This window comes from Acanthopagrus latus, chromosome 13 (assembly GCF_904848185.1).
Source record: "Acanthopagrus latus isolate v.2019 chromosome 13, fAcaLat1.1, whole genome shotgun sequence".
In the NCBI taxonomy this organism is placed as follows: Eukaryota; Metazoa; Chordata; class Actinopteri; order Spariformes; family Sparidae; genus Acanthopagrus; species Acanthopagrus latus.
In genome coordinates, this window is record NC_051051.1 from 5,107,838 (window position 1) to 5,177,432 (window position 69,595).

General features: G+C 39.9%; 1 long non-coding RNA gene across 1 annotated transcript; it reads right to left on the minus strand.

The window, feature by feature from the left end:
* Nucleotides 1–8,769: 8,769 nt before the first annotated feature.
* Nucleotides 8,770–43,329, minus strand: LOC119031928. The gene is made up of 3 exons (XR_005078747.1): nt 43,121–43,329; nt 9,857–10,239; nt 8,770–9,268 (listed from the first exon to the last, which is right to left on the minus strand). It is a non-coding gene; the product is annotated as an uncharacterized LOC119031928 (long non-coding RNA).
* Between the last annotated feature and the right edge of the window lie 26,266 nt (nt 43,330–69,595).

Genomic DNA, 69,595 nt, shown 5'->3' on the forward strand with positions numbered 1-69,595 from the left:
AAAAGAATCATAAAAAATAACTTGCAACTGGAAAGCAGAGATTTGAAAACAATCGTACAAATAACTCCTGCAGAGGTAAATTGTAATAATTGGATGGAATATGAATGACAATTGACTGATATAACAAATAAAAATGATACTTTAGTGCAGCAATTACACCACATTCACTTTGAATGGAATAATAAATCAATAAAAAATAATTCTTGCAAAACAACCTCCAACAGAGAACACAAAGAACACTATCACTCTTATAACAAAGTCACCTGGAAAGAAATTAAAGGAGAGAAATGACATACTTCAAGCATTCTGCTATAAATTCTTTACATCAGATAAATATCTAAACCTCAAGGATATAAACAATATTCCTAACATGCTTCCAACATTTATTCAATATAACGTCAAATATCGTTTACCCGTACACAGCGTTATTGACTTGAAATCTTGCTAGCAAAGCATCTGCTTTCTGGCTGATGGCTGAGCCGAATGGGTCTGCGAGTTGAGCGGACGTGATTGGTTTATCTCCCATTGCTAAGTTGTATCTAAGATTTGTCCTATGGGAGTAGTAAATGTTTCGATTACATAACAAACCCATAGGATTATACTGGAAATGGGGTTATGGCTTTTGAAAAAGATGACATTTTGATTGCAATGTGTATGAAAAATATATAACCATTTTTTCTCTAGCGAGAGATCATGGTATAAGTGGGATAATTCCTTTCAGGGTGTCCATAATCAAGCATTATGGATTCCATAGAGGCCACCATCCAACACGCAGCAGAGGACGGTAATGAACACCTCGTTGGTTACCAGCCCTTCCATAAAGCACAAGGTCCAGATTGCTTCCCCTCTGAGATTTCTGAGGGATTTTTTTTTTGTTTTTCTTTTTAGAAATCCCTTTAACTCCACCTCAAAGTGTCAGAATACGACTTCTTGTCATTGCAAACAACAATACTGAAAACCACTAAAGACTCCACCTTCCCTGCCAGAGAAAAGTAAATTACAATACACATTGATCAAAGTGGATAAAATAAAGATAGACTCATACAAAATCACACAAAGACTACTCAACATTATTCACACAATAGCGGCTTCGTTAGATGGAGACAAAGCATTTGATTAACTTCCTTGGATCTTTCTTTTTGGTGATCAACAAAAAATGTATCAACTGGGTCAACACTGTACGATTCAACAAGGCCCATAGCGAAAATCAACAGATAAACTTGATGCCATTTTCCCATTGAACCCCTTGCTGCAACTGTCCAGTGAGCAGAATTTCAGGTATACAATCAACCAGCGTAAACCATAGAGCAAGTCTGTATGCAGATGATCGTACATTAGGTAGAAAATCACAAATTACACATACAAAAATTGAAATGGATTCCCTTAATGTTTTTGGGCAGTGTATATAAATGGAGCTAACCTATGGAACAATGCTGTCCCTGATTAGCTATTGAGCAATAATAATGGAAAGAACATGATGCCTCACAATTGCCACTCATCAGCAATGCCATCAAAAAAGCTGCCAATGCTTCATAAATATTACAACAGTGAAAACTCTAGTCAGCTCAAGGCAATTAAAAAAAAAAAATCAACTCTTTAATAAGTTTATATTACCTTATTAGACCACAACCTTCCCCTTAAAACCAAGGAAACACATGTATCCTTATGACTCCTGGACTAAATACAAATCCATTCTCAGTGGCAAATAAACCTGACCTTCGACTGGTTCAATATAAAGATTCAAATGTAAAGAAAACCACAGAGCACAGCTCACAGTCAACAAAAAAAATAGACTAAAATGTCTCTGCAGATTAAATGCTTACTCTACACCCCTGACACTTTGGATGATAACACCCATGGCAAGCTGGCACTGCCCACCTGTGCAGCACTTCAAGGAGGAAAACACTGATGAATTGTCCCTGACCTTGGACTGCCAGATCCACTCTCCCACCCCAGGGCGACCTATCATTAGTCACACAAAACACTAGAAAAGAAAAGTAGTAATGATTGTCCTTTTGTCACCAAGAAGACCATCCTTCTCAGCTGGGAAAGCAGAAAAGATTGCACATTTCAAAAGGGATAAATACATATAGCGAGGAAAAAAAATGGCGTGGTACAGCAGAAGTGTTGACTTTTACTGGATTAAAGACTGTGTTTTGTGGTTGTGAATTTATTGCAATCTTCTTCTCAGCCATCATCCACTTTACTTGTAATAATTTTGCAAAAATGTCACTGTTTTAATAATTTGTCAAAGTACCAGTAGTCATCCCTACAACGCTGTCAAAATACTGAGATTTTTAATGTGTATTGCGAAAAAGCCTAAAAACATCTCTATTACTAAGCCAATTGTGATGGAACAATTTTGCAGTTTCTAACACTTAACAACTTAATATGATCAACTGAAACAGAAACAGCTGGGTAGGGGGAATAAAACTTGGGAGGATGTTACAAGTTTCAAAAGTAGTTTATTGGCACCAGAGTAGAGCAGTGCTCTAAACACCGAACCTAGAAGTAATAATCAGCCTTAACAAAGGAAAAACACAAAGAAGTAAAAGATTGATGAACAACTTACCAAATCTCCTCACCAAAAAACAGGGGAAAGAGATAAAGATAAACAAGCAAGGCGCCTCTCTCCTACTAACTGTTACACCATCTATTCACAGGTTACCATTACGAAACACAGAATATACTTAAAAAAGCTCTTCACTTCACCAAACCATCCAATTCAATGCTTTGTCAAAAACAAATCACTGAACAGGCTTGTTACACACAGATATAATGAATACACCCACAGAACAAAAAGGAAGGTCATCAGCTGGGGTTCAAGAAAAGCTGCTGTAATCTCTCTGCTCCAATCCAAAGGGAGCAATCACTCCAAACTCCAAATCAAGAGGCCCAAACCTGTTTCCTCTTAGTTCAACCTCACCATCACTGAGAGGAAGAGAGGGACATTAGCAGCAACACATATATACACAGATGAGCAGGGTCGTTACAAGGAAGTGAATGAACAGCCATACTGAAAAGGTGAGCTTTTTGAATATGTACACAATAATAATAATAATAATAATAATAATAATGTCTCATCCTATTAGTTCTCCTCTGAGCAGCAGGGTGGAGGTGCAGAAGTTCCAGGAGCTTTGGGAGACACAATTGTTCCGCTCCACGCTTCCAAGCCTTCTAACACTTTCCTCGCTGAGGGAACTTGCATGAGTAACTTCCCTCAGTTTATCAGCTCTGATGCCGTGCTTATCTTGCAGCTAATTTTAGCCCAACCCCCGCCTCCTGAGGAGTGAGAGGAAGCCAATATCATCAATACTATGTAACCTTAAAGCTGGACAGGGGGCAGCTAGCTTGCTGCGCATCATCTACTCCGGTGAAAGAAACAGCACAATCTTTCAAGCTTTTGAAACAAGTGTGCCATGAACTACGGCTCATTGGCTGGCACACTGGGGTATAGTATGCTGGTAAGTGCAGGACTACAGTATGTTTTAGAGAATTTTGGCTGAAGGGAGCTCTTTTCTTTTTTTTTTTACCTTCCACAGATATTCTGTGATCTCAGTAACACTGATTCAATTGTTACTTTAGACATTACAGCATTTCTAATCTCCGCTGAATTTTAACTCAGGGTAAGGGGCTCCATTTTCTAATTTATTAGTCTATTAGTCTCGCTCGGCATTTCCCCTCACTGTTGTAGTGAAAGATGACATAACTGGCACCTTCAAGACCTATTTGCTGCTGGAAAATGTCTCCTGTGGCAGGCGCCGGGCTTCTCAAAATTGCCGTGCAGCGCTGCGTTTCTATCTATCAATTATTAATGTGTCTATGTTCTGCTGGAGACCCTCTTACTTGAGGGATGTGCTGTCTCGGTATTATGGTTATTATCTGCTTTTTGACTCATGGAAGTGTTTTGATATTCAGGAGAGTCACCTAGAATTGGACAAGGGAGACCAGAGAGCATGTGGTAATTGACAAGGCAATAAAGACGAGGGTGGGGAGATGATGCATCGGAGAAGTTAAATTGATCAATAATTCCTTACGTATCTCGCAAGCAAGTTCATCTTATAATTCATTTATTTATCATGTTCCTTTTTACAACTGTAGTAACTTAAGCTTGTTTTAAAGTTAAACTGGCAAATTCGAGTCTCAAGACTGACCTGACATTTTTTCTTTTTTTCTTTCCTTGTGTCAAAAAAAAATATCCCTGCATTGGGAATGACTAAAATATTCAGTACAATAAGAAACAAGTAGCATATACTTTCAGTTCCTCTCACACGTATGGTACTGTGAAAATAACAGCTGACACGTGACAGAAGCACATGAAAGTACAATATCTCATAATGATAAACCATCTGTCTTGCTCATCTGCTCCTCTGCAGATGAAGAAAAGTCATTTTTGTATGTTCAACAGCTCTTAGCAGTCTGGGGAGGGAGAGGAAGCAGCTGCATGTGGCACAATGAAAAGTGGAGCTGTGCGGGTCAGGGTTGTGCATGAGTTTACAACTGGTTTCGTTCATTTTCCCCTAATCCTTCATCTAATCAAGTGTTCCAGTTGTCCAACCTTAACAATCATTCAACTCACCGTGAACGAGCTCTTGACATGATCTGAACCAAGATACCCCAACCTAACAGTAGTTTTAAAAGAAAATAAACAATGACCAACTGTGTTGTCCTGAAATAAAAAGCGCAATGTGAGAGATATAAATGGAAATATATACTAATAACTATTAGTTGGTACTGTAAGTTCTATTCAATCTCAAAAGAATCGCAACCCGTAGCCTCTCGCTGAGAGGTCATCAAATACATCCGTCATTATTCTAAGCAGACATTGATGGGGCTGGAATTTAAATTTTAAAAAAGGGCAAAAAGCCTTATTGTTTAAAAGTTTCCCATCCTGAAAAAAATTATTATCTTATTTTAATTAGTCTATATCAGACAGGGACAGACTCAAAACATGGGAAATCCATTACGATGACTAGATACTTGACTTGAAAATGCTCTCAGACCTCCAGACAAAAACCCACAGTTGAACCACCAATGAATGAGTCCTTATCTCAACAAAAAGCTCCTTTTTTGGGGATTCCAGGAAGCAACAAAAAACACTCAGTCTGTGGCTCAATACAACAGTTGGCCAACCTAAATAAAACCCAAGTGGCGCTTCTTGCATCTAAGCCTACTGATTCTCAGAGCTCTGGAGTTACCTCCTATAGTCCAGCCAGTGTACCGCTGTTAGCTCCAGGGAATGGTTAGCGTGGGAGCCGAGTATTTTGATGGTGTGGGTCCACAGGGTGCAGAGGAAAGAGTTTGAAAATAACCTGTTTCTGCAGCACAGGTGGACTTTGAATAACAGACTTTTCAGCTAACTGACACAAGCTAATTTGAAATTCAAGCCCAGGATGGAGTCTGCCTCTTTTGTCACATTTGTCTTAACTCATAATGTTCCACATCTGGAAATTCACATCCACTTGTGGTAAAAAATAACAAAAAAAACCCCGATCACCTAGGATCATAATTCACGTAAGAAAAATACCAGAGTGCGAATAGGAAAACACAACCACAAAAAGCAAAAAGCACAACAACATTAACCTCTTACCAGAAAAGGTAAGCTCTGGTAGCTGATTGGTCAAACACTCTGATATGTTTTTTCCCACAGAACACATCTTAAACCATTTTTGTCAGAGGTGTAAGTGCCTACATTACCAGACCATAATAACACATATATGAATGGTGTGCATTCATCCAGTAAGCAACGAACCTTGTCAATATGAAGTGCCGACCTGTTCCAGTAGATGTCTAATTTGTTGCGCTTTCTGCTTTTGCGGTTGTGTCTTGTGATTCCCGATTTTGTTTTTTCTTATTTGCTGTTGCAAATTGCACTTTAGGGCCACCGTAGGATGTGAGTAATTCACATGTGAAAATGTCCAGTCGCATGGGACCTTATTTTTCTATTCACATTCGTTAGTATACAAGTCAAGTGTATAGTTGTAATTTTCAGATGTTCAAATTTAACATCTGACATTTTTCTAAGAGGCCTGCTGGATAGAAAGCCTTGGCATTCTCGGAAGAAACAGATGTATGGAGTAAAGTCATCTACAATCCTCTAAGAATTGGACGCGAAGTGACAAAAAAACATATCCTTTAATTTCTGTTGACCTAAAAAAATAATAAATATAATAAAAATAAAATCTAGAACAAATGTACATTTCTGTCAAATCACTACGGATTAGAGTTCGCAACCAGTCCCTTAAACATACTGTAGCTGTGGCAGAATTTTAACATTTATTTCTGGGAAAAGGCACTGGCAGACTACCAATTATGACTCAGTGTTTATGACTAAGAATGTGTTAATCCATATCAAGCTCAATTTTGACATTACCCCAATATTGGCTTGCATAAACACTGAGTGTCTTTCCCAGCTGAACTTGCCAGTTCTCCGTACAGTCATAATCGTGGATCATACCAGGACATAATGTTCCTGTGGTGAAGAAAGCCTCAAATCATTTGGGATTTTGGAGTCGCTCCCTTTAGCACGTTTTCTTTTCTTTTTTTGCTTTATTTCATTCATTACTGACCGTTAGCCTAACGCAACACATCATCCACGCACTGCCTCTCTGTTTCTCTTCTCCTGCTGGGCATACTGTGTCCTACTTGGAATCCATGACACACATGGATGCAGACCATTGGAAAAAAGAAAAGGAAGAGCAATTTCTTTTTAAAATTATATTTGAAAAATAACCAAACCTGAACACAACCTGAGGCTAGAGTGCACCTAAAAAAAAAAAACCTCAACCCCGATATTGTGTCGGGGCCATTAGGCTCAGGTTGGTTTACAGAGCTGGACTTCGGGGGTAATGATGATCCACTGGGGCATCTCTGGTTGATATAGTGCAAATAGAAACCTCTTGGACTCCAAAGAAATTGCATTGATTTACTGTAGATTTGAAAGATAAACAGGGCAATAACTGACGAGCCTATTTCTTTGTTCGAATGTTAAGACAGAAAGCTTTCAGAGCTCTCTCTCCCTGCAGAGCTACTTCTAAGCTGGCGTGCACATCAGTAATGGACCTGCACAAGTTTAAAAACCTGACATTCAGAGGGGAAAATTATTCCTTTGGTGGACTGTGGCGAGCTCCACAGGTTTTGCGTACATTTTTCAGCTCCGCAACATCTCCACGAACATATCTATTACCGTATAGATATGCATTATAGAGCTGCAGGAAGCACTGCGGGGAAACACTGCTCTCCTGTAGCCTTTTTCCTCAAGATGAAAACACTACTCGGCTACCGCTGCTGTTGCCTTGGAAACCTGGTCACTCTCACTCTTTTATCCACACTCTTCACCACTCGCTTCATTAAGTGCGTTGCTGCTGGCAATTAGAATAAAAACCAGCGGCAGGGCTGGCTGTCTTGAAATGCAGTCTCCAATTAAATACTTTCAAATAGCAATGTTTCTTGTGGCTACATCTGCTCTCTATATAATAAACCATGCACCTGGAAGCTATGCTTCTGAAAGCCTGCACTTTGGTTGGTATATACCGATGAATGGCTCCAGAATGTCACAATCTCTTTCAGCGCCGCAAATACAAAATGCAACATGGATCAGAAGCCGCCGTGTTGCTGTGATGCTTTTTTTCCCCCTCCGCGCTCAAATAAGCAAAAACAATGTTCAAGACATTGTTACGGTTATCTCACAGGATGGAGGAAAAAAATGCCTGAGTGATCAATGCAACTCTGCATCCTTGTGTGTGCACCACTGTTTCAAAGTACTGGAGGGAGCAATTTTTTATAATTTTTTTTTGCTCCTCCGTTCAAGGCCATTTCTATATAAATGATATAGGCGGAGCGAACAACGATTTCAAGTCTTTAAGTCGGAGCACACTCAGCAATTTATATCACTGCCCAGGATTTTCACTTTGATTAACTGAGGATGTTATTACGGCATTAAAATTGATGAAGTAAATTTAAGTGAATCATACGGGACGTTTGCTTTAAATGAATAAGTGCGCTCGAGGAGTGCACTTGGTATGTTTCATGTACAACATCATCATTAATTTAATCTTGCCCGTCAGCGGCTCTCACACGTACTCAAAAAACTGAGAAAAAGAAGGAGACGCGCTGTGTGTGCGCTTCGGCCGTCACAGCAAACCTCAGCTGAGCCTGCATGTGGAGCCTCGCATCGTCTCATTTAACACTCTATCACGTCCCACCTGAGCACACCCTCAGTCATTACCGAATTACCTACAAGCTACCCATTTGCATCGACAGAACTTTTGTGATCGAACGACAAGGCCTCAGACGATCAGGTCGGTGTGATTGCTGATTTCAGAGTGCTGTCTTACACAAAGCAATGAACCATAAAATCTCACAGTATCAGATATCTTTTTGGGATGTTTTTGTTATCTGTAATTATAGATAAACTAAATTAATCCATCATAACCCTGAAGACTGTTTCACTTCCTGCTACAGTCTACTCGGAACAAATCCCTTTAACAAACATCAAATTTAACTGTCACTCTCCGCTCCTCTGTGAAAATATCTGAAAATAAATTTCAGACTTAATATCTTCACTTCAAAAAAATCTTTGTCTAAATAGAGGCAGTGGCTGAGAGCGTTTCAAAATTAACTCAAACGATGCGGCATGCTGCCACCAAGATCGAGGACTTGTTATGATGCGACAGCACTGAGTGGGATTGAATTTCGAGTTTGGTGTAATGATTTGTTTTACAAAGAAAAAGACATAATGACTGCAAGGTTGAAGGATACAAGGTTCACTTTAATCACTGATATCAATATAAAAACACGTCTCCGGCACAGAGCGCCTACATTTCATTCTTAATTTTAATGATGTGAAAAGTAATTGGTCAGATAACAGGTCAGAAATCTTCTTTTGCAATTACGCTGCTGTGAACCTGAACATCGTGTTTTCCTCCCATGCCTGTGCTTTTCACAGAGCACCACTGGGAATTGATCCTTGACTTTTCGCTCTGTGCTGTTACTTGAAGGTGGGGTGTGATAATACATGCTGGCTGCTCATCTTGAAGATTTTCTCCTTACAAAATAATCCTATCAACACCAAAGACTGTAATAGAAAAACAACATGACAACTTCCCACGATGTTAATGCTCTCTGATTACTTAAAAGGAGACTATGCATTTCACTTTCCTTCTGCATTAGACATATATAGGTTCTTGTGTAAGGTCTTGAAAGTTTTGGCGTGGGTGTGCTGACCAATCACAGGAGCTAAAGGAGGATGAATACAGTGTTGCAGCACCTGAACAAAATGAGGAAACAGATGTGTTTTTTGAGCACTAAAGCATGCAATTATGTTCTAGTAGTAATTCAAAATAAGAAAAAGCATTTGTCTCCTTTAAAATTATCACTTTCTTAGTTTAAAACCCAAATGTGCAAATGCAAGAAAGCAATTAGTTTCATTTTACAGGAAATGTGCAATTGCATGAAAGCAATTAGTTTCATTTTACAGGATCAGTTTAGGTATGAAAAAAAAAAAAATACTCACTCTTTATAATTAAATACTAGCATTGTTATATTGCAATTGATTTTTGGCCAATAAAATCTTATATTTGTTCCGCTACCGGGATGAAAGTTGTCTCATCACTGGCAGGTAAAAAAATCTATTACATTAACGAGAAGTGTATTATGTTAGAGTTATTATTATCACACCATAAGCCTGCAAATTCCCTATTACATGAATGTTTTATGACTTCAGTGGAAAATTAAAACATCAACAGTTTTAACGGTGCTCGCTGCACATCCATCATTCTTAAAAGCTGTGATGAAGGCGCTATTGTTTTTTTTTATCATTCATTCATTTCACCGGTCGGTAGGCTCCATTACTCACCGCCAATCTCCAATTTCCACACAAAGGGAACAAAAGTCTACACAACAGTAAATTAATAAAACAACTTCATTCCCTTTGACACGAGCCAAGCCTTGTCCACAGGCACCAGCGAGGCCCCCCTCTGCACCTCCTCCCCACCCCCCACCAATGCACCTGCTGGCTTTCAGGGTCGAGGCTGACGAGTTAATGCGGCTCAGGTGTTGTAATTGAAGATTGCTACCAGCTGGTTGCAGTGTAGCTTGGCAGGGCAGAGCAGAGCGGAGTTGGCTGCCGGGGCTGAACAGGTGAGCAGGCGCTTCAGTGCTGCTGGCCTCTGTTCACAACAAGCCCCTTGTTCATGGAGAGGCACTCGTGTCTCCAGGCACCGCACGCACATAATGGCTCTAACAGTGAAATAAAGAGGGGAGAACGAGCGCTTCATTGAATATTAATCTCGAAGAATACTCCAAAATTAAAACCAACTAACCTCATTAGCAGCGTTTTTTTAAAAGTAGAGAGAGAATGGAGTCAAAAAATCAAACAGTGTTTCATTGTCCAAACACTTCCTGGGCCTGTCTGCGGCGCCAAATATTCACTTAGTTTAATGCAAACAGCCCACGCTCGTCGAGGCGCTCAGGACGGTTTTTAGATTAAATAAGTCGCAAATTCTATTCTAAACTCTCCACAAGCGCTCTCTGCTAGCACGGGAGAGCTCGCTCACCACCACTTTGTACCTTTAGAGGATCCATTTAATGCCTTCCATTTACATCTCTAAACCTGATAAACATGACATTTAGGCAGTAATCTAATAAGCCACCACTACAGGTCCAAATGGAATTAACGCAGTTTGCAGTTGCCCCACAATGTATCCAGTGTATACATAGACGTCTTCAGATGTCTGAGCTACATTTGCAGTTTCTCCCTTATCTCGTTCTCATTTCCATTAGCGGGATAAGCCGTGCATTTATAATGTCTATCACTATCTGCAATAACTAATAAAGGCTCCCGACATAAGAGGTCACGGTGGGAGTTTTCCTTTTTTCCTCAAGTGCCCACTTCAATTTCAGTTAGATATAGTGCCGGATCTCCTGCCAAACGTGTATATATATATATATATATATATATATATATATATATATATATATATATATATATATATATATATATATATATATATATATATATATATATATATATATATATATATATATATATATATATATATATATATATATAAAGTAGGCCTATGTGGTTGTAAAATTCATGGTGTTTTATTAGGAGGTGATTTGCAAATGTAAATGAGTGAAAACTATCCAAAAACAATAACAGGCATGTCAAGAGCATGGCTTATGCAACTGGACTAATCTCGGAGTAGCCTGGAGCACGCGCTGTGCGTGCTTGCAAACACAAATCAACCTTTTCTTTATGTTTCTATTCAGTCTTTTGTCGCTGCTTGCTGCCAGAGAGACACAGGATATGTGAGTAAAGCTGCAGGGAGGTGAGTTCAGATGCTATGGTTATGGGACAGTTCTGTGTGACCACGGGCTATTCCCTGCAGCTCTCAAGAAATTTGAAATCGATCGTTGCATTCACACACTGTGGCACCTGGGTGGGGATGGGTGCAAGCCAGCACCTTATGCCTCTTAAACAACTACAGTGGGGCTGCATCGTGAGGGCCAGCAGCACTGTGCAGAGAGACAAGTCAATAAACAGTTATTCGCGCCAGCAGGTTGTTTGTCAAGTACAATTATGAGGGGCAAAAAAAACATTTTTGAGACTGATATTACCCAGTTCAAACCAGGTACAGATCCGAATGGAAGGTAAATGTAAAGATTCAAGGATGGATTTGGAAGAGGTGGAACTTAATACCAACAGTAATCAGAAGCTGCTGTTAGAAACCGCAAAAAGGGCCAGAAAAGGCTCCTCACAAAAGCAGGAGGTAAATGAAGACAGAGGCAGACGGGGACCATGAAATATGCATGTCTGTCCTGAAGTGGAGGAGGTATAAACAAGTTCCCAATAAAGACTAAAAATAAGTAAATAAATAAATCCACATGAAATGATAAGGATTCAAAAGCAGCAGTACTTGAACGACAAAAAGGAGGGGGGAGGTCACATGCTCAGAGCGTGTTCGCTCAATAAGATCCAAGATTTGCCGGCATGCGACACACGCAAAGTCATCCGCGAGAACAGAAGAAATCTCATGGCAAATGAAATGTTAAACAAGAGCCATGTCTAGAAACAGTGTAACGCCCTCAGGCATTACAGTCTGTTGTTGGGAGATAGTCCTGGCTTATTATACTTTACAGGCAGCAATTCGTAATTAAATATTAAATCTAATTAGCAGAATTTCTCTCTCTTGGTGAGTAATTCGCTGCACTGGCGTAGCCCTTCAGTAACGTCACATGCTAGGTTTAATGTTGGTCTGGTGTGATAGTGAAGTAGAAGTGCAGTAGTAGTTCTCAGTTCTGAGTTATTCTGTTCACCGCCTGTATCATTATGCCCGGTGTGTCGACTGCAGTGGGAAAGGGTTTCCAGGTATTTGACAGAGAGAGCTGTTCCAACATTTGAAGTGTTTCATTATGTTTAACTAAAAAAAAAAAAAAAAAAAGAAAGCAAGAAAGCTTGTTAGGGAGTTTTTGCGAAGGAATATTAGCTTTCCTTCCATTAGTCCTTGTAATAGTCCTTTGAGTTCACAGCCCAATCATCTGACACTTAAAACTAATCACCTGCCTCATACAATCCGTCAACTTCTCATCGAGGGGCCTCTAGGTGATAGAATAATTGGTTATGGTTCACTTTCTTCCAGGAGGGAGATGTTGTAGTTCCTTTTTTGTCTTCTGTGTCTACTTCTCTCTGAAGGGTTAGGTGACGGCGACGGTGGAATCCTTGTGCTAAACAGAAACATCCAGTGACATCTCGCAGGCAGAGTTGACTTTGCCGGATTTGCGGGAGCCCCCTGAGTGTCACTTGAGCGGATCCAAATAATTGATTGGGCTCATTATCCCAACGCTACATTATCTCTGTGTGAGACTTTTGCGTTATTTAGTCGCAGCATTCTCTTCTCTACTTTCTGTTTCACCGGGGGTTTTATTGCCGTATTAATTTGTGCTTGCCATTCTTATAACTAACATACCGCACTGTTTAGAAACTGCTGCAGGATGAGTTTTTTTGAACATAGCCTTGACTGCTAGTTGATGGAAATGTCCGAGAGGCTCTGGATTTTTTAACAGCTCTTGAGCATTTTAACAAGCACAGTCCAGCAGTTATTGACCAGCACTATCTGTGCTGAAATGCGCTTTCATTGGGAATCAATATTGGATAGTAGCAAAGTGTATATTATCAATGTATTCGGAGCCTTTTTAGATGCGATTTGTTTACTCATTAAAACACACTTTTAACCCTAAAGAGCAGTCAGTACATAAACATATTGATATTATTTCCATATTGTATAAAAAAATACACTTTAACATACACACATATATATATTGCAGAACTAATTATCCAAACCTTTATTGGTCTGTCACTTTCCACACTCACATATCTACAGTACAATAATCACCAGCTGATTGTAATCCTCCCAAACAGCTGACCCGCTCCCCTCCAGTGACAGAATGTAACCTTTAGGAGGAACTGCCCCATCTCCTCGGGGACAGCCAGCGTAGACAGCAAATTCAGAGCAGCCGAGTCTTTAAAGAGGCAGCCGAAAAGGGCACCGGCTTGTTGAGGGGGGATACACACTCAGCTCACGGATGTCAAAAGCCCCTCGGAGCTTTGCCTGCTCACCGCTTGATAATTGGTCATCTATCTACTCTCCTGTGATCACCGGTTTAGTTCCACCTCCCTGGGTCAGTCATTTATTTCTGGTCCCATTGCTGGTTGTTTGTTTCCAGTTGTGTGGTCAGCTTTACTTCAGGTCCTGAGATGAGATATTTCATTTTCTGGTGCTGCAGTCAGTGGTTTCACGACTGGTTTCAAGGACATTGCAGTCGGGTTGTGCAGTGATGCAGCCATTTTCTGCTTAACTTTATTAATTGGCTTTAGACTTATTCAATGCAGTGGGAACATTGTGTTTCGGTCATAAATATGTAAAGAGGCAGTCACTAGCTAATGCAATGTTTGAAGAAACTGCTATGGGATTGTTGGCTACTGAAAAGAAGTTGCTAAATTAGACTGCATTGCTTAAAAACTGGAAGCTTGATTGTTTGCTTCATATGTAGCTGGTCGCTAAACTGCAAAGTATACTGAAAGCAATGAAAAGTGTTGAAATAAGACTTGTAGTCTAAGGACTTATATGAGCTGAAGTATACAGGGAAGGAGTTGAGCTGTCACTTGAGTTGTCTTAGATGTTATACGGGTGCAGTATCAAGTTGAAGGCTATGCCCTCAGTACAAGCAATGCTATATATTGGAGGGAGTTGAATGTGTGTGCGTGTGTAAAAAAAGGAATTCACACTTTTATTTTGAAAGTCGTCATAGTTCGAAAGGCCTGCAGTAAGTGACCGTTAGCATTTGGGACATTTATTTTCAAACGAATGCCAAAGTCAATTGAAAGAGGGCACATTTTTCTATATTTTTGTAGAAAATGAAAAGCATGAAGAGTCAGAGATGTGGGATAAAAGGTGCGAAAGGTGAGAATTTGGGTTGAAACTAAAATTGTCAACAGAATGTAGAGGAATACCAGTTTTGACGTTATGAAGTTTATGTATTGTGGTGCAAATATTTAGCCTGCTAGCCAGCTAATTCTTATTGGGTACTTTGGTGGCACGCTGCCCCATATTTGTTGTAAGTATAAATTCAACAAGTGGCCAGTTCTTACACGTTGCACCTTTAAGGAAAGACGGGTAAGTTTTCTGGGGAAAAATTCTTGAAAAATGTCAAATATTTTGAAAAGTATTAAAAATTACAAACACTGACGCTATTTCTGATAACATCCACAATAAGCTAAAACATTTTGAGGTTTGTCAAATGTCACTGTGTTGAAGTAGCATTGTGAAATCAGAATGAAAAACCAGAATAACTGAGAAATTGCTATTGCCAAGAGTCTTAATGTTCTTTTGATTGTACTTGGGATGTGGCCCTTACATGGAACATGAGAAACCCTGTCAGTCATCTCCCTGTTTACAGTGTGATCATCTTCACTTCCAGTATCTAGGTTTTCTGATCATCTTCTTGCACATTTCTCACCATGTCTGTTCTGTACCAACAAAGGATATTCGGAAAAACCTGCATAAGCTGTTTACAAGCCACAGTTGCCTCTTTTGGAAGCATATCCAGGTTTCACAAACCAGGATAAGCTGTTTACAGGCATTATATTTGGGTGATATTCCAGCGTGTTAAAATCTTCATACATGCCGTGTGCTGTCGTTATTTTTCTTGTGTGCCATCGAACGTCTGTTTTCTCCCTTATAAAAGTTTAAGATCCCTCCTTTTCCCTCACCTTACCAGTTGAGACTGTGAAATGTAAATTTGAAAGTAAAGTGCGCGGAGAAGTTTTGTTGCAGTGAATGAGCTGCGTGTGTGAAATGAGGTTGAGTGGGACACCCTCATGCACAATATTTAATGGAGCCATGGGAGCAGAGTGGGATCGCGGCAGGATGAGTCAGCTCTGTAAATGCGGAGAGAGAAGCAGTAGCTTACATATCGACTGGTAAAGGGGGCTGATTTCTCTGGTGAAAAAAGATCCATATGACAGGAATACCTTGAGGCTCTTTGAGGAACTCTGACAAGAATACAAACTACGTGTTAATCAGGGACGGGAAGTACCTCCAAATTGGCAGTCTCATGGAAAAATACATGTGGGATGAATACTGCTCTTGTATGATTTAAAAAAAAACCCAAAAAACAACTACCTACCTGCTATGTAAATCTTTCCCTGTTTTAGAAAGCAAGTCTATTAAACCTACATCTTCAAATCGTTATATTGTGCTTAATGATTCAACTTATACGAATTCCAAAATGGTTCCCAGGGAGATAAGGACTACATTCATTCACTGCATAATCATTAAACAGTTCTGCCGGACTCTCTCATAACTATTAAGATTCAATTTATAAGCGAATCCCAAGTGAGGAAGGCACTCTGGCTCATTCTCTCTGTGATGGTTTGCTGACGAGGGTTTTAGTTACCAATCAAGTTGGTATGAGACGACTGAAGGTGTAAAATAGCCGTACTCATCCGGTAACCCAACCCGTCAGTGCCCTTGCTTTAACGCGAGACAGCACATCAGACAGCACTTATGGTCAACCGGACATTTGCTTCAAGCGGCTATAATCAATATTTTTTTTTCTAATAACAGAGATCACGTGTTCAAATGTGTAATGTGAAAAGGTTTGCATGGGGACCAGACTGAACTTCCCTTAACAATCTCTCAGTTTACTCTTTGTCAGGTCCTCAAGTTAACTCTTTTGGCTCACTTTCACCACCCTCTAAGCATCTAAGTATTTTGTCCACCATAGGCAGCTGTTTTCAGTGAGAAAAAGCTGATAAAAAACAAAAAAAAAACCACTGGAGGCTACCTGAATGACACCAAAAAAACAGACAGACACAGTTAGCAACAAGGAGTCCAGCATTTCAAAGCTAAAGATCCAGAAATTTCCCGTAGGAGTCGGTGAAGATCAAAAGCCAAGCTTAAAAGGAGGGCCAATATTTGACTTAAAGGTCCCATGTTGTGGAAAGTAAAGATTCCCATGTCTTTTTGTTGTTATAAAACAGGTCTAGTTTCTTTATAAAATGCTCAAAACGCTCAATCCAAAGAGAGATGCACACAGCCAGTATTCAGGAAACTGCACTTTTAAAAGATGCTGTCAGGACTTCTGTAAAGTTGTGATGTTGCAACTATACGGTCAACACCCTTGGCCACACCCCAATCATGCCCAATCAGCTTTTTCATTGGGGGAGGCTTATTTTGTGAGATTCCCCCTAAGATCTATGTTTGGTCCTCTCTCATTAACTTTTTACACGCTACTCATGGGGCCAATCTTGTGGTGACATGCTACTGATCTATATTGTTCCTTGGATGACAACCACCTGTATGTTACGATGAAGCCTGGCACTACGCATGCATGCTTTTGTCCTTCCTCACTGAAATTAAAAAAGCTGGATGTCCCAGAAATTTTCCTGCAACTAAATGTTTCAAGCATTAGCAACATCAACAGTCTCTGCTCTATGTGTGGGTGCCCTGTCTGGTCCCCTAAACCTCGCTGCTGTCTTTGACTACTTGACCCTTGCTACTGAAGTTCCTGCAGTAATACAGTCCTGCTTTGCACGACAGAAACAGGTGACCAAAACTAGGTCATTCCTTTCCTTTACAGACTCAAACACAGTCATCCATCCATTCTTTTATTGCTTCCAAACTCAACTATAATTAGCTCTGTATTGTTGTATTAGCAAGCATGGTATCCATCGCTATAGTTGATACAAAATGCTACTGCCAGGCTTCTAAGGTGCTGTAAGTGTTAAACGCACAGCGGTAACTGCCAGACATAGCATCAAGAAGGAGCAGACGGGACCGCCTCTTTATGGAGTTCTCTGTCCTGATTGGATACAGCGGGCAGGGATGCCAAAAATGTTCTTTTTCGCTTATTGTGCATGAGCTAGGAGAAGAGAGACATGGGTAACTGACCAGCACTCTACAACAGTCATTACTGTAATGAAGATATCTCACTTATTGGAAGATACCCACTTGAATCCTGTCTTTATCTGTGGTTTTCTAGCTCTCAATGAACCTGAGGGTTTTAAGTAGGCAAACTCTATATATTTTTTTTTTATTTTGTCTTGCTACTATCTTCTGGGTCCTTTACTACATGTGTTTACTGAGAGGGTGAATAGAGGTGCTGTGTCAGTGGTGACCATGAGTCTTAAAAGCAGCATGATATATATATATATTTTTTTTTTTGGTACAGTGGCCTTCTTTGGCATAATGGTGAATATTTTCTCAGTTTTGAAAAGTGTGTGTTTCTGCTGATATGCTTAACCAGTATGTGCTATAAACTTACATAATAGTGATATTAATATCATATTAAATAATGTAATTGATTATCATTTCAGACATGTATTGAAGTATTGAAAGGGAAAGTTATCTGAAAGATCTTCACGGACTTATTTTTTTTATGCTGAAACAATCCAAATGAACAAACACTCTTTTTTTGTTGTTTTATAACCTAATAAACTGAGTAAACCAACCGACTTTAAAGGACAACATAGTTTCATACTGTTTTACCTCCTTACACCTCTCTAGCTTCAAACAGTGTTCTGGGGACCTTAATTTCCTCTGACAAAACAGCTTGTTTATTCAATTATGGGAAAAATATATATTTTTGAGTTTGTATTATTACCTCATTGATATGTTGAATATCATAATTCTGAGGTTGAATTTGAAAATAAGTGTTATACCTAATCCTATAAAGACTTTATCCAGAGCAGAGAAATAGTTTTTCCTTGTTTTTTTTTTGCTCAGCAACATCAGTGCAATAAATTCTCATGGAAAAAAAAACAAAAAACAAAACAAAACATAAAAATGGCTCCTCTGAGGACTCTGTCTTTACTTTCAGACATTTATGTTGTGCCTTCACCATCCGATGCTACAGAGACACAGCACAAAACAGCAGCCATTGTGCTTAGACATTTGAAAGCATTGGACAGCATTATATTCAACACCAAACTGCTCGATTTTCTATTGACATTTCCCTTTAGCGTGCTCCCCCCACATTCCACTGCCGCCGATGTCATAGAAAGCCATTAAACTACTAAATGGGTGCAAGCGGGGAAAATACCTGCTTCTGCTCAATGAGACTGTCACTTTACAAGGTCACTGAGCCTGATCTGCTCTGGTACAAAAATTAGGGGGCCCCTCAGTATCGAGAAAATTAAATTGACAGGAAATTCATTCGCTAATGAAACAGACAAAAGAGCTAATCACTCCCTATCTGAAATGTCGCCCATAGTGATTTAAAAAATACACAGTCCATCTCTCGCTTTCTTTCATTTATAATGAAGTCTCTCATTCAGTTGAGTGATCTCGCTTTCAAAAAGAACTTGTTTTTTTTTTTTCTCAACCACACCTAATTGGACTTCACAACCTCTCACTGTCGATCTTGTCTAATTAAAGGTCTCTCATTCTCCCTCTCACCTCGCGTGTCTAGTGCTCGTCAAATAAAAGGTCTCACTCTCTCTCCCCTTTCTCTTTCAGATCCCAACTAAATAAACTCGCCTCCTCTTCTTTTCCCGCCGCGTTCATGTCTTAAGTAAATTAGAAAATGCGTAATTGAATATCACTGTCTCTCTCCATAAGCTTTAAGCATTCTGTCTGCTCCTTTTCGATGCACCTCTCACCTCAGCGCCCAGTCAGTGGGGGTTTTTCTCGATTGTTTACTTCCTCCGTGCAGCTCTAAAGCACTGTTTTGGACTCGAGCCCATTCCTTTAGATGTTTAAGATCTCAACATCTCGTCTGCTTCCTGTATCAGTACTGAAGGTTCTGTTTGCTTCTCTTGTGTTGCCCTAGACATATGGGACGCAAATCTGTTCAATGAGGGAAGCTGAGGCGTCTCATCTCCTCCATAGTTTTCCTCCCTGTTGCGGAGCCTGAATAAAAAACAGAGCAAAACTAAAAAGTATTATTCTCTTATTCTCTATTCTCTATTGTATGATGCCAAATTCTGTAATTGTGTCTTGAGAGGGCAACAGGGTTATTTTTAGTCTGTTAGTTGCAGTAGTCTGCAGTAGATTTAGCTCCCATTAGAATATAAAGACTGCACTGTGCTTTTATAAGAAGGTTATGGAAATTTATCACTGCAAATGTACCACACATAGTTCTGTCATGTATCCTAGTTTTTGGTTGGTCATAGAGGGAGCGCATAGTTTTTCTTGAGACAAGTGCAAAAATTACCATGATATGTAAATGACATGCTCAAAGAGGTGCGGCTATTAAAACTGCAACACTGTTGTTGTTGTGCAGCTGCATGTTCAACAATTGTTCCTACAAATCTTGTGAATGCATACAAATGTATATCTGAATTACACTACTGGCCCCAAAGGAGCAATTCTAATAGTTTATTGTAAGTATACGAGACTTTACATGAATTTACATTTATTTCCATATGTCTGTCTATACTTACATCATTCTTACAATTTGTATATGCTTTACAGTGAAGAAGAAAATACTTTTATTACTACTACAACTACTAATGATGATGATGATGATTATGATGATTATGATGATCAAGTTAAACAGGAAAAGAAAATGAGAAAATAATTAGTATAGTTATGTACATACATAAATACACAGGGGCCGACCAAAATGGCTTTCTCAGGGCCGATACCGATTATTAGAAATCAAGGAGACTGATAACAGATTCTTTGAACTGATATCAATTTGCAGTAAAAATGACAATCTTAGTGTCAAACCTTCAAACAACCAGTGATCAGTAAAATTTGCATTTTTATGTTGATTGTATTTTTGAACTGATCAAGATTACTGTGTATATTTCCGATGCCTTCAACACTCAGACTGGGGAAGTAAGTAGGATTATTTGCATTAAATGCACAGTGCTTTCAGTGCCACTGTTAATGCATGCAGCATGCACTCCTCCGATCAAGCCTCAAAAAACGACTCTGTCTCCTTCACCAAGGTTCCTACCTTTAGTTGTTTATTTGGGACGTGACATCAATCTCCCGAGGTTTGTACTTCATGCTGTGGAGGTGTAGGGGGGGCATGGTAGGGGGTGGCTGTAGCTAGCGGAGTCAGGATGTAATGTTAGGCTGCAGCACCTGCTCATGTCCTCTAGCCTGGCTGTTTATCTCCCACTGAGCAGCAAGAAGCTCAGGAAAGTGATGCAGTCTATCTGGCTGCCAAGTGCAGAACTGAACTTTAAATTTCCACCCCAAAGGATTTATTGAACACTGAAGTCGGCTTGATTTTGTGCTGGCTAATGAGCCTTACTTAGGTTCCTGCTTATGCCTATTTCACCAAGGATAACTTGGTGTTCGAACTTTATTAAAATAACATTTGGAGTCTTTATGGCCAAGACGAATTCACAGAAGAAAAAAAATGGCAATGTGAGCTACAGCTCTGAAAGTTGAACAGTTGGGGACACTGCCTGCCAAATACTGAATGGCAGCAGCTAATCAGTTTTGGGAAATCAGGACGCGGTTGATTACAAGTAGGCCTATCTCTGGAAAGGCACACCAGAATTTTGAAGTCGCGTGTGCTTGGCAACGGTGCAATCCAACGATGACAGCTCATTACACAGTATTTAAGGAAATCTTAAAACAGTGATGCAATGTCAGTTTAGTTAAAGAGATTTCACCACAATACCTGCCATTGTTTGCTGGGATTACAGCTTGCTGTTTGGATTCACTGGCATTCTCATCCAGGCTGGAAGTTTGAGAGACAAGCAAAATGACTTTAAATGCAAACACATGCTCCGTGTAGAGAACGGCAGAAGATAATGTGGAGGCAAAAACAGAAAAAAAAAGGGAATTTGGTTCTAAAGAGGATACAGTATTTGTTATTGCCAGTAAATGCTGTATTGGCATAACAATTAAAGGTCTGATGATTGTCAGTCTCACTCTGGAAAGACTGGGAATTATGTTTTATTTTTTTTTACAGTTATGGTGCGAAGCCACTCCTGCCAAAGTCGTATTCTTGTTTCAATTTGAAACTGTTTTTCTCAAAATAAATCAATGTGAGAAACATTTCTCAGTCAAGAGTCATCACATGCATCCACAGCCTGTAAGCCTCTTTATGTTTCCAGCATTTCTGGATCTGTTTCAGCTGCTGGGAGAGACAGAACATTATATCATCGTTCTCTCATTCACTGGTCAATTTAGCTTCTGAAGCAGGTCTTATTCTGACATCAACTTAACACATTAAGGTATTTGTTTTAGTTCAGATTTCTGTTATGGGCATCTTTGCACATCAGTAGCCTACATAGTTTGATGAGATAGCATCATTTGATGCAAAAACACAAAATGTCACAAAACAAAATTAATTGTCTTAATGTAAGTAATCATCTGGGGAAGATTTGTGGTGATATCTCTTCATTATTTGTAATACATATATTTAAATATATTTAAACATAGTATAGAAATTGGCATTTTTTGTAGTTTGGTCGTCCTCGTTTTTTTTAATTTTATTTTTTATTGGAACACCACTGTAAATAAAAATCCCAGGTCTGTGGCCATTTGTCAGATGTAATGTAGGTGCTAACAAACTAAACTCATGACATCATAAGAACGTTATGTGTTGAAAACTTGTATGCTGAAGTAAATATGAAGTCACACAGTACAGAATCAAGTGATAGAGGGGCGGAGTGGCTGAGAGAGAGACACCATTCACATTCATAATGACTGTGAAGTTGTGATTTTAAGGTACAAAGGTTGCATAATGGTGCTTCAAAAGCCATTTTCTCAAATGAGTTTGTTTTCTGTTACTCTGAGGGATTCATCTCCACCTCAGTTGCACTTCCACACACACCATACCTTCCAGTTTTATTCCAATCTATATTCTGAAGGTTTTTAGAGAGAGTTTTGTTCATATATCATTCATAGGCAGATTTATATAACATTTTGTTCATTAAAAACATGGGCGAAAGTGGTATTTTATATGGCTGCTGCCCATATTCTCTGATTTACGGAGAGATAAAAACATACATTAAAGTAATAAAACCTTTAACTCTAATATTTCAGCAAAAAGAGACAAGAATGTTTTCGATGTTTAGAATTTAGTTTGGAAATTAATCTAAATGTTGTTGGTAGATGATGCCCCATTTGCACACATCTCACAAAACTACAAAATGATAATGTAAGTAAGTTGAGAATTTGCTTGCATTACAGCTGTTCCTATTCACAAATCTCAGAAAATATGCAGAAAAATAAAAACTATACATAAGAAAGAATAATAAAAAATAGAATACAAATATAAGAAATGTACATTGTACTAGAAATGGGGGAAATTCATGTCTATCAATTACATTGTTACCTCTATTCACCTGTGGTCTTCTACGTGCCAGTTTGATGATAACAGTAAAAGTGTTGCCGTGGTGTTTTCACACTTCTCCTCCCAGGAATCCCTTATGTCCTCAAAATTAACCACTGTTGCTTTGCACCTTGGGGCTATTTCCTATTGCTTCTTATTATTCTATTATTTTAAAATCATATCATGAATAGAAAAAAGAAATGATAGTACTAACGCAGCCTACAACAGGTGTTCTTTCCACGAGGATCGTTCTCATTAGCGATCATATTTCAAATCAGTGCTGACACTGACGCTACAGTTGTCAGACAATAAATCAGACCTTGTTACAGGCGTGCCATGTCTCTCTTTACGTGACAGGGGAGAGATAGAGAGTTAGAAACCAAGTTGGCAGACGCAACGTTCTGATGTCCAAATCACACTTTGTTTCCATAATTAGCTGTTTAAAAAGTTCACAGTTGTTTAACAATGTAGAGAATTGGTAAATTTTATTTTTATGATGTCAGTCCGGTTGCTGCCAGGATGACATATTTCAACTTCCATAACGAGACGTTCTTTCACACATGACTAAACCTGTATCCCCCCCCACCCCCTCTCCCTCATTCTTACGAGATAGAGGCCATTTTCGCACTCTTTGGCCATCACAGTAACAGTCAAGAAGATTTGACAAGCATGGCAGGTTTTCTCCTTCTCACTGTAGAAATGGAGGAAGCTGGAAGTTCTGAAGCCAATTACTTAAGTTTTTGCCTGTTTTCTTTCATTCCCCCTCTCACGCGGGAAGGATTGAATGAAAACTTCCTACAGTCCTCTTATCATATGGTAATAACGTACCATAGCCTGCATGTTTTTCATGTGCCAAGTCATCTTCTCATCATTTATTCTCTTTATTTTGCGCTGCATTCTAATCTCCCTGCGTATGAAAAAAAAAAAAAAAAAAAAGGTACTTAGAGGATCCTTTTTGCAGAATAACTGGTTTCTGTGCTGCCGGAGTGTGTGCCAACGGGGACATTTACTCAGAGATTCTTCGCAGTGTTTAGATAAGACTTTGGATGCCGGTGACAAATCAAATGCATGTCTGTGGGAGTGTGAGAGGACAGCAATACAGCCAATCATGCAAAGCTGTGCTTGCTCTCTGCCAAAATGAGATTCATATCGGGAATGAATAGCTGTTTTTTTTCTGAAGAAGCGGCTCTGAATGGTACAAAAATATCCTCTAAAAAATGTTAAAGAACATATATTCTTGCCAAACGACTGCGGTCACAATAAAAACAGAGGCGAGAACTAAGGAAAGATGCTCCGTTTTTCTGGGAAAATTGAGACTACAGTTTTAATTTTGCAGAAAATACTGTATGCATTTTCAGGGGTGGCTCCTAGTTATGTATTTAAATGATATACCTAAGTTAATGCACAGCAGAACCAGTGTTTAATATGTGTGCAGAGTTTCTGTCTAGTTTTGTCCATTTCCTTTATATCTTTACTCGTAGTTAGACAAAGAAAGATGTTTGTTCTGCAGCTTCACACTGAAATGTTCTGCCACGAGGTCTGTAACTGTGTCAAAGGGCTAAAGTTAAAATGGCCCTTTCCCATTCCTTTTTTTTTTTTTTTTTTTTTTTTGCGTGTTGGCGTGTTGTTGAAGTAGCCAGAGGGGATGCAGTGAAGGAGATGGAGGAGGCAGAGCAGGTTGCATATCATCTGTCTACATCTTCCAAGCATTGTAACGAGCAGTTTCGCATTGTTCTGTCAGAGTAGTTAAGCAAATTACAGCTGCGAGTCTGACAAATGACTGATGTCAAAGTGCTCCAGAGATAAAGATAAATAAATAAAGGGGCGAAAAGTATTGTGATCAGCTCAAAATACTTGATAAACACAAGACAGAAAAAAGAAAAAGGAAGGGATTATTTTGAGTCTGTACGTTGATGGATCACGGTGGCTGAGTGGCGAATAAATGGGTGGTTACGCTTCGTATATGACAGCTGACATTGTGTAGTCTGTATTACATAGTGTGTGAATTTATTGGACCATGATCACAAGGAAGCGACTGAATCCTACAGACAGTGCTGCCGAACATGATTTCACTGGATAACACAATGCTTTAGCCTTCAACTTAAAAAAAAAAAAAAAAAAAAAAATATATATATATATATATATATATATATATATATATATATATATATATATATATATATATATATATATATATATATATATATATATATATATATATATATATATATATATATATATATCTGTGAGAGGAGGTGGTAACAGGTCTCGGCGGGACTGACCTCACTGCAAAAAAACAACTACAACACAGCTGCTCAAAGAGAAAGAAAAATCAATCACACATACAAGGGAAAATAAACAGAACAAAATCACAACCTAAACCACATGTCAGGTGTGTTGCAATATTTGCAACAGATATTATATCAGCGTAACTCCTGCTCCTTTGTGTTTTCTTGCTTTTGTTCTCTTTAATCAATGCTTTGTACCAACACTAATGATGTGTCTTCACTTCGAAACACTCCACTAATAGGTAACAGGTGGGTTGACGTGCATCGGCCATAACAGCCAGCAGACCGTACTCTTTGTTCACATTTTGGTCTGTTAAGCTCACACTTGACACATCCTTGATGGCCAACTACACATACGATTGCACAGTGTCATGTATCATACATATATATAAAACAGGTTTTGTGGTTTGTCTCTGTCTTTTTAATAAATGTTTCAAGCCAGAGCTATTTCCTTAAATGTTCGGCTACTGCTGACAAATGAATTTGCAAAAAAGACATGCAAAATGGTAGAAAACTCATGGGATTCAGAACAGAATGGAAACTATGGTGTGAGACATATGGTAGCCTCATGTGTAGGCTTTGCCAACATGCTGATGTGAGATTGTTGAGGTCCGCAGACCATATGCCGTCGCACAGGTGTTGTGTTTGACGGCAGGACTGTCGCTTATTTAAATCCCATATATTTCATGTATACTGACATGTCAATAAGTTTTCCTGTCGTTAAAGGGGCTCTCCGGACTTTCTGTTGTTGTGCTGAGAGATGCTCATTTGTTTATATCAGTGGATTTCATTTCGACACTTCTAAACATTAGCAGCTGCTGTTTCCTGTTAGCATTGCAGAAGAGAGGCACAAGAGAATCTGCACACATCCTTTGAACTGTCGCGGAAAATCCGACCCGAGTCCATCACACAGAAATTCACAGTCCAGCTGCATTAAACAACTTAGACAAATTGTCCACGGGCTTGTATAGGCAACTGAGAGAGACGGAAAAGGATTCATTTGTCATGTCACATTACAATCGGCTCACATATGACCAATAAGGACGTGATTGATCAATTTGAATTGCTGCATACAGCCCTTTTATATTCAATAATAAGGAGCAGAAACCCATCTCAAGCATATTTGTGTTAAATACTCAGCAAAGCTGGGGTTGGTAAGAACAAACAATAGCAAGCACAGTTTTGGAGTATCTACACCATAGCTCTTGCTGGTCAGTTGGGAGATGGGGTCGCTGCTAGTATTCTGTGTTCCACAAGCTCTCTTAGCTTTTTTTTAGTGTAATAAATACATAAACAAACAACTCTGTTAAATGTCACAATCATACAAACACAAGGAAATATGAATGTACACAAGTCCATTAAGTCTTCCTGTTAACTGGGTTAGATTGGCTCAGGGACTGTGTGCTTTGTGCTAATGTTAGCTGCAAAAGTTGTCTGTTGCTGCTGTAGCAGCTCTGTTCTTTGGCTCAGGGACTGTGTGCTTTGTGCTAATTCGAAAGCAGCTGAACGACAGGATAAATGAAACAAATGAATAGGCTCAGAGGTCTGCAACAGCCACAACTATTACAAAAATTGCTTCTTTAATAACTTCCAAAGTCAGCAAGTCATTGCTAAGAGGCTCCATAACCTTTTAGCACCTTTTAAGACATGAAGAAATGTCTGAAGAAAAAAAAGAAACTTGTGGAAAGTGCCAAAGTCACTTTTGATGCATTTCCATGAATACATTTAAGTTAACAGTAAAAATTTCACAGCAATGAAAAGATGTTATCCCGTATCATATTCTAAGCATGATTCTAACCATATTCACAACTCAGTATGAAGGAACAACATAACTGAAAATCTATCAGGCCTGTGAGCGACACAAGCCCTAACATCTCACATCATCCTGATGATTGATATGAACTAGAAAGCTACATGACAACATGGTTGAACTTACTGTATATCTCTATTAGTTAGCATACCAAAAATGTAATGAGTTTCAAGTGTCCTGCACATGATGAAGTCCAGCTGCACGAAGTCCAATAAATCTGATCAACTGTCACACTTAGACTATGATGTCTGTTCTCATAAATATGTCTGTAAAGCTTTGCTCAAATTGATTGATGGGTGTCACTAATGAAGTTACTCTCTATTCTCTTTGCAATCAGACTGCCACACGGCTTGTCACTGATTCTCCCCATCAGCCTGTCAGAAATGATCCTGTCACACAGCCCTCCAAAACCATTAAATAGGTGAGCACCAAAATTCTCACTTTCATTGGTAAATGTCAACATTACAATGTCCTTTTCACAACTCAGTCCTCAAACTGATGTAGTAGATGTTTATTTAAATACAGTGCGCGGTATCAGCGTAAATACTTACTCGGAGTTATTCAAAAATTGTTTGTGAAGCCATTATGACAACACTGGGAGATTAGTTTGATGTCCGACAAGGAAATGATCCCTGTGGATTGGCTCAGTTGTCTTTTCCTCCCAAGATAAGGATTGTGGATTTAATCATTTCGAAATCATAAACTGCCAAGATTGATGACCATCAACAAGCCAGCCAAAAAAAAAAAAAATCAAAGCCCAGTGCTGCCGTCCACTGAGCTTGAAGGGCAACGCCACTGACTTCACAATCTGTTTACAAAGTACAGCAAATGGGAAAACAGTAGAGGTTGAAAGAAGTGAGCTTAGCAGATAGATCTCTGCCTGACCCGAGCAGCTAGGGGCTACACTAGCCACCATTAGCATAGTGTGTAATCTTGGATCGAACTGGTGAAGAAGAAAGTGTTGAATACAAAATAACCTATTTAAAACTGTCCATATTGAGTCTAACAATGTTATATTAGTATGCTAAATTGGTGGAGTGCTTTTTTTAAATGCAACTGCTTTAGAAGAATGGACAAATTAACAAACAAAATAGGGTGTCATGGAGAGTGATTAACAGCCTGTTCTTACTCCCAGCTTGTCAAATACAGCAGCCTGATCAATGGTTTTACGCCTCCAGTGTGATATCTGGAATTGTCATTCGAGTGCAGTGGTACAAAAACTGACCCTAGGTGGACTGTTGGGGTGGTTGGATGTATCATATACAGGACTTTTCCAGAGGCAACCTGGGTTCCAGTTCCATGAGAATAAGTGTCGAGATTCATTTGTTTTTAGCTGTTTTTGGAAGTAAGGCCATAAAGTAGTTCATGTAACTTCAGTGACCGGACAGAACTTATTTGAGTTACTTATTTGTTTGAACCCAAAGCACAATCTTTTCTTACACCTAACCAAGTAGTTTTGTTGCCTAAATCTAACCAAACCACTACATTTATCAGTCCAATCATAATAATATGTCATGTGAAATGTTGTCAACACACTTTGTATTGAAAATCTAACTGGCCGCTGCAGATTTATCATTGCTAACTTGACTGCTGAGCCCTCCATGTGCTGCAACTGATGTCAGATGGGCGAGTGACCGTTCTGCTGGATTTGACAAATTGGGAGTGAGAAGATGTCGTCGCTGGAATTTGAATCCACATTGTAGACTGTGAGTTTGTTACTTTTACGTTTAAGGGGGAACTTTACTGATATTACCAACCATTACAATATGGGTAGTATACGTACAAATGAACAATGTTAAATTCTCCAGCTCCTTTGCCAACAAAAGTTTGCCTGATTACAGGTATGCACTTTCAAAAATTCACCATCGCTTCACAAAACAACCCAACCCTCCAAGCTAACGACTCGCATGCTGAAACTGGCGAGTTACTCCAACACTAATCGGTTCACTGACGGCACAAACGTGAAAAAGCTAGCAGAATTAAAGTCCATGGCTCGGCTAGCTAAGTGCAGAACAAGTTTCTCCCAACACTATTTTTAAAGGGCACTGTCGCTGCCCTGGATTGAGTGCCAACCAAGACGAGTGATTGGTTTTTACAGACATGCAACAAAGCCAGAGCGTTTTTTTTTTTATTCTTTTTTTTTTCTTTTCCAATACCAGAAAGAGAATTGGTACAGCCAGACCTTAAACCACACAAGCCAAAACCAAGCACTGCCATCACCCACCAGCAAGAATATGGCCCTTTTTTCCCCTGTTTTCTCTTGTCGTGTCACAACATTTTCACAAATATTTGAGTCTTTCTGCCTTGTGAATTTCATCATGTTGCAGTCATTTATCTGGTAAACTGACATCTTTTTTTGTTTTGTTTTAAGACTCATACATGGATGGTTTGTTCTCCTGGCATAAAAAAAAAAATGCATTCTGTTCATTGATTTTTGTTTCCATGTTTGACGTTCAGCTGGTCCTTGTTTAATTGTGTGCTTGTGGCTGTGCATGAGTACTGGGAGATGCTGCCATTCTGAATACATATTACTTATTTTTAGTCAGACTTGACATGGATTGGCACTCCAGACCACAAATACAATTCATTCTCTCGTGAAAAAAAGAATGCTGTAGTGTATATCTCATATTTACAGAGTGCCCCCCTTTTTTCAATCTCAGCGGGTAACACAGGCTGTTTGTGACATTTCCAAATGGGCCAGTTATTTTGTCATAGACTGACAGCCAGTGACTATTCTGACACAGTCGCTAACCTTTTGTCAAACATGTACACCCAAATCATGTTTTTGACCTTTCTCTCTTTTCACACATTCTGACAGTCGGAGCCTCACACTGTCAATATTCAGTTTAATTTGGTCAGTTTTGCATCTTCCTTTGCAAATTAAGCCACGCAGAGCCTCTCTCTCCCCGCACTTTACTATCATATCCGTATCAATTCAATCAATAAGAAACGCCTGCCTTTCCTTCGCGATTTTGTGTTTGACACCACTCATTGTGCGTCAGCTGCCCTTCCTGTTTGATTGCGACGACTCCACTGTGATCGTTCATTGGAAAAACAAAAGCAGCGACGAGAAGTTGTGAAAGCTGTTCCTGAAATAATACATTGTAGCCAGACAGCAGACACCTTTGAAAAAAAAAAAAAAAAAAAAGCGGATCCCTCATCTTGTCTGTCAGGCGGACCTGCGAGATGATTGTTAAACCTCATCACGGAGAAACATTTGTTTACACACATAAATGCTTCCAAACATACTCGGCGCGCAGGCGGCCTCGAGGCGGAGTTGTGGCATTGTGTCTGAGATGAAAGGGGCAAACTCTTTTGCCTCGGGAGATTCAAACTTGGCCCCTTGGTGGGCTGTTCCACTGTAATTAATTCAGCTCCATGTGTCGGCATTTTGGGAAAACTCTCTGTGTCTACCACAAACGGATTTGTTAAAAACTTTCAAAAATCTATTTATGAGCATTCAAGGTTCGTCGACCTCTGCCTAAATGTGTGCTTTCTTCCCGTTGCATTTTAGCTCTCCCGGTGAATGCAGTTTTGTTTTGAATTGCCTTTTTTACAGCATCATGCATATTCATGAATGCCCGGTTTGTGTCCTTCCAGCCTCACATTCAGGCAGTTAGGAGGACTGAAAGTCTCCGTTACATCACACGGCAGAGACAAGCCGCTTCAGTTTTCATCCCCGTGCTCCATAATAACATTTCTCTTGCCAGCCTTGAAACTGGTAAATTCCTCAAACAAAAAAAAAAGAAACATGGCTCCTGCTTCCCATGGAAAATAACTTGCCCTTCACATGTGTCTGACACACCTTTCTGATTATGTATCTGCCGCATCCTTTTTCAAAGGTGAAATTGATTTCTAGATTTCTTACTTAGAGCAGTGCTATGTAGTTTAGGAGGAGAAATTCAAACTCAGAATTTTAATATTAACAACACGAATACAAACTCAGCAATAGTTTTTTTTTTTTTTTCCATCACTGAATAAACAAGCTGTTCTTAGAGGGATAATAAGGTCCCCAGAATACTGTTTGAAGCTAGAAAGGTGGCAAGCTGCCACATATAAACAGTGAGATTAAAACAGTCTGAAATTGTGTTACACTTGCTGATCTTTAGGGTCAGTTTGTTTATTCAGCCATGAAAGCAAAGAGAGTTTATCTAGTTTGTTGAGGCATAAAATAATAATAATAAGAAAAAATCTGTCAATGAGGATCTTTCTCTTCTGATTAACATTTTTTCTCCAAAACCACAAAGAGCACCTCCTAATGGTCTCCTACCAAGGATCTAAAAAGCCTGCCGGGGTGCACAGGTGGCAGAAAGAAAAACACTTGCCATCACTTCAGAGTCCCAGGCTGGAACCCCAGCTGTCGCACCTCTGGATTGGTCATGTGACTCCCAACAGACACAGTCATGTTCAATGACAGGAGAGCAATGAGGGACCGTTCCTTTGTTGTTTCCTCTTGGTCATGAGTGAGTGCAATTTAGGGGATATCATATTAACTTTCTCGCATGTTATGGCCGCTGAGTGCTGCGGGTTGGCTTCGACATTTGTCAGTTTGTTAATGTGACTGTCTGCACCCAGTCCGGGCCGGCAGAGACGAGCGCTGCTGGGGAATTGGCCAGGCCAAACCAAACTGGGAAGCGGAAAAAAGATGAGAAGAGGGGAGGGGAGGGAGGGGGAAAATTAATAAAGTGTGTTGGCAGGTGTGACAGCTCTGTCTGTTTTGTGTGCCGTCATGTTCCATTGTATGTGTGGGACAAGTACTCCGGCTCCATCGGCCAGAATGAACCGACAACACAGATTCGAGTCCCCTGGCGTTGCCAAATCAAAATTCGAGATGGGCTGGATTCCACCTGTGCCTCCAGTATATTGCTTTGAATAACGGTCAGTCAAGGCTGAAAATGATGATAATTATGCTGCTAAACTAGATGAAAAACAAACACTAATTTGGTTTGATTGTCAAGGTAATAACACTAGAATTGAAAAAAAAAAAAATAGCTCTGGTTAAAATCTCACTTTGAATGTGAAATGTTATGAATTGCTAATTTAAAAAATTGGATTGCATTAAAAAGATAAAGCCATCAAGATGTTAATGCTCCTGTTTGATGTGAGTGAGATGCAGAGGGTAATCCAATGCAAATGTGTATGTCTTGTTGGCAGGCGAGCAGCCTCCTCTAATAGCCCTGCAGTGTTGGTTTTGGCACAGCAGCAGTGCAAACATGTTGCCGCGGAAGAGGCTACTTCCACTGTAATGTATTTACTGTCTAATTTGTGTCTCAGTGAGAGACCATATATCCTGTTTAGGGAGTGACACCTCTCCTCCTCCACTTTATGGAGCGGTGCAGGCATTTGATGGGGACTTGAACATGCTGTGCTGATGGATGAGCTTGTCAAGGCAGCCCCCATGATGCTGCGCTCCCCACAGAACGCACGGGGGCTGGAGAAACTCAATCATATAGAAAGGCGTCGCTCGAAGCGCGGTTAATAACTCATTCATAACACCTGAAAATAATCTTCTTAACAGTTTATGCTTCACTTGCCGAGATGGGTTTGCAGTTTACGGTGGGTCAGCCCAGGTGTCAGCTTTTATACCATAGTTAAAAACGCAACATTCTGCAGGAAAAAAAAAAACCCTTATTTATTATGTAGCGACAACTCACTTTTTTTTCCCCCTATACACACTCCTGAGGTTAAGACTGCACATATGTCAACAAGCTGTTTTTAAAAAAATAAAATAAATCGGGCTGTTTGTACCTGACGCTGCTCCTCTCTCCGCACCAGCCTGCCTCTGCTGCCGGTTGTGTACTGTCGGGCGCTGTGCCTCTAATGTCAGAAAATCCAGCTCCAGACTGAGAGTTTGATTCCCTGAGGCAGCAGTTCTGACTCGCTGACAGGTGTTTCAAAGTGTTCAATTTGTGGATGTTCTAAAACAAAATTTCTTGAAACATTGTGCTTTAATATGTCTCTTTGAGTGACTCTCGGCACTATTTTTGTGCCTCTATTTTTTGCTTCGTGTTCTTATGTGAATTATTCCAATCAACGGCGTTTCCTGAGTGAAGCCTGGAGCTGTTTCTGAAGGGGCTGAATAATTGACAACAAGTACCATTTCAAATTATAGCTACTAACTCCTGCTGTGCTCATGTATAACATGAACTGGTATTGGTTTGTAACTGAATACACAACACTGTAAGGCATCATGCTGCAGTATGTTAACTTGCATGAGCAGTCAACCCGAGGCGAGCTAGCAACAAAGGTAGCGCACGCTGGCCTGTAATTCCTACCAGTCGACTGCGACAGCTGAAGCAATAAGGTTTTTGGAAAAGATAGTGTTGTTGAGATTGCAGAATGCAGATGGATGACACGCCAAACCTGGAACTGAAGTAAACAACTGCACACTCTTTGGCTGCTGCACAAAAAAAGACGCCCATCTATTACTTCCCATGGGTTTCTATCATCGATCGGTGGTGCATCAATATTTGAGCATTCGGTTCATTAAATATTTTTTTAAAGATAAAAAAGGGTAGAAATTTCATGTCAGCGTCAATTCATGTCAAATCTCAAAATTGATTCTCGGCCAAATTAAGTCTTGACTGGAGAGCTACCACATTATTTGACATAAATGCTTCATCTCTCTGATGGGCTCCATCAGACCCGTTCCAGTGACCAGCTCACGCTTCATGTTCCACAAGTCAGGTCCGAACTTAGAAAGACTTCTTTTTTTATTTCAGTGCCCCTGACTGCTAATACAAAAATCCAGCACCTAATTAAAATCATTACCCTCGTACCATTTAGCCATTTCAGAAATTTGATCTCAAACCTCCCCACTGCCAGATGAAACTGTTTTAAACTAACAATACTTATTACCATTCACATTATTTTAATTATAGCCATTTTACAAGACGGTCTCTTTTATTTTACTTTCAATTACTTCACTTTATCTGTGGAAATATTCTGGTATGGCTGTGACGTTTTATGTAACTTAATTTCACACTAATTCTTATGAAATTATTGGATTTTCTTTCTTCTTTTTTTTGTGGCTTTTGGCTTTTTATTGGCCTGCTGCGCCTATCCTCACAATTTTGTATTTGAAGTCTTAATAAGTATCAGTCACACTGTATCAAATGATCTCTTGTTTTTCATATTACCTTTTACCAACATGGAAAATCACAATTGCACATGTGAATTGAACATTTTGGTAGCACCTTATGCTAAGGGTGTAAACGATCATCAATTCATGAATAACTGTATGCATTAAAAAGCATAAAGTCATGGCGTATCAGTAATGTACATTTATTGTTAGTCTGCCCTGATGCAGGAACAACACGTCAGTTCATAGCTGAGTCTGCAGTTAAATGAACAAGCCAAAAAACTGATTTTAGCATTACTTTTTGATAAATTAATTGCGTTTGTGTCCTTTGCCGGTACACTAGTTGCATTAAAGACGCAATATATGAGAATTTCAGTTTACAACATTCAAAAATCAACACAACTGCTCAACAGATTGTGGCAAAAACCTATGTTTTGGGTTGCAGAGATATCTACTGAAATTAGCATGCTAACCAGCTAACCCCAGCTTGTCCGTTTTACATAATACGACCCAGAGCTTATGGTCCAGATTGCTAGCTGCTTAGCTAATTGAGCAAACAGCAGGCAGCAGTTCGTAGTTACTTTGGTGATACGCTCCCCCTATTTGTGTGAATTCAACGGGTTGCCAATTCTTAAATGTTGTACTTTTAAGTATTGTCTCTGCTTTAAGTCAGACATGAAATCCAATTCGTACATATGCATTACTGATGGTTCATGAAGTTCTGTAATAGACTAGACTATAACATCTAAATACATATTGTACAAAAGACAAATAGTATTTACACAGTGTTCTATAAAAATCGTGTAGTTAACATGAGTAACAGCATATTTCTCTTCCATTTCTGCAACAGATGAGTCTTTTTTTTCTTATCAGACTCAACAGACTTTCGGGGGGAAATATGCATAAAACTGTTGTTTCAAGGCTAAACAACAGTGTTCACAGAAGCACAATATGCCGCCGCTGCATTAGATTGCCGCAGGTCATACATATCAGTCACCGTGAAATTCTGCACAAAACGGCTACTGCATATTCACATTATCAGTATCTGTATCATATTAGAATTCAGGATCTGGACCCTCGGTCTGACACTGGATACGTCTTGTAACAACAGCACAGCAGCTCATGTGTTGTTATTCACAGCCATTACATGCTGTAATTTGAACCATAATAGCCTATTGATCGATGACAAACAATCTAAAATTTCGAATGCATTATGTGCACATTAAGCGGACAGTTTAAATGACGGGGTGTAAACCTATACATGGGTGAGAATAACAAACACAAGAAAAGTCATGTTTATAGAAGAATTCCTCATGCACCCATATTTATATCTTTTATATAAAAACTCTTTAAACCAACATGTTACTGAAGTTCAGAATAAAAACTGTAAGACAGTCTTGAGTGGGGAAAGTGGCACATGCATGTACACAGTCAGCCCGATGATGTCTTCTAAAGCTCAGACAGCTGACAGCTAAATTGTGAAATATTACACGTTTCTGTCAAACAGCTTATGCCCACCTGCTCTCTATACTCCAAGTGAACTCATGTGTGTCTTCCTCGGTAAACACAAAGGGTCTTTAAAGCAGGAAGAAGAGGGGGCGATGACATGCGTCATATTTTGCTTTTCATATTAAGAAACATTAAGAAATGGGAAGGGATGCCGATGGATCAAGCCGTCTGTGAGAGACTCTGATTGATCAGTTTTATCAGACATTTCCATCCAGAATTAACGTTTGCCTTGAAATGTTATAAATGAGACATTAAATGTGCCATCAACATTAAAGAATCACAGTAAAAACAACACACTGACAGCGGTACACCTAGAGATGTGCGTCCTCCACCAGACAACAGTGCTGTCGACCGAGAAAACATCTCTCAGAGAAGCTTTTACACACGCATCACTCAGGGCCATTTGAAAGGGTAGGATTACTTTCATGACAAGTGTGGTTTATGGCAGCTATTCAAGTTTGGGGGAGATAAAAAACAACATTTGGATTGCATGACAAACACCCGTCTCACATCCGTCAAATTCATAGTGCCACTGATTTCTACCACCTTACGTGAGTTGTCCCAAAAGTACATACACAGTGTTTTCTGTGGCTGTGTGACCCTGAGAGTGTGCCTGGGAGAGTTTATGACACTCACGAAAAGATTTGCCAGTTTTGCTGACTGCATGTCTTACACTGTCAGTGGTGCATAACGGATTCCCCCAATTCAAAACAACTAATATACACTGTCTCTGTACACACTCCTCTCGAGCAAACTGTAGGGGAAAACAAGCTCAGGAAAACAGGTGTTTGGTAGCAGGAATGACACACTAGGAACAACATGCCGCTGCTGAGTGAATCTCGGCATCATCCCAGAAATGCGGGCATACTTTTCTGATTGATTAATCTCTCCTGACGCGGTCTCCACACACTGGAGTTTCCACAACATGTGTCGTTTCACATTTACTGTACACATTTGTGACCTGACTCTCACATGTGTGGGTGGACGAGGTGACTGCTGAGCTAGGAGAGAAGGTTTGCACGAGTCGTGCAGAGACCTGTTTTCAGCATTTGTAAGCATGAAACTACAGGATCACTTTAATAAGATCTTGAGCCATCTCCAGCTGTTGTGGCTATTAAAGTGGGTGTTTTCAAAGGGTAACTACACCAATTTTACATACTATACTGTGTTTACGGGTTTTGGAGAGTACGACTGCATAAGCAATATAAAGCCTTTTGTGGCTCCGGAGGAAGCTGCATGTAATCCGGTAAATCATCTCAAGTGATGTCACTCAGTGGCTCAGTTGCACGGTGGGTAATGCAGACACAATGTGTGACGAGGAAGAAGAAATCATGGTATTAAAAGGTGGTATCTCTGGTTCTGCATCAGATCATTTCTTCTTAAACTGTCCATCAGTGGACTGCTACTCAAAACCCATCACCTACTTTACCCACAGTGCAACTTAGTCACTGAGTGACATCACTGATGGCTTACCAGAGTCCTGGAAACACACTTTAATGGGTAAAATAAGTGGAGTTACCTTTTTTTTTACGAGACCTCAGGACATCTCAAGCCTTGTTTGTGGCAACCAGAACTGAAGAGCAGATATTTCACGCCAAACAAGATATTTTTCAAACACTAACCAAGTGTTGCTTTGTGCCTAAACCTAAATCAGACCATTAGCAGACCACTGTCACAACATAGGGTAAAACATTAAACCTAAACACAATGTTGAATTGCCACAAGGTAACTGTAAAGTTTCAGCATAGCCGATGAATGCCGAAACTTACACGTCAAACATTTATTCTTGGGTTTTTGTTTCCTGAAGTGACAAACCGGTGTTATGCTGTTGCTCTCCAGGTGACAGAATGATCCAGTATACAGTTTTGAGATGAATGACCACTGTTTCAGAGACAAGCAAGAGAGCAGCAGAGGTAACTTTTATTATGATCCTGATAATTTGTCAGCACCTGACTCGGTGAATTAACCTTTCTATCACTGACAAACAACAAAAGAAGCAACAATTTGTGATGCTGTGCAAAATGCACTTAACGTTGATCAGTTGCATGGTTGCAAACAGTTCCACTGTTGCACAAAGCCAGAAAACAGGCCTGCTTTTACGTACGTTTGGAAGTATCCTTATGATGATTAAAAGTATAACTGCATGACTGGTTTTGGTCACAGTCACACGCGCATGTTTACTTTGTCAAATAACACCCTCAAAAATAGAACCATTAATGTTTAATAACAATTCAGTTTCATCTCCATTAGCTCTGATTTTATCAATTACTTTATGCTCTCACAACTCATGCGACTTTGAAATATACTGTGTGCGTGCTCATTGAGTCCGCAGTCAAACTCCCTCGTCACTGCCTGATGTTTTTTAAAGCAGCGAAGGGCGGTCGTGAAGTAGAGTGACTCCCCCGTCAAAGGAGTCTCTTGAAAAAAAGCGAACTGTGCATGAACTTTACAGGACCGAAGCACTCCAAAGGGGAGTCACAAGTATATTTAGCTGGAGTGTATCAGAGAGCTGATGTGTGTGTGTCTACTTCAAACTCATGTAAGAAATGGCAACAACTACTGCAGGTTTTCTTTGATTATCCTGCTTTTCACTTCACCAAAATGTGCAAAATAAATGCCAGTGTTCTAATCAGTGATCAATGGAAATGGATGCTTGACAAAAGATGACATTAAATGTGAGCTAATTGATTTTCAGGAACACTCTTAAGTGTTGACTCTTCCAACAGGGCAGCCGAGCAACACTGGAAGCATCTCAAAATGTGAAAGCCCTGAATTGAAAAAAAGAAAAATGTAGCGTAACAAGCCAAGATATCTGTTCCAATGACAAGTCTAACCACTGGGATACATTTTGGAGTACACAAAACTCCAAACAGTGCTCGGGTTGTGGTTAAACAAATGTTATCTGTGCATTTTCAATTCTTATCTCTCAGACCAAGTTTTGACAGCGTGCCATTTTGTATGCTTGAATGGAGATGCATGTCAGGATGACAAAATGTAGTACGTCAGTTAGGAAACTTGACCATATGATTCATGAAAGCACATCACTCACAGGACCACACAGACTATGTTTGGGGGAAAAGGATTACCTGCAGGCACTGAATCCAACACAAAAACAGAACTGTCATGATATAAGGCTGTTCTTTTGGGTGAAGATAAGGTGAGTGTCAAAGGAGGTCCACGCAGCACAGATAGGGAATATGTGACCTTTACAAAAAGGTTTGGAGATAAAGTATCTAGAAAGTTTTTTTTTTCTTTTTTTAATGGTAATTCTGAGAAAACTTTAGAAACTCACTGAGCTTGGTTCTTGAGGTTGCAGGCTGCAAGTCCTATGAACACAAGGGAATCTGACCAAAAATTACCATGTCACTGCTTTCAAATGGATCGGCAACAGAAAAAACAAAACAGAAAGTGAAATTCCGGATGGACTTTATTATAAATAAATAAATAAATAAATAAATAAATAAATAAATAAAAAAAATATAATAGTAAGGTTATACCTAATATATATACATACACATACATATATATACACACACACACACACATATATACTCATATATAGATAAATAAATATAGGATAAATTCTTATCATCAACGCACAACACGGTTGCCTTTATATAAACAACATTTTGGTATTGTGTGTATTTAGGTTTTGTGATTGAATGTAAATGCCTCTGAAGAAATAAAAATGTATTTATTCGGGCAGCTTATATTTGAGTAGTTTAATTAATTCAATGACTTTTTCTTCCATCCATATGTCTGGAATGCCGGGTTGGAGCCTATTCCAGCATGTAATGGGCAATTAGCTGTGAAATCACCTTTATATGAATCATCAACATCACCAGTTCTTTTCCGCATCTATAGAAAGCAATTTCCAGAACAGTATCTTGACACCAGCTTGATACCAAGAAGTCTTAAAATATCATCAAGCACTGAGGAAAAAAGGTAATAAGCCAGATCGTGTTCTCTTGCTTAGTTTACTCTCGCTCTCTGTGTACAGGAAAAGGCTATGTGGAGAGACAGAGGCTTCTCTCCCTTGAGCAGCAACGTGCAACATGTCATTCTTTTTCATTGTGTCCGCTGCACCAGATGTGCATTCAACCTCACTAAATGTTCACATAAAACTCGTATTGATATATAGTTTTTTGTCAAACGGAGACATTGGGATCAAACGTATCAACAACCGAGTATTGATTGGCACATAGCGGCATCTTGTCTATATCCGTCTCATCACCGTGATAGATTTCTGACTTTACACACACATTCACACATTCAACTGGCAGGAAAGGACCGTCAGCAACCCTGTCACCACGAGAAGATGCCAGCAGTGGGCAGTGTCACTGGCTACCAACAATATTGGTATTTCCATATGTCATATCATGTTCACGTGTCAATTGTAGTTTGTAAATAAAAAATTCCAATGCATCTTATGTACCATATTTCGCTGAACACAGAGGTCGTGTGATGTTATTAGCCCTGCATAGCAGAATTGGCAAGCCAGTGATTTGGTGTTGTATTTCTCTTTTAACATCAGTTTTCTGTTGTCAGAAAACCCAACCGGAGAAATCTGATCGCGGCTTATTGATATGTTTAACAGCAGTCAACAGCTGTGCGGTGGGATCGGCTATATTGATGTTTAAAAGTTACGGCAGAAGGTTGGGAGCAACAAAACTCATCATATTTCAGTACAGCCACAGAGCATCTTTTTTACTTCATCTGAATGAGCTGCAAACCTCATGATTTTCCTCTTTGCGAGTTATGGAGAAAGAAAATGAAACAGCTAGTTTGGCTTTCATATGCACATCAACACGCTGATATTAAAAAAAAATGTAAACAATACCTAAATATAAATTAGTGACATTTACAGTTGCACAAATAGTTTTCGCACAAATTGTTTTAGGAGTAGTTCTATTTGTGCATGTTAACAACTTATCCAGGTGAAAATTAAAATCCCTGCTGCTTAACATAAACAGTGATAAGGCACAAAGCAAATCACTAATGAACGCTGTACATGCATTGACTTGTTATTTCACATGATGTCACACACACAGACATTCACAAACTCAGCCACGCACTGTTTTGCTCCCCTTACAATGCTGATGTGCCCTCCGATTCTTCTCCGTGTCATTAGCGGCAGGATTTCTCCATCATCATCTTTCATCTTCGCTCAATTATGTTCTCAATCAACTCGTAATTTCATGAACTCCGCTTGTTTGTGAAAAAGCAGAAATCGTTTTCGGTCCATTCCCTCACACTGCCGAGCGCAGAATAACAGGATCAGGAAACAACCAGGCCCAACTTGTCAGTGATTCCCCATTAAAGGACCATGATCTGTTCTATGATTCATGATGGCCATGCAGGAGATTCATGTAATTGGAGTGAATGAAAAGCGATGGCTCTCTGTGCAGGATCTCAGCTCTGTTATCAGAGTAGTTACCGTTCCAGTGTCACTTCTTCTTTCCCTTTCTACTCGCACATCATATACACATCAAAGTCATATGCCAGCAGTGCGCTGCAGTAATGAATGCCCCACATTTCTGCTGCTTAAATTTGATGATGGTCCCATTGAAGTCTTTTTCTCTTTTTCCACAAGTTCTTCTTCAAGTTCTAAATTCATCTGGTGTCTGATAGTTAGAGGTTATAATGACAGTGTAATGCCAGTGTTAAAGGCTGTGTTGCAATTATTCTCTTTCTTCAGCGAAGACAAAAATATTAACAGGATTTGTTGATGTGATTTTTTTCTTTGTATTAAGTAATGGATCCACGGTAATGGAAGGTTCCCAGCTTATTAATTAAATGCTCATTGCAATCGTCTTCTGTCTCTTCACTTAGTCATTTGCATGGTAATTTTCTAGTCACCACCACGCCTTGACTTTTGATGTCCAGCTCTCTTGGTGTTTTTAAAGTTTTGTTGTTTTTATTTAATTGTCCTTGCATTTATATTCCCTGCAATTTTTTTTTTTTTTTGTTCAACCCCAACAGAGTGAATTTGCTTAAGACAGCACAAGACTGGGAATATTCAATATTTTTCTTAGCGTCAAAGTCGAACAAAAAAGACCAAAACCAAAATGGATTGGTGTTGTTTTTTTGTACAAAATCGACCTCCATTTTGTCTAACACCCATTAAACATCCATATCTGTGCTAACATGGACAACATTTCTTCAATCTGATTAAAATCACACTGATTAGAGTGTCCAACTGAATTGTTTATATGGACTCCAAACAAATCAATCAGACATAAGATGTGCGTTTACATGCCCCAAAGCATTTAATGAGAATATAATGTGATTGATATGTGCAAAGTGGTTTTCGCCTGCTGTGAAGCATCTAATCAGCCAGAAATACAGCGGATATGGGAAGAACAGGAAGTGTTTGTTATTTATTAATTCACTCCACCAACTAATGCAATTTTCAAGATGGACCCACATGTGTGATTGGAAAAACCTTTACAGCTCATCAAATTCAATGAACCTGGATTCCAGCTTGTCTATCTTTTTAATACACTTGAATGCAATTAACCATAGAAGTCGTCAAATACTGGCGCTTTGGCCAATCCAATCATAAACACACGTAATATGTTTATTCTAACCGTAGAGAAGAGGTTGGCTTGAGTGTTCACGGGTCATTAGGTAGCAATGTTTACCAGTTTAACAGAGTAACAACAGTTTAAACCAAGCTTCTCGAGCTGGTTGAAAATGTTTTCGGATCAGTCTCTTCCAATTAAAGTAGTGACATATGATGTAATATTAGGGTCCATGATGCGACCCATACCATTCATAAGGGGACATGTTCCTCTATCACAATGAACATGTAATTTAAGATTGAGCCAGTCCAACACTCCCTCGTGTGTATTAATCCACCGCTGAACAGAACCAAACAAATGCACTTTCACTCCTGTTTGACTGTGATTTGCCAAAACAAAATAAATTGCAGTGTCTAGCCATTTTGGAAAATTACTGGGCCTTACAGAGTCTTTTCATGGGATTTAATTGACTTTAAACATAGACATATGTGAGTCCTATTGCTTAAAGCTGCAGTCTAGAGTTGTGAGGAAAAAAAAGTGGTCTTTCAAAGCCCCTCCCCACAGAGGAGCCTGCCGTGCACGAGCAGGCTGGTAACAACGGGAACAGAGAAAGCCAGATAACCAAGGTGGCGCTTTCAAAATAACAACAACAACATAAGCCCATTTCTGATCAATACAACATAATTACAATGACGAGTGCCTCATGCCGATCACAGTAGATATCCCAATTAACAAACAATATTCCTCACATCATGGTAGATGGAGTTATCAGCTAATCATTATCAGGTGTAATATTTTTGCCATGCTGCCTTGCTGAAGCATGAGTAACATTATTTCTCTAAACCAATTCAATCTCTTCAGAGCATACTGAACACAAACTAATGCTATTATAACTGTCCGGTAACTTTAAAGGCACTTTTGCTAACCAGTAGCCATAAAGACAAAGCTAAACACCGGAGTTAGCATACAAGCCAACAAGCTAGGTTTAGCAACAAGCTGCGTAGCTCGACTGCAACATGGGAGTATTACTGTCACCGCCGCCATCTTACCGTTGTGGTTAACACATAGAATGAAACATATATCAAGCAGGGGTCCTTACCTGTCCAGCAGAAAAGCTGCCGAGTCCTTGCAAATCCCACAGCTCCCGCAACATGATGCTCCAATGTTTATCATTGTTTTCTCTCTGGCTCAGTCCAATTCCTCCTTTTTACATGGCTTTTCTTCGTCAGTCTTCTTATTTCTTCTCTTTGACATGGGCAATGGTGGAGCATTTTTTGGTTCTGCTGTTGTCTGTTCTCCTGTTGTCTGTTCTCCACCTTTGTTTATAGTTTGAGTTGGAGCTTGAAGTTTCTGAACAGGTGAGGGCAGGCACTGCACCTGCGTGGGGGAGGGGCACTGCCCAGTAGGCTTGCATGAGAGAGGCTGCCTGCTGGTATGCAAGAGAATGATTGACACTTCTCAGACACACCCCTTGGCTCTGATTGGTTGTGTTGATCCCAGACGGTGGATTCTTGCAAATCAAATTACAGCCACTGGGCGGAGCCACAGACAGCTGACCTGTATCTTATTCTACTCTCAGATCATAATGACAGTTTTAGCAAATATAACAAAAAGGTAGTTGACAGGGTTTTTGTAGTAGAGCTAAATCATAACACATTCAACACCACATAATTTCAAGACATCCCAAACAGTTTACCCAACATGCACCACACCAGAGTGCAACGTGGGAACTTGACACCTTCCGTGCAGGCTGAGAATGAGAATGAATTTGAACTGAAGTCAGAGACATCTTTCATCCAGCAAATCTTTTTTTGAAATGAACAATATTTGCATATTCATAGACTCCAGATTTTAGAATGAGGGAGAAGGCGCAGATGATTTAATATTTTATTTAACATGGTAATTTTATGGAGAAACAGAAACAGAAACAATGTCTTATATTTCCTCATCACTGGAGGGAATCTTTAGAAAGCATCATGTGAAAATATGAAACTATGTGTTTGATTATGTCTATAAGGAGTAAAGTAACAACTGAATGTCATTAAGCTTTTCGCCAGAGGTGATTTTAACAAAGATTGAATTAGCCAGTGTTCACTCATAGCTGTTCTGGGAACTGGAACCTTGTCATTACATTCTTTGCCGTATTTGAATGAGGACTACATTTTCATAATAGCCAGATTTAAAAATACACAGTTTAAAAATATAGCAAACAGAAGAGCAAAAAAAAAAAAAAAAGAAAAAAAAAAGTTGGTCAAATCTGAGTCATCCATAATACTTTCTATGTTCACGAAGTATGAACCACTAATGGAACATGACACTGATACAGACGGAGAGACTGCGGTGGCATGGACAGTTATGGGTGAGGACATACAGGCACTGGACAGAATAAGAAGTTCACTTGTGGAAAATAATAATGATAATACCAAATATCAGGTCACTGTCAAAGTGCTGGAAACAAGTAAAGGGATTGTGAGGCAGTTCATGCTCTTCGCCTCAGATGTATCCTTAAGATGATTAAGCTGCCAACGGGGTCATGATGCTAAACCATTAGTATGTTATTTTGGCAACTGAGACTTGGTGGAATAGATCTAAGTGATTCTAGGGGTTGGAGTCAGGTCTCAAAATCTGACAAGGCACCGTAGCTCAAGTGATGCTGAGTAGAAGTCCGGGGTGGAAAAAAATATAGAAAAACATGACATCTGTGGGTAGAATCCACAATGACCACTTTAGCTTGAGAGTTGCAATAAGGATGATGTCTTTTTTTTGTTAACCTGGAAGTTAATATCACCCCAGTTTCTTCAGCAAAAACACCTAAAGGATTGTAATTGCCAGGAGTAAAAAGCTAAAGTTTGGCTATGAAGGAACTATTGTGTTTCAGCCCAGTCACCAGGATGTAATGTTGGCAATTAACGTTTCTGCAGTCAGATACATTCGAGGTTGGCATTTGTACCAAACGTGGGTTACCATCTGCACATCATATGCTTGTTAGTCACTCTCACATCAGGAGGTGGAGGAGATGGGTGGCGCTGCTTTTACAACAGTTGACTCACACCACTGGCTATTTCTAAGGACACCCTCATTTCCAGACTTTTTTTGTGTGTGTGTTGATGTGACCAAATGACCATTTAAGGAAAACCTGCGCACATTTCCAGCCATTTTGTGTGGAAACCTAAACATGCTACAGGAAGTCTGACCAATTCCATCGCTGATCGTAGGTATTTCAAGCTAAACCACAGTGAACCTTAACCCCAATCAAGTGACATCTGTGTGTAAACCTTACCTGTGTTAACTGACGTATATCATGTTGTAGGAAAAAAAAAGGCAGAAGTCCCTTAAGCTTGTGTAAACCTCATGCTCTATACAATAACCGAAAACCTGTTGACTTCGAGACGAGAGCACTGCCAGAGGGCTTTAAGACTCCTCCCTGAAGCACCCTATAGACGAGAAGAGAAACAAGCAGGTATAAATCAGCTGACTGCAATTTGGTTTGAAGCGTGAAAGGACCTTAACAGCAGCTCCACATCTAACAGCTACAGCCGTTTCCCGTGGCTCCACTTTTTTTGCAGTTGTTTCCTCCTAAAGGTAACTTTTCTTCACCTTTCCAGTCTGTAAAACTTTGCCAGTAGCAGGTCCAGTGTAATTGTACTGTTTACTGAAATATCTGAGCTTGATTATTCCACGAACCAGTTAGGATTGAGTCTCTCGGTAAAACACATAGAGAGCAGCTCTTCCTTCCGTCAGTAAACACATTATAGCCGTTTTTTATGTCCCTGTCATTTTCACTCAGCTGCAGTCTATGACCCTGGCAGCAGATCTATAATAGGTCTCAGAGTCATTTGGTATGATCAAGAGTGAGATCGGCCAGTGATCAGTGATTTGCTTTAACACTTATGCTTCAACCAAGCATTCTGATTGCCACTTTAATGCAGAAGGCTCGTGGGTCTCCCGCCCTCTTGATTCTGGTACTGGTGCAAAAAAGGCTTTTCTGCTTTTTTTTTCCTACTCATATGAAGCAACCATATTTAGAAACGCACGATGAGCTGCTGATTCACATGAGTTCACTCCATATTTGCTGGCTGAATTGGTATGTGGGTCTCACATAGGATGGCATTAGAGAAGTCTATATGCCTGTGCCATATTGTGCATACAATGCAAGCTGTAATTATATTTTTGCAGACCCTCTTGCCTGGTGCTGTGTCCAGACGCTGTCTACTCGCCTTCAGCCATTGCTGCAGTCCATGATGAAGCATGCCTGTGCATTTTTATTTCATTTTTTTTTTCTACAAAAGGGCAGCTCCCTAGGTGATAAGGTTGGCGGATAGGGTCATCAAGCCACAGCTTCAGAGAATAACCCCTGTCCCCTAAGGCTGGTATTAATGTGACGAAAAGTTGACAGTACAGGTTCTGAGTGACTAAATGTCAAACCTCATCCTTAAATCCCTTTTCCCCAGGTGGCTTCATACAATAACCCTCACTCATAAACAGGACATCGGGGTACTGCTAACATACCATACAGTTTTCCATTTTCATCAACAGGATGAGATGTCTTTTTTTTTTTTAATGCATGTATCTGCTTGATAAATGAACGCCGGAAATATGAATTGCAAAACAATATCCACTCGTAGCAACAAAAGATCGCAGATTTATCTATGTGTTGTGGTCAAGGAAGGGTTGTGTGTTGACATCCAGACAGTCAAAAGTGACTTGAATCATAAGGTAGGATGTGTTTACCTTATTAGAGATTAAAGAAAACATTTTTTTTTTTTTTTTCCCCACTCCGGACCCCCTTTGGGAAAAACAGAGAGTTGTCCCCCTAAATAGCCCATAGCATTGTAAACACCTGATTTTAATTGTTATATTCTAAATACAATTATATGCATTTGAACACTTATATCATAATCATTCATTAATCTGGCCCCCACATGAGAGGGCAGAGCGTCGTGATGTGAATGCAGAGGAATGGAGGAGATGGAATGTGGCTAAATGTTATCAATAACCCATTTTATTATATATTATTTAGTTTACAGTGTCCGTCCCGCCTTCGTTTACCTCACCGTGGTTGGATCCACTGTACCAACCCTTCACCTCCACACAGTGTTGGGCAGGCTGCGGGAGTGTGTTGGTGGTGGTTGCTGACCTCCAGTGTGTAGCTGCTTCACAAAAGTTAACTTATGTGTTTATTTACTTCTACGACTCAAGAGAGCAAAACACATTTACAGTTTACAACCAGACTGCATTTTGTTCAGCCCTCTAAACTCACCGTGGAATCTTGTGAGTCAGGGCAGCCACAATTTTTAACATGCCGGAGACAACCCTTCCATTAGTTACCTTTCAATTACCCAGTACACTTTAATAGTAGTAATCAGTGTTCCAGTGTTGCATTTAGTACAACTGTACTTTTGTTGTGCCCTTCAGGAATTGCTCTCAAGAAATGTTTCTGTTCATCATCATGCCCAACAGAGAAATGAAATATCCGCCCTTCCTAACCATGGGCCGATGCATGAGTCAGGAGAGAACCCCCTGTGTCCACAACCAAAGTAATGCTTTCTGTGCATCGTCTCCTCCATCCTCCTTCCTACGCTGTGTACAGGTATGTGTGCCCATACAAACATAACACTTCCTCACCACTTTACACAATCCAGGCAATTACATTACCATCAAAACATAATGGAAAAACTAATTAGTAATATACATATACATCATTTCAGGGAGAGTAACAAAACCCAGTTGGAGTGACGTCAGTTTAAATAATGCAGATAACAGACGCACGACTAAAAGAAAACAGTGGAATTATATTTAAAGAGGTGTACACAGAGAATTACAAATACATTCAAGACTGAGAAAAACACCTGTTAAATGATGATGATAATAATAATGATAATTGAAATGTATTTATTTAGAGTAAATTACTGTGTATGGTGACCAAAATACGCAGGTAAATAAAAGTTATAGTTAAATTGTATCACAATATTCAGATTATACATATATATATATATCACCAACATAAAGAGTCAGTAGCTGGATAATTTCCCAATTGTGTCAAGATCACAAGTGCATAAAAAAATATTTTAAAAAATAAAAATGAAAAGATTACAGGTTACTTTTTTTTCTTCTTTTTGTTGATGATGATGTTCATGCATCCATACAGCAATATCTCTTACAAATGCAATGTCATGATAGCCAATAAAACAAAGGCTAAACCTACATTAATGACATCTCACATCTGGCCGAATTATTCTTTAAAAACATAGAAAGCTGACGACAGAATGATTATAATATATTATAAATAGATAATACTATTTTATTAGTGTTTTAGGGTTTTCTTTATCTTTTTATAAAGTGGCATTTTTTTTCCTAACAGTAAAAATGTGTCATTTACAATGTGTTGCTACGATGCTTAAGCGCTCAGTTCTTATTGCCCCAGTTTGCCCCATAATCTGAAATAAAGCTGAAATGCACTTTAAAAGATAGCAGGCGTGGTTATGAGCGTCATCATCATTGACGTTATTAGGTACACGATCACTAGTTTGACCTTCAGAGGATCTGAACCAGCACGAGCCTTCGTGTACACACCGAGCAAGTTTTCTTCCCACTGACTCCAAACTTTAAAATATCTCAACCATATTAAAATGTAAAGATCTGATCAAAAATGCTCACTGTGTGTTTTAGTCACTTAGACCTCATGAAATATTTCCAAGAGTGCAATGAAGCGACCAAATGAGGCGAGTGGATGACTTCTTCCAGGCCTGGCCACAGCTCTCACATTAGACAGCCCATCAACAGGCACATTTGTACATGGGGGAGGCGGGGGTGTGGAGGGACGACGCTGAGGGTGTGATTAGGCTGGAGGTGAATCTCAAGGCCTCAGACAGCAGTTTACATCTTGGCATCTAGCGACCATAGAAAATGTGTGACAGCGTCCATCTTACTGTTGTGCCGTATTAGCTTTGCCATGAACATACTGGTGGCGAGTAATTATTTAATTATATACAAATGCCTGTGATGATTTCGTCTTCGTCCCCGCTGTCTTCTTATCTTCGTACCCGTCTTCGTTTAGAAAACTCAGGAATATTCGCAACATAAGACACAAAACCTTGAAAGTTGAAAGAAGGCCACATGGTAAATCTTTTAATCCTTCACAATCTGGGTTGCAATGTAAACCAGGGACAAGGGGGATGAATGAAGCCGCATCCTTCCATCTGGGTTCAAAGATCCGGTACAGCTGTACTCGCTAAATCCACAACGTGTGCTTAATATTATGAGAGTGGAATGAGAGAATTATGACAAGGAATAAAGAAAAATACAGTTTTATTTTTGGATAAAGGTAACAAGGCAGAGGAAAATGATCGTGTCTTTTTAGTATCACTGGAGGAGCTACAGTGATTTAGTTTCTATTGAACTGATTCTGCTGTTTCAGCACCAAGTCAAATGAGGAAATATTGCTGAGTATGTCCCCATTACCAGGAGAATAGCCAGTGTCTCCCAGTGAACTCAAATGCCCTTTGTCAGTTAAGGTCAATTGTAGTCATGTCTGGTGCACATTATGAATACTGACAGAAACTATGGAAAACTAATACAGAAACACAAATACTGTATGGTGTTTATTCAAGCTGCTGAAAGATGAATCCCTTAATAGATTATTAAATCAACAGACAACATTTTTGGGAGAGATTTATTGGGCTTTTTAATTTTCTTCTGTTTCTTCTGTTTCTTCAGTCTTCTTACAGTAAATAATTTGAACATTTGGAATGCTGGCAATACCAAGATAAAGAAATAACCAAACGGCTATGTTTAATTGCGATATGCATTTTCCATTATTTGTGACTTTTTATAGACGCAGCAGTTAGTTTATTTACTTTAAGGACCAGTGTGTATGATTTGGGTGCAGAAATGGGATAAATATTGTGAGAAATAATATATAAGAATGAATAAATATGAATAGTATTCATATTTACGTTTCCCTTGGTATATAATTACCTTAAAATAAGAATGTTTTTGTGTTTTCCTCAGAGAGAGTGCCTTTTGTTTTTCAGTGGTTACCCTCAGTGAGAGTGAGATGAGGGGTATTTAGTTGGTTACACACTGGACTTTTCATTTATTATAAATCAACATATAAATGATCTCTATTATCAACATATAAATTGTCATATAAATTATTTCTATTATTGTAATCACTACTTTCAGTGCTAAAACTACCATGGTGACATTTAACATTCAAGAACTAGCAGCACTGTCATGCAATACTCAACCCATTTTAATATGGTATTGTGTTCACCTGGGATCCAGTAAAATTCCTCTTTAATCAAGAGGAAGTAATTACCAATCACCAGGCTGGACATTGTTATTGCACTGCAGGGTTTTAGCACATTTGTATAATCATAAGGTCAACATTTATACCCCTTATAAAACAGAATCCATAACAAAGTGCATGAAGACATTGTGATTATACACTGGTATGTACCAATTTGTTGTGTAACAAAAGTGAGTTTCAAGATCTAAGGGTGTAACTTTCATCCATTTCATTTCCATGTGCAAAAGGCAGGTAAGTTCCCTATTGTTTGAGAATGCATAGTGCGGTGCAAAAGCTGTCGACAGCACTTTCATACAATAATAGCTGCGAGGAAGAGAAGAAATGGATGTGAGGTGCCACACATGCCTTTGTCCATTGTGCTCACTTTTCACTCCCCCACAGGCCCTCAATAGTCTCTGCCATGTGGCACACAGAAATGCTAGCTGGAGCCGGAGACTAACTGAAGGAGAGCACTTTGATGAGAAGCCAAATTATTCCTAGGGAGGAATATCACTTCTTGAATATCGGTTTCCAAACGTTCGAACAAACGTCGGAATGTGATACTGCACATTGTGAACATAATTGTGTCAAAAAGCATGAACAGTGTATTAGTCATGCATGTGGCAGTGGGCAGCGTTGGGGAGAACGAGCCTGTGCTGAGGAATGGTGCTGCTTCTGCAAATCTGGTTGGAAACAGATAGAGGAGTGACCTCACCTCTGTCATCCGCCACGGCTGAAATGCCCCTGAGCAGGGCATTAAACAAGGCATGGAGCCACGGCAGTCATAGATCTGCTCTGAGGACAAGACAAGGCTGTAGTGTTTGTTCTTGGTAGCTCCCAGCTGTGACTGTTGGTACACATGGCCTATAACCCCCCCACACACACACCCACCGCAGCCATCGCTGTAAAAAGGATGTATTTTCGGTAAACATGCCTTGTTAAATCAGGAAATAAGAATTGTAGTTTACCAAACACAGCGTCTGCAGTGACAGTAGAGTCCAGTGGGGTCCAGAAGTAAGTGGATGTGTCCCTGCACTCAGGGCAGTATACTTTTTGTATATGTAAGGCATAAGCACAAGTTTAGTCAGCACTCTTGCAAATTTGGCGTAGTAGAGAGTGTCACCATCCTGACATCTTGTGCTCAGCAGGAAGTCAGTTGGCTCCCCAGTGCTGGTCTTGTTTAGTTTCTATGTTGGCGTGCAGTATAATGAATGATATGCTTGTAGTTTTTCCTGACGAGCTAGAACAAATGGCAGGCGTGTATTTGTGCAGCGAAAATGCTTCTGCTGAGACCGTGTGGGAGGACGAGGCAGAGAGGGAGAGAGGGGAGAAGGGGGTAATTGTTTGAGAGCTTGTTATATCATCACTGAGTAATAATTGCTGTAATTAGTGAGAATGTACATCCATCTCCTTCAGATCGGCTCATGGAAAAAAAGGGATAAATTTGACAATAGGGGCAAACAGATTGTTTTGTTGCAAAGATTACTTAGAGTTCAAAATCATATCAGATGTGGAGCAAATCTCCTCTGTATTCAAGCAGCCAGTGATAAGAGTCTCTGGCGATCCATAATGTTTGTCTGCAGTAATTAACTCGAGGTGAAGATTACGGGAGATTTCTTCTCTAGTGTGTACACATCATGCAGAATTCATATTCTGACCTAAGCCCAAAACAATGAGCCTCATTTATAGCTTCTGCTGCAGCTGATAGAGAATGGTTCTGACAGCGATCAGAACTGCACACTAATCTGCCCAGCTGGCATGTGTCATTGATATGTATTTATGGTAACAGCACCATGCATTTTAATGCACTTTTGCATTATAGACAAAGAAACAAAAGGACAGATTTGCAGTGTTGCTGCAAGAGACAAGCTGATGGCTGAGTCTGTAACACCGACTGCCTATATTCAGGGAGTAATGACTGTGACTGTTTCACATAGAAATACTCTGCTGTGGAATTGTCTTTGCGTTGCTGTGTCACAGTTAAAGCAGCTACATTGAACTTTCAATTGTGCTGATTCTGGCGGCCCCTGTGGACAAAATCAGGTTAGCAACACCGCGTCGTGTCACAGGGCATTCATAGAGTACTTGGGTTCATGAGTACTTTCACACAGAAAGCAAACATTAAGTGGCAAAAAGTGAAAGAAAGGCATCAAGCAATAATGTTGTGAGTCCATGACAGCATCAGCAATAATTGTTATCACCCTATTATATGACTTAGGACACAAAACAATAAAGACAATGTGACAAAGGTGACTTGGGATATATAACCTTGATTGGTCTCTGCAAAGACAGGCTGTTATATATGTGTGGGATTTATCGACGGGGGGAACTGAAGCTGTTATATCCATCTGTGCTGCTCTGTAAATCCACTGGACGACTTTGATAAAAAGAAAAAACATTTATTTTTCTCTGCAGAACATGGGAGCTGCTGGTGTACTGCTGCCTCAATTGGTTAATTTCTTTGAACCAGAAAGTCAGCTGAGATGAACCCAGTGAATTCCACCTCTCTGTACCTGTCAGAGAGCCGGTCAGCTCTGCTTTAGAGCTCTATGCTGTTTTTTCCGCTAGGTCTGTGGCAAGTTTCATTTTTGTGCGATAACATACTCACAAATTCATATTGGATTATTGCTTATTGCAGCATAATATCCCAGATTTACATCACTGACTGTAAATTGTTTTCGCATGGTTTTATTTATCACGTCCCTAGTGTGCAAAGGCCTGAAAGATCCGATCTGGCTTGCTCGAGCATTTGTTCTGGAGGTGAGTTAAAGAACAATGCAACATATTTTAAATAATGTCATGTCATTGTCCGAACCGCTTATCCCTTTCCATGGGGTCGCGGGGTGTTGCTGCTGGAGCCAATCCCAGCCTTGTCTCAGGGCGAGGGCAGGGTACTCCCTGGATAAGTCGCCAGCCCATCGCAGGGCCCTCACGAGTGAGCAATGTGGGGTTCAGTATCTCGCTCAAGGACACTTCGACATGCGGCGCAGCACTGCCTAGAGCTGGGACATGAACCGGCGACCTTCCGATCACTAGTCGACCTGCTCTACCCGCTGAGCTACAGCTGCCCCTATTTTAAATAATGTTTTTTTCTTTTTTAAAACACGGCTGTTTGCAGGATGCATAATGATAAAGTACTGTATCTGCTTATGGCCATTGTTTCAGTGCCGTACCAGCTGACTACAGAGCAGCTCCTTAGTAACGTCTGTCACCAAGTCAGAATCTGATTATATGGGTACAAAGGAAAATTACAATAACTACTCAGAAATAGCCATGCTTATGTAGGCCGTATAGAGGTAAGTAAATTATACATTTTATCTAAATAAAATGGCATTTAAACAACAAAACAAACAGAAAATGCATCTACAGACAGAACATCATATGTATGTGGCAATTTAGTATAATTTAGGAACATGTATACACTGTACTTTGATATCTATTTAACTTAAGCTGTACTTAAATTATAGTTATACATGTGCACAACTGGATTTAACCAAAGTAAAATGGTGCCTGCATTAGTTTTAAAGAGATATTTGCATATGAGGGGGGAGGGTTCTTGAAAACAAACAAACAAAAAAAGCCGGGGGGGGGGCAAAGCCAAAATTGGCATGTGGGACAATTAAAGGTCATGACCTTTAACTGAACAGGTAATGAACCAGTTCACACAGGCAATGAAGGTTAGAGCTGCTGTTCTTTATTGTCTGCTGCTCCGCCGTTTCTTGCATTGATTTGAAAATCCCATTGAAAGACTTGAAGATATTATCAATCACACTGAGAAATAGCTTAGCCTGACTTTGTCATGTATGGCTTATTTGACCCTTTGATGCACAAACAATGCACAACCCCTTGGACTATGGTGTTATTTCATGCATGGTTGAATGTTTCTTTGCTAGATATTTTATGAATACAATTATTTCTGAATGTAATTTTCCAATCATTCATTGAATATATCGTTTTTGATAGCCACAAATTATTATTTTGCTTTATTGATACTTTGTCATACACAACAGTTGATGTTTTTTAACCTAGCTAATGTTAGCCAGCTAGAAATGAATCTCTCAACAACTAGCTATGTAGAGGTATTGGAAATATTTCTTTTTCTCCCCAGTAATGGATGTCAGAGTCCTAAAATGTTTCAACATAAAGTAAAAATAAAAAATGCTTCAAAGATAAGGTAAAGAAACAGTCAGCCATGCATGAAGAGAAATACATTTAATCAAAAAGTGAGAACAGAAGAATGAAAATGAGGACTTGTGATGATCAAACAGATTTATTTGGGAATATCTGAAATATTTAATGATGACATTAATTCACCACAGCTATATAATGGTAGAAAATACAAATTCAGTTGGGTTATTTTTAATCCATGTTGAGCATCAACGGGTTAATTTGACTGTTTTCCAAGTGAAGGAATGAGCTCTTGATCAGACAGTATTGCATAAATTACATTTACACATATATTGCCAGTGAACTTTTTCTTTTCCACTTCGCTGCCATAAATCAAACAGATATGTGACTGTGACTGTGGCTTATGAGAAAGAAGAGAACACACTTCGATCCTGTCTGAAAACTTGCTTAAGCCTTCAAGTTAACTGTCGACAATCAATGTCTTTATACTGTCAGGGTAAACAAATATCAATACAGGGTTTGAGGAAGGGTTAAATTGTAGTGCTGATTGCATCCTTCAGCCATCTGTGAAACGAAACTGTTTAAATTGCTTCTTTGTTCATTGTGCTCATGTGTTTAAGGTGTTGGGGAGTTGTTCCTCTCTTATCAGAGAGCATGGGCCAGGTGGGTAACTGTTGCTGACGTGTGCCTGACATTGTATGTGATATAACAAATAATCTTGACTTCTGCACCACAAGAGGTCGAAAATTGTGTGGCACTTTTGGCCTTGCATGAATAGCACTTGGATTTGAATATGGAGAGCCAGGTCCTTTTATGATTACACATTACCAGCTTCAAGAACAATTGTAAGCCGTATGTGCCACTTTCCAGTTAATCCATTATACATCCATCACCCATCTTACAGAAGCCACCCCTTGTGCTCTATGAGCACTGCCCAAGCCGGGGAAAAAAAGGGTTTGACTGTAAGAGCTCCTGCTATTAACAGAATTAACTCCAGCCAGGAGCACAGCACAGGGAGAACACACCAATTCCATTATCTCAGCTGGACGGAGGCCATTCTCTCTCTGCCACTCTGCAGCCAAAGTGCTTCAAGCACGGAGCCCACCGAACCCATTGTACAGAGACACAACATGCACAACCTCTCAAATGCACTCTATCAAAGCCTTTCTGCTTGAAATATTCATCCAGCCGAAGAACCACATTTGAATCTTTTTGAAAAAAATAAAAGAGGTACAAATATTTAATTCGTTTTTTTTTTTTTTTCCTTTTTACAGAGAGAGTTAAGTGAACCAAACTGAACCCAGCGATTTCTCCAACACTTTAGTTTACATACACACCTTTTTCCAAGGACATTCTGTAAACTGTTTTTTTTTTTTTTCTCTCAGCTGTCCTTTCTGTTGAATGAATATGGAGAAGGGGCATAAATGGACAGTCGTTTAAAAAATGATTATATAAAAGCGTGAAATACTGTGATAAATAATTGATGGCACTTTGCATTATGGCTCAGCAATAATGCAATAAGAAGGAAATAAAGTGGTAGCATTGGATTCTGGCATAATAATAATAACAATGAGAATAATACTGAGTGTCGTGCAAAGTGTCATTTCTATTATTGGGTAATAACAGGGTAAATGCATGAGGATAGAGGAAGTTAATGATGGGAGGAATCATCAGGTGAAGGGAGCAATGAGCGATAATATTGTAATGCACCAGGATTTTTTCATAGGTTGGGGGAATTCTTGGGGGTGTCCACTGAAAGGACGAAAGCATGGGGGGGGGGGGGGGGGGGGTGCAAACCCAATAACCAGAATAAATGTTGGCACTGTGCAAATCGTGGATATGTTGAGACATTTTATTACAGTCGTTGGGTTAATTTTTCAGCGGCTGTGACAATGCTGGGTTTGTCTGAGGTCTCCTTAAAGATATCTTTATATGGCGTCATGCTTACAAATGCTTAAACGCAACCTCAAAGTGTGGTCATTGGCTCGACAGCCTTTTCACCTGTAATTCCTGTAATTCCACCACTGTCCCCTCCACCTTCTTTCAGTGAAGTACAGTTTCATCAGTTCATCTACAAACGGCATTTTGTTGAGACGGTCGAATGTTTGACGTCGGCTCAAAAGATCGACTTTAATCTGGAAATGTCAAGTTCATTTATTCACAAAATTGTACTTTATTCACAACATTTCTTCAAGACATCCTTTTTCCCCATCCCTATACATGAGTAAGTCAGGTCATAAATATGTAATGTAAATTTGATATGACAGGTTTTTGTAGAATTATAAATATGGTATGTAGACTGTGACATGTGCACGTATTAGTGTTTTGCAGAAACGTGGACTTCAGATGTTTTATACTGGCGACTGTTCGGTAGGTTAGTATCTTTAGAACAATATCAGATGACCTACAGTGAGTGTAGAAAACTACTCTCCACTACTCTTTTATACCCTGCAAAGATTGTTAAGGTCACACTGCTGATCATTTGTTGCCTGTGACTGTCAAAATGTGAAAAAAAAAAAAAAAAAAATGACATAACTTAAAACATGTCAATGACATTACAAACAATGGTGCGGTCTGAGAGGTTTTTTCTTTCTAAAGTGTTCAGCCAGGTTAACTACACAGCAGTATAATAGAAAAACACTGCACTCAAAAGCAGCTTGACTTTTCTCTTGAACCCCGAGGAGTGGGCAGGGTTTTTGTCTGTGCTCCATAGTCAATTAATCACTTACACGGTCAGGCTACATAAAGAAGACATATGCTCAAGAGCATTATCATTTTGATTACTGCTCTGAACAAATGGTGCAGTGCATAGCACAAGGTAATACCTAATGAAGATGCTTTTCTAATTGACTGTGTTCAGAATCTTCCAGGTAGGCTTGATGGAGGTTGTCAGGCCCATTTAATTGCACACAGGGAGACTAAGGGAATGATTCAATTTAGAAGAAAAATAAATAAAGCTAAAACGTAAAATTTTTGGACTCAAGCTGACACCACATTCAAAATGACTGTTAGGAGGAGAGTGAAATTAACTGGCCAGCTGTTTATGAAGACAGTGGCCAAGTGGATCCTTCTTTATAAAACAGGAATTAATGGATTGTGCTTTCACACTGCGTGTGTTCGCAGAGGGCTGTGACACACGCTCCCAAAAATATTCCTCGAGACTGTGAGAGAGGGGTGTGTGTGTGTGTGCCTGCGAGCTGATATATAAAGTCACAAAACAACATCATTACTGTGTTTGGTACAGTGAGTGCATACCACCCTGCATAATGTATTCCATGTTGTTGTTTTAATCACAATTGACAAAGCCTCAGACAGCAAATGCATCCTCGCTCCAGTCGTGTTTCTAAGTCTGGCTGTGGTTGGTCGGGTTAGTGCTGCTCTTACAGTGCAGCTGATAGTTGATACTCATTTGCATTTTCTTGCAAATGCAAAATGTAAGATATGGACAGACCTTTGGCTCACAACATTTAAACATTATCAACGGAATGTGAAAATACAACAGCATCAAATACGTCTATGTGTTGTGTTGCAGGGACGCCTGCTGAAGTTAGCATGCTAATCAGCTAGCACAGGCCCGTCCTGTTTTGTAATAACAGTGGTTGCGGCTTGGAGATGTATACAGCGGCAAGTTCTCGAGTCCAACAAAGTAAACAAAATAAATCACAAACTGTCACAGAAAATAAATATTTCTACACCTTTTTTTCCCTTTACCAAACAGAAAAATACAACCAGACACTGTCTGAGATTCCAGTTTTCTCTCGTTGAACAAAATAAGACAAGTTTAATGGCCTCTTTACTCATTGTTCTGCATGGGGGTTCTGCCCGCTGCTGGAGTCCGACTCTCTCCCCTGTCCCTGCATGTTGTGTCCTCTCGTCACTGTAAATCACCTCCAAACTGTATCATCTGTCTGTCAAACTGTCATCTGTCGGTCTCAGAAGCCGCGTTCAGTCCCAGTCTGATGTCCAGCTGTTTTCACTTGGGGGCGGCTGAGCTCGGTTCAGCTGAGACCCGCTGCCTGCACTGACTGCCCCTGTGTTCCGAGGTTATGGTCCAGGCTGGCTCCAGTCAGCAATAGCACCGCAACTAACTGAGCTAGTTGCTAATAGCAGCTTTAGTGGCTAAAAATAAAGATAGCCACAGCAAAGGGTACAAAGAGCAACAACTGCAGGTTATTCTGCCTTCAAGCAATACCATGGCTACCAACAAATTCAAGCAATTTCTCTCAAATTAAACCTTTAATTGTTTTGCTCAATCACTCCTGGTCAACGCTGATTTCATGTTATTAAACAGATAATGAAGGACAAGAAGGTAACCTCTCTGTTAATTGGTATTAATCAGTGCAGTGATGTTTGGACAAGTCATTTTGTTTTACTGTATAACTGATAATGATAATAATAACTTCATTCATATAGCACCACTCAAGTACCATTAAGACCATCAGTTAAGAATAAAAGTGAGATAAAAGTGAGTTTTAAGAGCAGATTCATAGGATGAGTTTGCCTGGTTGGATGCAAGCATTCACAATACACAGCACAGTTACAGTGTACAAAAACTTCCATTCATCGTGATTCACTGACGGCTGTGTTTGCATTTATCTTTTGAAGGTGATATTTTGCGATCTGATCATTAAACTGTCATGTTATGATGCAGCATTTGTGGATGATGTCTAAACATGAATATGACTGTTGCTTACCTCCAGCAGAATTTATTGAGTGATGTTTTTTTATCATTTCCTTATCATTCTGCCTTCTGGGTTTTCATGAATATCCTTGAAACAGAACTGTCACATATAAAAGTGAAAGCAGACTCCTCGTGTTGAGAGCAGACAATAAGACGGTTTATAGACTGCTGTGTTTTACCAACACGTTTGTGGTTTGCTAATGGAACCCGCCACCCGCCCACCTTTAAAGGTAAGCTATTTGTCAGACGAAGAGCTTACTTTTGCAGTGGAAGCAGGCCATTGTGTCCTTGTAGGCGCGCACGCGGGCCATTAGCATACTTTGATAAGTAATACTTATGTTCAATTTTGAATGTTGAATTCATAACGGATAAAGTCTTGTTTGCTTTTCCTCCCGGCTGTTGTTAAAACAGAATTAGACGGCGTTAGAGGGAATGATGGCGCCCACAGGCGAAGCAGGGAGAAAGGAGAGAGGACCAGGTGAGGAATACGAATCTGGAATTAATAGAATATTATCACATAGAGCATGTCATTAGTATTTCGGAATTGTTTTACACAAATTTGCCTCTCGGCTATACACGTTTGGCGAGGAATATGTGCCTGTAGAAGCATTTCCCAGCTCAGTCTGTTGAAAGAAAGCCCTTTTTTGGGGGTGTATAAAGCAGGAGAAACAGTGGAAATGTTGCTCTTGCAGTGTGACTTGTTTACAATATCCAGTAATAAGACACAAATGTATTACCATTTGTTTGACACACAGCAACTGTTGTTCTTCCCAACCAAAGGGAGAAAAAACGGCAGAGGATTCGGTAGAGAAAAAAAAAAAAGAAAAAAAGACCACATTCCCTCTAAGCACAGAAACAGAACAAATTTATGTCTTAGTTTCTCAATGCAGCCATCAAAGAGAGCAGCAGACACGACGAGAGCCGGGCGACGGGAGAATAGAACAGGCTCCAGCTGCTATGCTGTGAACTGCATTGTTATTTCATACGGCGCACTCCTGTGACATTTTCCGCAACATACATGGGTAATTCATAGCAGGTGCGAGATCAAAACACTAAAATAAATTGTCGGAGAATCATATTGAGGTTGTCAATACGGGCGTCCTGTGGGAGGCAGAGGAAGACACATGGAGCGGGAACAAGCGTTACAGAGAAGGTAAGTGACCAGGTAGCTCATATTATTTCAAACAGACCATGTCATCAGTGGTTAAACATTATTTTCTGCAACTTCCGCCCCCAGGCAATCTATTGTGAGTGACAGAAAAAAGGTCTGTAGTGATACAGGGGAAAAAATAAAGATCACTTCTAAATAATATCTCAGTATTTGTTAATTTATTAGTCATACGTGTATTCTATTCTGAATTTACAATATGTTCTAAACATGCAGGACAAGGACAAATAATAATAAAAAAGCAAGTTGATCATTGGTATGACCGATATGTTGAATATTATTTCTGGCCTACAAGATTCAAGTAATATTCCACACATTCATACCAGCTTACTTGTTTTCCTGTCGGCACATGAAAAACAATGTCACATTAGTATCGCACGACCGACTGAGGGCTTCACTGACGAAGAAGAGCAAGGAAACAACACGATCGCTACACTACACGTCCGGTCTGTAAAAATTTCTTACCATCCAGTTTCTAACAGATATGAATTCCTGCGCAGTCTCATTCGAACTTCCCCAAACACATCCTAGCCAGTTACGTATGACATCGTCAACTGGACAAACCTGCCACAGTTACCAATGATTATTTCAGACTTAGAACCAGCATTTTTCCAATTCATCGAAATTAATTTCAAAGGAGCTTTCGTTGACGTGGAAATTATGAGCAAAATTTGAGTCAATATTTGGGGCATTACACAATCACAGCAGTATGCACATCAAAAATATGCTATGCTACTTACGACAGGCAATGAAGCACTACAAATTTTCAATGTCAAATGTCCTAGCTGTCCAAGATGGCCGACGCACCGCTCGTGCACACAAACCAGGCAACCGCTCACATCAGTCAGTGACAGACACGACACCTTCTACAGGTAGAACAGGTGAATTCTAAGGTTATGAAAACACAATGAGTCTTAATTTCAGGTGATTATTCACTCTGCAAATTGCTGCCTGCTAAACCTACACACTGGACCTTTAAATAATTCCAAGTTTAAGAATTTAAACTGTTGAAACCTTTTCTGCCTGCATCATTGAGTATGCTATATAAATGTGCATAGAGTTAAGCACCACATATATCTCACGGGCATGTGAGAATAAGGTGCTTTTACTCGGAATTAACAACGAACATCAGTGGTCTAATTGTACCCCTCTTTACTTTGTGTATTGATTGATGGTAATGATGGAAGTTTCTTTCCCTTTGAAACACCAGCGAGTGAAATTAGAGTGGGAAGATGATTCTTTTAATTCTTGCAAGCTTTCCAACTCGCAGTGAATACACTCAGGACCGGTTCATTTGATTCATGATTAATTCCTGTGAATGAAACTGATCAACCATGTTTTTTTTTTTTCTTTTTTTTTTTTTTGGGGAGCAGCCAGCCAGAAATTGAAGTAATTCCCCAAGGTTGGACGGAAATAATTGTGTTAGTCCTGAACACCCCGTCTGTGTTAGCAAACTTGTCGGCACACTTAGATCTGTACAGAGTGGGCTACAGTACAACCGCCGGACATTGATTTATTTGCAGCTTCAGCTCAGCCGAGCTGAGCCATCCAATTTGATGTATTATTCAATGACTCAGTGATGTTCATGCTTGGAGTTGGAATGAAATGTTAACACAGACACCTACCTTATACTCCTATTACAGCAAAGAAGCTGGATATACCTGAGAATTAAAAATACATAGAATATAAATCAAGATGTAAAGTACGTGACAAAAGGAAAACGCGGTCTAAGTAGATGTTGTTAATATCTTATAAAAACACTCCGAGGCGAGACTTAAACTTAATCACTCCGACACTACTCTTGTGATTTTGATGAAAGCAGAGGGGATGATGATTTTTGGCACCACATTCTGGCAATAACACACACCCGTGTGCCTGACGGGGACATAATATTTCAAGGTCAGGATTTCAAAACCTCACAAATACCATGAGTGAAAAGTCTTCTGGTTCGACTTTGATGAAGGCATGAGGGATGGAGCAGAGAGATATTTGGATGTTTTCTTTTTTTATTATTATTTTATTTTCTATCTCATCAGCAGCTATCCAATCCCACTGTGATTTTGTAACACATATTCTTACCCATGTTGACGCATTCCCACACCTGAATTACCACTGTCCATTTCACTCAACGTTTCGGAACTTCAGATCTTCATCAGGTTATCTTACAAGACAATGGGCGAGGCTGTCTTAAGTGGGGTTGTGGACTCACACCGCAGACAGACGTCCCTCAAAATGCCATCACACACACCTGGACCAACAAATCTGTGTACAAATAAACACACTGTGCAATCTTGTGGGAGTCTTTTTCCTGATTTTGTCGGCCTTCTGTCTCGTCCTACGCACCTGTAGACCCTAAGGTGTGCACTCCATGATATCCCAACTGAAACCTCTGCTCATCATCTGCAGTGTGCTGGCCTGGTCAGATTCTGATAACTCCTCTTCTTATTGGCTCTACATTTGCTGATTAGCCCGAGTTAACCAAATTCAACACAAAGGGCTAATCTCAGCATTTGTTTGATAAATCTTGATTAACTCTTAACTTTTCACTGAAGCTCGTTCAGGAGTTTGTACAGCAAATTGTAAAAATTGTTCAAAAATTCTCCTTTAACCCATCACCCTAGTTGAAAAGTAACATTTCGTAATATTTTAATATAATACTTCTTTAAATGATGTTTAACTAATGCGTGTCTCATGATGATATAGTACATGAAGTAATACTGAATGAATCGTGAATTCCTGTTTGCTCACCATTAACAACTGATCAAGTGACTCTATATGAGTGATCCACACTTAGAAGATCCCCAGTCAAGGGAACGTCCATTCAGTCACGTCATGCATAAATACATGTGCAACCAAATTAGCTGAACTCCAATTACATGAACGTAATCTAAAGTGGCAGCAGACAACTTCTCCCACTCAGTGTTTCCAAGTGGTGTTACCGTCGGCGCCGCTGCTGCAAAGACAACTCCATTTCCTCCGAATGGCAAATAACAACACACACGTTAAAAAGGAATGATCGTGAGTCATGCCATTGTTAGGCTTTATATAAATTCAATTTGACTCTCATTATTCAGCATTACCCGAAAAGCTCGTGGCCCACGAAGAGTACAATATAAAACGAACCATTACCGGACTGTGCAAAGGTCAGCATGAGCACCGTTGAGTCACAAACCAGCTTTATGGAGGAACAAAGGCCGACAAATGACACAGGAGAGAGTGTAGCACTTGGACACACTGTATAATGTGTCATTCAGACTATATTCATTATGCTACAGGTTACATTTGCAGCAAAGTAGCTCAGTCGTAATAACCACCTCGCGTAGTCTCCTTATTTATTCATATTCATTCGCCATTCAGCATATCGCTAATTTCATTAAGCTCAAAAATTTCTCTGAGATTAGAGGTGCCGAGGGTTTGCGTCCACACCATGTGGCCACAATGGTTCCCCGCCCTCATTTCCTGCCTGCCTCTGTGGTAAAAAACTGTCCAATAAAGCCGTGAAGCAGGACTGACTCGACGAGGCTATAATACGAAATAAATGTTAAGGGCGATAACTGCAGACCTTTTTATATGTTGCCTTGCATATCATAAATGGAATATGTGCGCGTTATGACCACGTTGAGCAGACTTGAGCGTTGGCACTGCGTCAAGGTTCTTCTGGTCTCTGAGAGTCTGCTGCACTGCGGAGAGGCCATCTCATCAGACTCATTAAAATCCTGTAATTAAGCGCGCCCCGTATATGCCACACGAGCCGGTCGTATGTGAAAGATCACAACGCACTCCCAGCAAGTGCACGTTTAAATAATCGCTACCCTAATTTTTTTTTTTTACAGACTCTCTCTTCTTCAGCATTTAAAGATACTCCCTCTCTGCAGATACATGAGCACACATCCCTGTTCTCTTAATCTCCGCCTGAGATTGGAAGCTGCTGTGTGCAGTTTTTAGGGTGTATCTTCAGTGTATACAAGCTTTATAAATGAGCCCTCAGAGATCCGCAGCTATGATCTGCGATGTCACATTGATGTACAGCCCGGAGCTGTTCTTCTACTTCAATGGATCGGAAACTGACTGGGTGGATTTTTTAACCATTATTTATCCAGCGAAAAAACGTGGATAAGCACACGCGCGGTACTGTTCGGAGTGATTGCACTTGATTCCCGCAGCTGTCTGGTACAACCAAAGGCGCTGATACTATTGATCAGTCCAATCTGTGCTTTTGAAGTGTTTCTGAAGGGGGACAATTTGTGATTCAAATGTGAGCAAAAAAAAAAAAGGACTGACCCGCTGCTGAATGTCAAAACATCACAACCTGTTAGGGCTGTCAGACTGACTGACAGGTCCTTTAAAACCCGGCGCCAGACAACAACGGCACCTAAATTATTAATGCTGCAGAGAAGGTGATAGTATTAAAGCGCTGTTTGCATCAGTAATATTGTAAATACTGCAGGAAAAAAAACTGAATGTATATTTCATGCACTGTAAGTGAATCTCAACGGGGTGCAAGATGGCCCCATGAAAGAAAAAAAAAGCAGCAAAAGTGCCCTCTTCAATGCCCCCTCTGGTGGATAAGACGTAATAAACTGCCCCCTAGGGTGCCCTTCCAGTGGAGAAAACGAGATAAAGTGCCCTTAAGGCTGCCCTTCCAGTTAAGAAAACATGAAGAAGTGCCCTGTGGGTGCCCTTCCAGTGGAGAGGTGCCCACGCTTCACTCTAAATACATCTCCATTTTTCAACAATGTGCTGCCCTTTCCACCACTGACAATCAGCATGTGAGGATACCTTTTTTAATTTATGTAGTCAAAAATAACTTTGTCTCGTTGTGCTGGTTACGCAACACTGAACACACTTGTAGCCAATCGGCGTCCCAATCCACCGAATACCACTCAACAGTGCATGAAGGCGGTATAAGAGGGGAGAAAGCCTTATTCACACTTTTATTTCTGCATTTTCAGCAGGATTTTGGGATTCAAACTAGCAATTTAACAGTCACTTGTCTCGATTTTTTCGAGTGTGTAGCCCATTAAGGCGGATTTTTTTTTTTTTTTTTTACACCATTCTTATGAGCGGCAGCTTCTCCTCAGCGTTATCTTTCGTGAAATCTGTTCAGACCAGTGAGCCTACCCTTGGCCATCAAACACTGTTCTGGTTATGTCACCGTTTCCTTTTCTGTCCTTTTTTCCAAATCAATTATGCATCAGTGTGGCATCGCAGATTTGGGGCTAAAACAAACTCTTCTTCTGTCATTTCATGGCTGCACAGGAGGACACGGCGGCGAGTGTTCACCAGCGCCGAACAAACTGTCCAAGGGCAGAGGGAACGGCATTCTCAATATTCACAGGTGTTCCCCCTTTGGAACATCCAAATTTATTCAGATTCACTGGCGTGGAGTTGAGGATTGAGGATGTTTTAATAGGCTGCCGGAATCCAATAAGGCGGCGCTGATTTACCTATAAAAGCTACAAAATTATCTATCCGGAAAGAAAAAAAGAAGAGGAATATGCAAGTTAAATGTCACAGAACGATTCCTGCTCTTATGTGGACCAAAAGGTTAAAGGCTTTTCATCCATGAGGAAAAATGCTCTCCCCATGCATTTATTTATACTCGGGCTGTTATGGCTTTTTCAAGTGTCCCTACAGGGCTGTCTGCACTTCCAGCACCTCTCCACTCTGACGCACTTCCCCTGGTGGGGCTTGACTGCACTGGTGAGCATGTACAGCTCGTCTCAGAGCACTCTCCCCCTGCCTGGGGAACGACACCCTCGAAAAAAAACACCTACATGGAAATGCAATTAAAAAGCTTCTTTCTCTGAATAGTACAGGCTGTTTTAAGGGACAGCGGCAGGAAATGTAGTGTGAGAGCAACATGGTGCGGGGATGGACAGAGGAACGAGGGACCGAGGTGGTCGAGGAGTACGCCATCTGCATTCTCCATCCGAAAGCCACCCGTCTTACATCCGTCACTTCGGCACTCAGTTTTAATTCAAGGATCTAAATCTGATGAAACACACTCACATCGCGGTCGCATCCGACCTATTTATAGGAGGACTGCGTGGCCGGTATTCCGCCACATGCACAAATATGATATGTAGCAGGTTTTCCTTCATCACATTTTATAGATTTCACACAAAGAACTGACCGGTATAGCATATCTTTAATGATGTCTATCAGAACGCTCTCTTCTCAGTCCTTCATCTAAAAGGTTTATAGATTGTTTCAAGTGCTGCCTTTGAGAGTGTTCAGTGAGTGCGAGGGGGAAAGCAGAGTATGTGAGCCAAATATTTAATTGCACAAATGTTTCTGTTAAGGATTAGTCTGTCTCTTAAGAATTCTTGGAAGGACGTTTCAACCATGTGCATTTCAACCTGCGCCGTAGTTATGGATTTCAAGCAGTATCTAGCTCTCCCCCCAGAGCTCTTGGCTTTTGATAGAGCGCACATTTACAGAGCGTCTGTGTTAATCCTGATTTTTTGAGAAGTGGACCAATCAAAACACCTCGTAGCTATCAACCCCCGTAGCCTTTTTGCGAGTAAAGACAATGATTAAGTTGCTTCCCACACCGTTATTATGTCCAGTGTGGCTGTCTCTCGTGTGATTGCAATGCGGCTGGGCAGGCCTCTGAGAGATGAACATAATCAAAAAGGCTCATTTAGAGACCAAGCAGCACACTCTTTTGCCAAGCATTTATGTGTCCTTGTAATTGTGTGAGGAGATGTGAAATACCTTCTTTTTTTGGCATATGGAACACCCCCAGATACAGTACAACCTTCTGTCAAGAAAGTTGTACTCTTCAGGAGAGTCTCGCTGCAGAACGATGCAGTATGCCTTTATTTTGTTAACGAAGACTGTTTTTGTGACCTTTCATGACTTAAATGGGTGCTGAAACTTGATCTGTGATGATAAACACAAGGATGAAATGTGCATTTTACTCAAAGCATGAAATGAAAACAACACAAGTAAAAAAGCTAATGTTAAACAGACTACACTGTGGTCGCGTGACTTAAATCTCACCACCACTAGGAGTCTTACCACACAAATACAAGACACATTTTCTGTAAATTGATCAATGTACACGCTGTAAAGTTGGTTTCTGGCAAACTAGTTGGTTAAAGTCGATTAATGTCCTACAACTACAACTTTTGTCTCATTTAGCCACTTGTTAGCAGCTGCCATGTTTCGGACATGTAAATGTTTTAAAATGTAATTGTGGGACATTTAATGATGTATTTTATAGTGTAGAAAAGAACATGTAAACACATTAAGCCTGTGGTGACCTTATTTCAGGCATATAACCAAAAAAATATTCAAAAAAAAAAACAAAAAAAAAACTCAGACTTTGAGATGAGGAAACCAGATGTGTAAAAAATGCTAACTGATGCTAACCCATCAGGATTCAATGAATGAGTTTAAAGAGGGAGACTCAAAGTTGACTTAAATGTATGGCTTTACTAAAACTGTGATGGGTAAAAATTAACTAAAATGTTACTTAAACTAAGACCCAATCTAAAAGAGCTGCCAAAATGATCATGTGTGTGACTTGCAGATAGAGGAAGGAACCTTTTAATGGGTGTTACGGACAACATACTCTCACTAGAACAAGTTTCTCCGGGCCAGTAGATCCGAGTGGATTTCAGGCTGCATGTCTCGTATCGTCTCTGCGCAGTCGGTGTTGAAAAGAATTAAGTATAGTCATGTGTAGGGAGTCTGAACTTTAGAGGGCTGTTGATTTAACATGACAAAAGACTTCAGGCTCAGGGGGTTTTTTTAACAGGGGATCTGAAGCCCGGGTAAGAAAACAGAGCGTTGATGTGGAAGCAGCTCAGCCATTTATCAAGTGTTATCTGCTCTGCTAAAAGAGAAAGAGCCGGGACTCACGTGCACCGATCTGTGTTTTTTCGAAATCTGTGTTTCTGTCATGTTTTCCGCTTGTTGAATCTAAACAAAAAGAGTAATTACGGTGAAACGACTTGAAATTTAGTGGGGGTTTTTTTTAGATTGCGGTTTGGGAAACCATGAAGAAAAGTTTTAATTATTTCGACACTGTCATTACCGAAATCAATCCCTCTTGTGGATGCGGCGTCTTACCATATGTTGTATGAGTGCTTAGCTGTACATCTCATCAGGCGTTTCATGACTTCAGTGTTGCAGTACAATGCAGGCAGTCATTGCGGACAAGGGTGACCATTATATGCTATATATCTTAAATGCCTTCTTTGTTTTCACCTTTCTTTGTTTTCCAGCGCCGTGCCGCTGCAACTTCAAAAACACAAATGAAATGTGCAACATGGTGAGCTTTTTGTGCGTTTTGCAATGAAATATGTATAAGCGTGGGTTGATCTTTTTTGTTTTGTCTTTCCTCTCTCTTCTGCTGCATGATTTTAAGTGCACATCGCATTGAGCGCTCACAATTTAATATAGTCTTATTCGCAGCATATGATTTGAGTGGAGGCTAAGTATACACTTTAAACCCCGTTATGCTTCCAAAAACAATGTCCAAGAAAATGACAAAGCTCTTGAAATGAGCAATAAACTGAAAAGAGTGGTGGGAAAATTAGATAGTGGGAACCGGGCTGCTGTACATCAGTGGCTACATTTAGCTTTAACGACACACACAGTGGGATATTGTGAAAGGCTTCTGTATGACTATTATTCGGCAGCGGCTTCTCCTTATTCCAGCACAAATAAGACTGATACATTTCTGGTTGTGTGCTTGCTCTCTCAATGCAAACATTCCACTGCACAGCATGCCGTAACCCCAGGTGCATATAGACCGCGCTGGAATTCACCCTGGGCTTCTGCTCTAGCTAATTGCTTAAGATGCTAATTGGTCTGAGGGAAATGGCCTCTCCAAGGTGCACAGGGGATTTCCAGAATCTTGAATTTGAAAAAAAAAAAAGAAACGAAGCAAAAAGGTTTTCCAATTGCCACAAGACATCTGGATGGTCTTGCCCTGAAAGCATATTCATAATTAATACACAGAGTCTGGCGGAAGGTGGCTTTTTTCATCTCACTGCATTAGCCTAGCTAAATATGAAAAGAAGATGTAAACTTGGCATGCGAGAATATGACATTTGAATCAGAGCATGCGGCGCTCATTAAATTTAAAATGTTCTGGCCAGACGACGTAATTTCCCCCACACAAAGCCTTTTCACTGAGTCTAAGTCTGGATCATAGCAGATGTCAGGTTTTCTCAGTCTCTCTCAGGTATCTGTGACCGTGCAGCTCACAACCACAACACACTCCCAACGCTGCCCAAACCCATTTCCTCAAATCAAGCAATCAACACTTGCTAAATCTTTCCTAACACTT